The following is a 71,630-nucleotide window of genomic DNA, read 5'->3' on the forward strand; positions in this document are numbered from 1 at the left end:
ATCTCTGAACTAACTCGGCTGCATCGTTCTTCGCCGTCGGCCAATAGAATCCTGACCTGAAAACCTTCCCGACTAGTGTTCTGGACGCTGCATGTACTCCACACTGCCCTGCATGGACTTCCTCCAGAAGTTGCTTCCCGGTGGACAGGAGAACGCACTTCATGAGGACGCCTGACGCGCCCCTCCTGTACAATACCTCCCCAATGAGTGTGTAGTGAGCTGATTGTCTGGCAATGCGCTCTGCCGAGTTCTTGTCATCTGGTTCTTCTTCATTCTTTATATACTTAATAATCGGTTGTCTCCAGTCATCAGAGTCTGACTCGGGTTGATCTATGATGTTGCACTCTTCTATTTGATCCGTCGAGATGCTCGGCTGGAGAATTTCTTGCACGAAGACCTCGGGCGGGACCTGAGTCCGACCGGATCCGAGCTTGGACAGTACATCGGCCGCCGTGTTCCGATCTCTTTCTATATGGTGAAACTCCAGACCCTCGAATTTATCTTCTAGCTTTCGGACGACGGCGCAGTATTTTCCCATTGAATCACTTGAACATTCCCATTCCTTGTTTATCTGACTGATGACTACCAGAGAATCTCCATACACCATCAGTCTCTTGACGCCCAGTGATATGGCGATGTTTAATCCGTGTATCAAAGCTTCATACTCGGCTGCGTTGTTAGAGGCCGGGAATAGCAACTGGAGTGCATACTTGAGGTGCTCGCCTCCAGGTGCAGTGAAGAGAATCCCTGCCCCTGCTCCCTGCAGCTTCAGCGAGCCATCAAAATACATTCGCCATACTTCTGCCATTTCTGGATTGTCTGGAACTTGCTGTTCTGTCCACTCTGATACGAAATCGACCAGTGCTTGAGTTTTGATGGCAGTGCGAGGTCGGAACTCAATATCATGGGATCCCAACTCGCAAGCCCACTTGGCTATTCGACCAATGGCTTCCTTGTTGTGAAGAATGTCCCCTATTGGAAAACCAGTAACTACTATGACTTTGTGATCGTCAAAGTAGTGGCGCAGCTTGCGGGCAGTTAGAAGTACTGCATATAATAGCTTCTGAACCTGAGGATACTTTTTCTTCGATGGGCCTAGAACCTCACTGATGAAGTAAACAGGATGTTGTACCGGATAGGCATGCCCTTCTTCCACTCGCTCGACTACCAACGCAGTGCTTACCACGTGAGTCGTGCAAGAGATATATAGCAGCAAATCTTCAGCTGGTTGAGTCGGCGTAGCTCGCCGGGGCGGTTTTAGCACTGGTGGTGTTGTCAGGAATTTCTTCAGTGCGTCTAGAGCTTCTTGTGCTTCTGAAGTCCATTGAAACTTATCCACCTTCTTGAGTAGTTTGTAAAATGGCAGACCTTTTTCTCCCAGCCTGGATATAAATCTGCTCAGGGCTGCCATACATCCGGTGAGTCGCTGAACCTTCTTTTGCGATCGAGGAGCTTCCATCTTCATGATAGCTTCAATCTTATCTGGATTAGCCTCAATTCCCCGGTGGCTGACAATAAATCCGAGCAACTTTCCTGCTGGTACTCCGAAAACACATTTTTCAGGATTGAGCTTCCATCTATATCTTCTCAGGCTGTTGAAAACCAGCTGTAAGTCTTCGATGAAGTTTTCCGGATTCTCCGTTTTGATCACCACGTCATCTACGTAAGCCTCCACACGCTTGCCCCAGTGATCGGCTAAGCATGTTTGAATGGCCCTCTGATAAGTCGCTCCAGCGTTTTTGAGGCCGAACGACATGGAGGTATAACAGAAAGCACCAAACGGGGTGATGAACGCCGTTTTTTCCTCGTCTTCTTTTGCCAAACTAATCTGATGATATCCGGAATAGCAATCTAAGAAAGACAGCACAGAACATCCAGCGGTGGAATCCACCACCTGATCTATCCTCGGGAGCCCGAAGGGATCCTTCGGACAGTGTTTGTTGAGATCAGTATAGTCGACGCACATGCGCCAATCCACTTTATTCTTTTTGAGTACAAGAACAGGGTTGGCTAACCACTCGGGGTGTAATACTTCTCTAATAAATCCAGCCGCGACCAAGCGAGCTAACTCGGCACGAATGGCCTCTCTCTTGTCGGCCGTGAAACGATGCAGCTTTTGCCGGATCGGCCTCGCCTGAGGATAGACTTTCAATTTGTGCTCGGCCAACTCCCTCGGGACTCCCGGCATATCCGCAGGTTGTCATGCGAATACGTCTCGGTTATCTTGCAGGAACTGGACGAGCGCGCTTTCCTATTTGTCATTCAAACTGGAGCTGATGATGGCCGTCTTGCGCTCATCAGCAAACCCCAGGTTGATCCGCTTGGTTTCTTCAGTCGGCCGCATAGAGGTCGCGGCCTGAGCTTCGTTTGCCGGTACGGCGAGGTCTTCCTCAGGCTTAGAGTTCGCCGGTGTGGAAGGAACCGTTGACGGCTTGGTGGTGAGGGCTGCTTGGATGGCCACTCGGAAACATTCCGCGGCGCCTTGGAAATCGGCGCGCACAGTTATGATTCCTTGCGGTCCTGGCATCTTCAGTATCATGTATGTATAGTGCGGGATGGCCATGAATTTGGCTAGCCCCGGCCTTCCAATGATGGCGTTGTACCCGCAGTCGAAGTTCGCCACCTCGAACCTCAGGAACTCGGTTCTGTAGTTATCCGGAGTCCCGAAGGTGACCGGCATGTAGATGTGGCCCAGCGGGTATTCCCCTTCCGTCGGCACGATGCCGAAGAAAGGAGTGTCTGACTCGTGGAGCTCTTTGAGGTGAACTCCCAAGCCTTGGAGCGTACGGGGGAAGGTGACGTTGATGCTGCTCCCCCCGTCCACTAGCACTTTCCTTACCCGGCTCTCTCGGATCACCGGATCAACGAGGAGCGGGTATTTGCCTGGATGGTCGAAGTTGAGCCATTGATCCTCCCGAGTGAAAGTGATCGGGTGCTCCGACCACCGGTATGGGGCGGGAGGGCCGGTGGTCGCCACCAGTATCTGGCGGTCGTTGAGCTTTTGTTGTCTTTTGTTCTCCTGCGACCCATGTCCGCCGAAGATGACGTTGACCTCCCTGTCAACGCGTGGGAAAGCTCCTCCTCCCCCCTCCTCCGGCTGATGGGGCTGTCGTGGTTCACCTGGTCCTCCCCTCGGCGGAGGAGGTGGTAGGGGTTGGAAGGGTCGACCATGTCCGACGGAGTGCTTGAAGTCCCGGCAGTTACGGAGAGTATGGCGCATGTCCTTGTGGTACGGGCACTGGGCGTCGAGGATGTCGCCCAGCGTGCGCTCGCCTCCGCGAGGCCCTCCTCGGGCGCGAGAGGCGGGTGGTCCGGCGGCGTGTACTTCTTCACGAGGCCTCTTCTCCCAGCGTTTGTCGGGTGGCTGGTTCGCGTCGCGTCGTGGTGCTGCCGGTGCGGGCTTTGCTCTTCCGATGAGATCCTGGGCCCGCTCGTCGGCGGTGATGTAGAGGTTGGCTTCCCGGAACAGCTCCTCGGAGGTAGTCGGCGCCTTTTGTAGTATGGCTCGGACGAAAGCCGAGTCATTAGATCCTCTGTAGAAGTCCTCGATCACGGCCGCCTCCGTGACCTCGGGGATGCGGTTTCTCATGGTCTGGAACCTTTTAAGGTATGACCGGAGAGTCTCATCCCCCCGGCGCTTGATGGATTTGAGGTCCCATGGTTGCGCTGGCTTGTCGGAGAGAGACTGGAAGTTGGCGGTGAAACGTCGACTGAAGTCTCCCCAGTCGTCGATGCAGTGTCGGGGTAGATGTCGTAGCCACTGCAGCGCATCTTGCCCAAGGACGATGGGCAGATACGCGGTCATGACGTCTTCGGAGGCTCCGGCAGCCCGAGCAGCGGTGGTGTAGACGGCTAACCAACCCCCTGGATCCTGCTTAGGTTCATATTTGTCGACATTGGATACCTTGAAGTTGGGAGGCCATTGGATGGCCCTAAGGCGCGGAGTAATGGCGGATACTCCGCACGTGTCCTCCTGTCGTCGGGGATGACGTCTGTCCCGGGGAGGGGAGTGGCGGTGGTGGTTCCTCGACCGTCCCCGGGTCGTACCGCCAGTTGAAGCTGTCGCCGACTCAGTTCGGGTGGCCTGGCTTTGAGTCGGGAAGCCATGATCTCGGTCATACTCCTCCCGACGGCGAATTTCGTTCTCATGCCGCCGTTCGCGCGAAGCGTTGATAGAGCTTCGCGCGTCCCGGCGACTGTTGATGGCGTGTCGCAAATCGTTCGGCAGGTGAGCGAGCGGTAGAAGATGGTTGGCCGCCTGAGTGAACAGGCGTCGGTATCCCTCGGCGTCGGGAGTCCGAGGAAGTCCGTCAGCTATCCGAGCTAGAACGCCTCCGACTTCGCTCGGCGTGTTCATAGCTCGGGCGAAGTCGGGGTTCAGGTTGCGCCCGAAGAGCGGATTCTCGCGTCGTTGCCTTGCATCTTGCTCGGCTTGCTCCTGAGTCCGCCGGCGATCACGTCGTCGGGAGTTCCTTCGTTCCCTGAAGACGCGTTCTTCCAGAGTTTCTCCTATCTCTGAGACCTCATCTCGCGAGACAGGCTGCTCCAGATCCCGTTCTCCAGCTGCGTGATGTCGTCGAACGTTCCTGCGTCGGTTCCTTCGTCGGCGGGATTCTCGCTGAGGCGGTTCTTCTCCAGGCGCGGTCGGTTCATCGTCAGAGACGGGGGGCGACTCTGCTCTCCCGATGAAGAGGACGTCGGGGTAGAACGGTACTGCTGCCGCGGCGACTTTCTTTCCGTTCTCCTTTGAGGTCGGAGGAACTGGAAGAACGACTTGCCTCTCCCTGGTTTCCTTCTTTCTCACGACCCGTGTCCATTCTTTCGTCGGGGAAGTAGACAGCGGAGTCTTCCGGGTCAGCGAGCTTCCAGCTCCAGCCTTTCCGGAGACGATCTTTTTCTGAAGAGCCGGAGGTTGTGTCTCTCCAACATTTTCGGAGTTTGTTGGAGGAAACTTCTTTTCCGGCAGATCTGCGATGCGGTGTAGAATTCCTTCTTCGTCCGCCACAGATGAGATTGTCCCGAAGCAGAATACAAATCCGGGACGCACGGTGATCTTGCTGTGGAAGATGATGGCCATTGAGCTAGCTTGGATCGTCGACACACCCCCTGCCTGGCGCGCCAGCTGTCGTTGTTTTGGGTCCGACCGCACACCCGGGGTTGCCCCTCAAGGTGTTTTTAGGAGTAGGACGGTGTCAACGACTGTAGCAAAATGGTTCGTGCCGATCGCACGAGGGACAATGGACAAGATTTGCAGGTTCGGGCCGCTTAGAAGTGCGTAACACCCTACGTCCTGGTGAGTATGCGAGCGTGGTTACAAGAGAGCTCTCTGGATAGAGGGCGCAGAGAGTTTACGTGGGTGGCTAAGTAAAACAGGGTCGATCGATCTGAAGGGGTGCCCCCTAGGCCTTATATACTCGACCGTGGGGCAGTACATGTGATATGATAACATCAAGTAGCTAAAAGATAATGAACTTCTTGAGTTTATCCCTACGTAATCTTCGCCGACTTATCCTCGCATGGCCCCGTTGCATGGGGGTTTCAGCGCGGGAAAGTCGGGTCTCTGTTGTGATTCATTCGTTTGACGTTGTGGGCCGTCCGGGTTTGCACCAGTCCGGTCTCACGTCCTCTCTTCTTTGTTGGTTGTCTTTCCCTAGGCCCATGAAAGAATGACCTTACGAATTATTGGGCCCTTAGGCCTTTCGTGAGGCCTTTTACTTCTTTAGTGGACCCAGGGGATATCTATTCCCCACACTGTCCTTCTGTCAGACTGGTCAGTGGAGCGGTGGAGTGACGGCGGTCACTTCGGCTCTGCCGGGGGGCGCGTGTCAGGATAAGGGTGTCAGGCCACCTTTGCGTTAAATGCTCCTGCAACTTGGTCAGTCGGTGTGGCGATTTAGTCAGGGTTGCTTCTGAGCGAAGCCAAGGCCTCGGGCGAGCCGGTGGTGTGTCCGCCGTTAAAAGGGGGGCCTCGGGCGAGACGGAAGTCTCTCGAGGTCGGCTGCCCTCGGCCGAGGCTAGGCTCGGGTGAAGCGTGATCGAGTCACTCGTGTGGACTGATCCCTGACTTAATCGTACCCATCAGGCCTTTGCAGCTTTATGCTGATGGGGGTTACCAGCTGAGAATTAGGCGTCTTGAGGGTACCCCTAATTATGGTCCCCGACAGTAGCCCCCGAGCCTCGAAGGGAGTGTTAGCACTCGCTTGGAGGCTCTCGTCGCACTTTTTTGCAAGGGGACCAGCCTTTCTCGGTTGCATTTTGTTCTGGTGGGTGCACGCGAGCGCACCCGCCGGGTGTAGCCCCCGAGGCCTCGGAGGAGTGGTTATACTCCTTCGAGGTCTTAATGCCTTGCGTAATGTTTCGGCTGGTCTGGTCGTTCCCTCATGCGAACTGGCCGTAGCCCGGGTGCACGGTCGGGGCCCAAGCTCTCGGGCTGGTATGTTGACGCTGTCAACGGTTTGGCCGGAGCCGGTTTTACGAGAGCAGCCCCCGAGCCTCTGCACAGGGCGAGAGGACGATCAGGGACAGACTCGGCTTTTTTACATACGCCCCTATGTCGCCCTTCCGCAAGGAGGAGGGGGGGAGAGCGCCATGTTACCCTCGATGGGCACCGAACATGGTGTCTCCGGTGAGCTGCAAGCGGGTAATCCGAGTGGACGTCCGTGCCCCGTTCGTTGGGGGTCGGCTAGGGGCCCAGAGGCACGCCCAAAAGTACCTGCGGGTGATTTGCCGGACCCGGTCCCCTGGCGACGGGGTCCGAGGGCTCGATGCCTCCCTCCGATGGGATTATGTTACAAGATCGTTCCCGCTGGTCTCGGAAATGTCCTAGGGTACCTCGGGAGCGCAGCCCGAGCCTCGGTTATGTATCGAACGTACCCCTGGTCATCCCTCGCTCGGTGTCTGAGGCGACTGTGAACCCTTCGGGGGCCAGCCTTCGAACCCCTGATCAGTAATGGGCGCGGAGCCCGAGTAGCCTGAGATGGCCATGGAACCCTTCGGGGGGCTGGCCTTCGAACCCCTGACCAGTAGTGGGTGTCGGGCCCACGCGATCTGAGGCGACTGTTGAACCCTTCGGAGGGCCAGTCTTCGAACCCCTGATCAGTAGGGGGGGGGCTCGGAGCCCGGTTCCTTCGCGGAGAAGGATCCTTTTCGGGGTATCCCCCTTTCCCGGTCCCTGTTGCAAGAGATAGAGAAAGAGGAAAAAGGAAAAGGATACGAAATCGAACGACGTGGCGTACCTTTTTTGACGCGGTTATTACGGCGAAGGCGAAGCGTCGCGCGCTTCTCCCGCAGAGGCGCCGCGTGTCCCGCCGCGGAGTTAATGCGACGGGGCGAGTGGTTGGCGGGGCGGCCGTTGCGCGTGCGCGATCCGTTCGAGGAACGGGTCACGGGTGCACCGTCTTCACGCCGTGGGAGGAGGCTCTCTTGCTGTCCCAGGATGGGACGTGAGCCTGACGGACGACGTGACTGCTGCGCTCGCCCGCCTGCCACCGCCATTACTGCCGGCCCACTTTCGGCCGCTTTGACCAACGCGCCAGGCTGGCGCTGCTGGGTCGTGCGCTGGGTCGCCTCGAGTCGCGGCATAGGCTCCGCAACCGAAGAGGTGCGACGGTGGCACAAGTGGCGGTGCGGTTGCTTGCATGCAGCAACTGGCGCGCCGGTTGCTTGACGCGTGGGCCTGGGCTTCCAAGCTGGCGTGTCAGAAGTCAGAGAAGCGCGTCCACCTGGCGCGGTTGCATGCCGCCTGCATGGCTGCCCGCCCCTTCCGCCCGTTGGTCTGGGCAAAAGTGGGGGGTCGCTTGTAACCGCTGGGCGGTCGTGCGCACCACGCGCGGCGGTTTGGCTTCTTCTGCCCTGAGCCGGTTTGCATGACATGCGGGACCCAGCCCCCGAGTCGCAGGGGAGGGCCTTGGAGCGTGTTGGAGAAGACTTAGCCCGTGGCGTCTGGGGGCGCACGTAGGGAGAGTTGCCTTTAAAAGGAGGGAGACTCCTTTCAGAAGGCAACCATGTCTTCTTCCTCCCTTATGCGTCGCGTCTTTCCATCTTCCAAGCCCCCGGATGGGGGGTACCCGCCGTCTTTCCGCCTCCTCGTTGGAGGAACGCGACTCCATGGGAGTTGGTACCTCTCAGCCATCGTTTGGCTTCAAGGATTTTCATCATGCAGCCTGGCCACACCCCGCCACCGGCGGTCACCCAAGATGGTGACCTCCAGTTCGACGGTAGGGAAAGCGGGCCAGGCCGCGGCCTCTACTCCTCCCTCGGCCTCAAGGATTTTCGTCATCCAGGCCAAGATGGAAGATGAGGCGAGTCGGGGGGCTGCCCCCGCGTGGGTCGGCTGCCTTTTTCTTCCCCCCGCGCCTGGGGGAGAATGGCGTCCTTGAGTCCCACGGGGACTTCCTCCAGCCATGCCGGGATAGGTAGGGCGCCAGTGGCCCTGGGTCTCCGTCTCCCGGCCTGAATGGCTGGTTCTCGTCCTCAGCGGGGGAGAGCCCTCCTGTCGTGACACCTGCCCCAAAGCTGCTGCCTAAGCCGCTTCGCTGCCCGGGGCGGGGGTGGTTGTCGTCGTGGTTAGAACGGGCGGCAGCGAGCCGCTCATCATTCTTCTGTTGCTCTGCAGGCCTTCCCCCTCGGAGTGGGGTTGTTCGTACCTGCGGAGGGGAACCGGAGTTCCGTTTGTAATGGCACTTCGAATGCCAGTGTTTTTTGTTCATTGCGGCTGTCGGGGCCTGAACATGTATGTAATTTCGGCACGGAGCCATGTTTTTTCCTCATTTTTGAGCACTATGCCTCGCCTGTTGATTATCTGAACCGCTTCACCAAGCCTGAGTCGCCCCGTGTCAAGGTGACGAGTGAGGTATCCGTATCCCGGAGGCGTAGGAATCCCTCGGCTCGATCGACCTTGTTATCTGGGGCTCCTCTAGCTTATTTAAAGAGACCCCTCGGCCGCTCTTCGATGAGCCGAGGCCAGGGGTAGCGATATCAGTATGAACAGAGGCGGAGTTGGCTTGAGAATGGGAACCTGGTTGGCCGGAGCCTAGCCGGGTTGTCCGTCAGCGGAGCCGACGCCGGAGTCGATCAGCCGAGGCCTCGGGTCGGGCTGGCGCCCTTGGAAGATGCTTGGCCGAGGCCTCAGGGGTAACCGGCCGAGCCGCCTGCTCGGGCCGGATTCCCGGAGAAGTCCTTGATCGCGTCGCCGTCCGAGGCTGGGTCGGACTTTGCTGAAGACGTCGTTGATGCCGAGGGTGCTACGGCTCCCTTCAGCGTGAAGACCCGAGCCTGCAGGATCAGATCGTCTTGTAGCGTGTGCCTTCTGCGGCCGCCGAGGCCAGAAAAACACACCCTCGCCATGCTTGCAAAGCTGCGTCCTTTTTCCTCTTGTTTCGAGCATCTGGACTCTCTGCCGGTAACAGGGATGTTTGTGTGAGCGAGAGTTGCTTCTCGCGGAAGGGACGAGTGAGGTATCCGTATCCCAGAGGCGTGGGAGTCCCTCGGCTCGGTCGGCCTTGCCGCTTACGCGTACTTTCACCCGTCCATGAGGCCCTGTCCCCGACTTAGTCGAGAAAGCTTGAAGGACTGCTTCGGCAGGAGAGCTTCCGAACGTGTAGACTTGTTCGGTCCACGGAGTCGCTTTATCCGAACGCGAGTTACTTCTCGTAGAAGGTGATGAGTGAGGTATCCGTATCCCGGAGGCGTAGGAGTCCCTCGGCTCGGTCAGCCTTGGCTGCTTACGTGTACTCCGTCGTTTCCAGGATCCGCTTTCCGAAGTAGTCAAGAAGCACGAAAGAAATCCTGCTAAAAAGAGATCCTTTTTCGAGGAAAAATTCGACGCAGAGGGGGTCTCCCCCCTTTTAGCCCCCGAGGGAGGGTCGGGCTTTGCCGAGGCTAGGCCGACCCTTCCTTGACGACTAAACTTTGCGTAGGTGCGAGGTATATGAACAACTTGGAAACATCTTAAGGGTAGAAGCGACGTAGCTGTTTGATGTTCCAAGCGTTGTCGTAGATCTCGCCTTGATTGTTGGCTAGCTTGTATGTTCCGGGCTTCAGAACTTTGGCGATGACAAACGGCCCCTCCCAGGGGGGCGTGAGTTTGTGCCTTCCCCGGGCGTCTTGCCGTAGTCGAAGCACCAGATCACCCACCTGGAGGTCTCGGGACCGGACCCCTCGGTCGTGGTAGCGTCGCAGGGACTGCTGGTACCGCGCCGAGTGTAGTAAGGCCCTGTCCCGAGCTTCCTCCAGCTGGTCCAGCGAGTCTTCTCGGCTAGCTTGGTTGCTTTGGTCGGTGTAGGCCCTCGTCCTCGGGGAGCCGTATTCCAGGTCAGTGGGCAAGATGGCTTCGGCCCCGTAGACCAGGAAAAACGGCGTGAAACCCGTGGCACGACTCGGCGTCGTCCTTAGGCTCCAGACCACCGAGGGGAGTTCCTTCATCCATCGCTTGCCGAACTTGTTGAGGTCGTTGTAGATCCGAGGCTTGAGCCCTTGTAGAATCATGCCGTCGGCACGCTCTACTTGCCCATTCGACATGAGATGAGCCACGGCGGCCCAGTCCACCCGGATATGGTGATCCTCGCAAAAATCCAAGAATTTTTTGCCGGTGAACTGGGTACCGTTGTCGGTGATGATGGAGTTTGGGACCCCGAAGCGATGGATGATGTTGGTGAAGAACGCCACCGCCTGCTCGGACCTGATGCTGTTCAGGGGTCGAACCTCGATCCACTTGGAGAATTTGTCGATGGCGACCAGCAGGTGCGTGTAGCCCCCGGGCGCCTTCTGCAAGGGACTGACGAGGTCCAGACCCCATACAGCGAAGGGCCAGGTGATGGGTATCGTCTGCAGAGCCTGAGCGGGCAGGTGGGTCTGCTTCGCATAGAATTGGCACCCTTCGCAGGTGCGGACAATTCTAGTGGCGTCAACCACCGCCGTTGGCCAGTAGAAGCCTTGCCGGAAAGCATTCCCGACAAGGGCTCGGGGCGCTGCGTGATGGCCGCAAGCCCCCGAGTGTATTTCTTGCAGTAGTTCCCGACCTTCGGCGATGGAGATGCATCGCTGGAGGATGCCCGAGGGGCTGCGATGGTAGAGCTCCTCTTCATCGCCCAGCAAGACGAACGACTTGGCGCGTCGCGCTACCCGCCGAGCCTCGACTTGGTCGGGGGGTAGCTCTCCTCAACGGAGATACTGCAGGTACGGGGCCTGCCAATCTCGATCAGGCGTGGCCCCGCTCTGCTCTTCCTCGACGTCCAGTGTCTCGCCCTCGGGGGCCGAGGATACCTCGGGCTGAGCCGAGGGTACCTCGGGCTGAGCCGAGGGTACCTCGGGCTGAGCCGAGGGTGCCTCGGGCCGAGCCGAGGGCGCCTCGGCCTGAGCCAAGGGTGCCTCGGGCTCGGGCGCGTCGTCGATCTTGACAGAGGGTCGATGCAGATCCCGGGAGAAGACGTCCGGGGGGGACCGTCGTTCGCCCCGAGGCTATTTTAGCCAGCTCGTCTGCGGTTTCGTTGTAGCGCCGAGCGATGTGGTTGAGCTCGAGCCCGAAGAACTTGTCTTCCAGGCGCCGAACCTCGTCGCAGTAGGCCTCCATCTTCGGGTCGCGGCAGTGGGAGTTCTTCATGACTTGGTCGATGACGAGCTGCGAATCACCGCGGGCGTCGAGGCGTCTGACCCCTAGCTCGATGGCGATCCGCAACCCGTTGACAAGAGCTTCGTACTCGGCCACATTGTTGGACGCCGGGAAATGGAGGCGCAGCACGTAGCGCAGGTGCTTTCCAAGGGGCGAGATGAAGAGCAGGCCCGCGCCGGCTCCTGTCTTCATCAGCGACCCGTCGAAAAACATGGTCCAGAGCTCCGGTTGGATCGGAGCCGTCGGCAACTGGGTGTCGACCCATTCGGCCACGAAGTCCGCCAACACCTGGGACTTGATGGCCTTCCGAGGGGCGAACGAGATCGTTTCGCCCATGATTTCCACCGCCCACTTTGCGATCCTGCCCGAGGCCTCTCGGCACTGGATGATCTCCCCCAGGGGAAGGATGACACCACAGTTACCGGATGAGACTCGAAGTAGTGTCGTAACTTCCGCCTTGTCAGGATCACAGCATACAGCAACTTTTGAACTTGTGGGTAGCGGATCTTGGTCTCGGACAGCACTTCGCTGACGAAGTAGACCGGTCTCTGAACGGGCAATGCATGCCCTTCCTCTTGCCTCTCGACCACAATCGCGGCGCTAACCACCTGAGTGGTCGCGGCGACGTAGACCAAGAGGGCTTCTCCATCCGCCGGGGGCACCAAGACAGGCGCCTTTGTAAGGAGCGCCTTCAGGTTCCCGAGGGCTTCCTCGGCCTCAGGGGTCCAAGCGAAACACTCGGCCTTCCTTAAGAGGCGGTACAGAGGCAGACCTCTTTCGCCGAGGCGTGAGATGAAGCGGCTCAGGGCCGCGAGGCATCCCATGACCCTCTGTACACCTTTTAAGTCCTTGATGGGTCCCATGCTGGTGATGGCCGCGATCTTCTCCGGGTTGGCTTCAATGCCTCGCTCGGAGACGATGAACCCCAGGAGCATGCCCCGGGGCACCCCGAAGACACACTTCTCAGGATTGAGCTTGACTCCTTTTGCCTTGAGACATCGGAATGTCACTTCAAGGTCGGAGAGGAGGTCGGAAGCCTTCCTTGTCTTGACTACGATGTCATCGACGTAGGCCTCGACTGTGCGACCGATGTGTTCGCCGAACACATGGTTCATGCACCGCTGGTACGTCGCGCCCGCATTCCTCAAACTGAACGGCACGGTGACATAGCAGTACATGCCGAACGGCGTGATGAAAGAAGTCGCGAGCTGGTCGGACTCTTTCATCCGGATCTGGTGATACCCTGAGTAGGCATCGAGGAAGGACAGGGTTTCGCACCCAGCGGTGGAATCCACGATTTGATCGATGTGAGGCAGAGGGTAGGGAACCTTCGGACATGCTTTGTTGAGACCAGTGTAGTCTACACACATCCGCCATTTCCCCCCTTTCTTCCTCACAAGCACAGGGTTGGCAAGCCATTCGGGATGGAATACCTCTTTGATGAACCCTGCTGCCATTAGCTTGTGGATCTCTTCGCCAATCACTCTGCGCTTCTCCTCGTCGAATCAGCGCAGAGGCTGCCTGACGGGTCGGGCTCTGTCCCGAATATCCAGCGAGTGCTCGGCGACATCCCTCGGTATGCCGGGCATGTCCGAGGGACTCCACGCAAAGACGTCGGCGTTTGCGCGGAGAAAGTCGACGAGCACTGCTTCCTATTTGGGGTCGAGCCCGGAACCGATCCGGATCTGCTTGGTGGTGTCGCCACTGGGGTCAAGAGGGACGGCCTTAACCGTCTCCACTGGCTCGAAGTTGCCGGCATGGCGCTTCACGTCTGGCACCTCCTTGGAGAGGTTCTCCAGGTCGGCGATGAGGGCCTCGGACTCGGCGAGGGCCTCGGCGTACTCCACGCACTCCACGTCGCATTCGAACGCGTGTTTGTACGTGGGGCCGACGGTGATGACCCCGTTGGGGCCCGGCATCTTGAGCTTCAGGTAGGTGTAGTTGGGGACGGCCATGAACTTCGCGTAGCATGGCCTCCCTAGTACGGCGTGGTAGGTTCCTCGGAACCCGACCACCTCGAACGTCAGGGTCTCCCTTCGGAAGTTGGAGGGCGTCCCGAAGCAGACGGGGAGGTCGAGTCGTCCGAGGGGCTGGACGCGCTTCCCAGAGATGATCCCGTGGAAGGGCGCAGCGCCTGCTCGGACGGAGGACAGATCGACGCGCAGGAGCTTGAGGGTCTCGGCGTAGATGATGTTGAGGCAGCTGCCCCCATCCATCAGGACCTTGGTGAGCCTGACGTTGCCGACAACGGGGTCGACGACGAGCGGGTATTTCCCCGGGCTCGGCACATGGTCGGGGTGGTCGGCCTGGTCGAAGGTGATGGGCTTGTCGGACCAGTCAAGGTAGACTGGCGCCGCCACCTTCACCGAGCAAACCTCCCGGCGCTCTTGCTTGCGATGCCGAGCCGAGGCATTCGCCGCATGCCCTCCGTAGATCATGAAGCAGTCGCGGACCTCGGGGAATTCTCCTGCTTGGTGATCTTCGTTCTTGTCGTCGTCGCGGGCCCTGCCACCCTCGGCGGGTGGCCCGGCCCTGTGGAAGTGACGCCGAAGCATAACGCACTCCTCGAGGGTGTGCTTGACGGGCCCCTGATGGTAGGGGCACGGCTCCTTGAGCATCTTGTCGAAGAGGTTTGCACCTCCGGGGGGCTTCCGAGGGTTCTTGTACTCGGCGGCGGCGACAAGGTCCACGTCAGCGGCGTCGCGTTTCGATTGCGACTTCTTCTTGCCTTTCTTCTTGGCGCCACGCGGAGCAAACGCCTCGGGAGCCTCTTCCGATGGGCGGCCCTGGGGCTGCTTGTCCTTTCGGAAGATAGCCTCGACCGCCTCCTGGCTAGAGGCGAACTTGGTGGCGATGTCCATCAGCTCGCTCGCCCTGGTGGGGGTCTTGCGACCCAGCTTGCTCACCAGGTCGCGGCAAGTGGTGCCGGCGAGGAACGCGCCGATGACATCCGAGTCGGTGATGTTGGGCAGCTCGGTGCGCTGCTTCGAGAATCGCCGGATGTAGTCCCGGAGCGACTCCCCCGGCTGTTGCCGGCAGCTTCGAAGGTCCCAGGAATTCCCGGGGCGCACGTATGTGCCCTGGAAATTGCCGGCGAAGGCTTGGATCAAGTCGTCCCAGTTGGAGATCTGCCCCGGAGGCAGGTGCTCCAACCAGGCGCGAGCAGTGTCGGAGAGGAACAGGGGGAGGTTACGGATGATAAGGTTGTCGTCGTCCGTCCCACCCAGTTGGCAGGCAAGGCGGTAGTCCGCGAGCCACAGTTCCGGTCTCGTTTCCCCCGAGTACTTCGTGATAGTAGTCGGGGGTCGGAACCGGGTCGGGAATGGCGCCCGTCGGATGGCCCGACTGAAGGCCTGCGGACCGGGTGGTTCGGGCGAGGGACTCCGATCCTCCCCGCTGTCGTAGCGCCCCCCACGCCTGGGGTGGTAGCCTCGGCGCACCCTTTCGTCGAGGTGGGCCCGACGGTCGCGTCGATGGTGCTCGTTGCCGAGGTGGCCCGGGGCCGCAGGCGCGGTGTTACGCGTGCGCCCGGTGTAGACCGAGGCTTCCCGCATGAATCGGGAAGTAGCGGCATGAGGTTCCGAGGGATATCCCTGCCTTCGGGAGGCAGTGCTCTCGGCCCGTCGGGCCGCAGCGCCTTCCAGGAGGTTCTTGAGCTCTCCCTGGATTCGCCGACCCTCGGTGGTTGATGGCTCCGGCATCGCGCGGAGGAGCATCGCTGCGGCTGCCAGGTTCTGACCAACCCCGCTGGATGCGGGCGGCGGCCTGGCCCTGACATCGTTGGCGACGCGATGCTAGAGACCTTGGGGCAGGTGACGTATTTCTCCGGCCAGGGGTTGGCCCGCCCATACCTGCCCGACGTCCCGACGGATCGGCTCAAGCGCTCCTGTTCCCTCGTTGAGCCTGGCCTGCACCTCGCGGACTTGCTCGAGTTGTGGGTCGTAACCCCCCGCCGGAGCGGGGACCACAGCTAGCTCCCGTGGGATGTCGGCGCGAGGCACCGGCCTAGGAAGATCACCATCCTTCGGCATGCCGAGATGGTTGCCTTCGGAGGGATCCCCTAGCTCGATGTGGAAACATTCGCGGCTTGGGCCGCAGCTCTCGTCGTCAAGGCTGCGGCTTCCGTCGGAACAGTCGGAGAGGCAGTAGTCACATGCGGTCATGAAGTCCCGCATGGCACCGGGGTTGCCAAGTCCAGAGAAACCCCAACAGATGCTGGGATCGTCATCTTCCTCGGACCCAGAGGGCCCGTAGGTCGAGACGTATATGAAACCCCAGTGGGGTTGCACTCGCCTCAATGAGAGCGCCCGCCAAAGCGAGGTCGTTTGGCGGGTTGAGGCCGAGTCGAAATGACGTAAGATGGGAGTTAGTCGGTACCTTTTGGTCGACGAGGAGCGACGTAGTCACATCGGGGACTGGTTGCACCGTCATCCCAGGTACGAGGGCGACGTCCTGCAGGCTTTCCGCGAGCGCGCTGGCGTCGTCTTCTTGCTCGGGATCAGCGTGTCGCGGGGGGACGGCGCTTGCCTTCGTCTCGAATGCGAGGTCGACGTCCGGCGTGCCTTCCGTCGGGGCGTCGGGGGCGCCGATTCGCTCGACGACCAACGAAGCGCGGCCTCCCGCTTGGCCTTGATGGCCCCGCCTCCTCCTCCGTTGGCGGGGGAGAAAACGGAGCGAGCTCGAATGTTGTTCTTCCACCACGCGGGGAAGGTGTCGTCGATTCCGCCGCCGGCGGGCGGGTTGTCGGCCGCCATGGTCGTTGTCGCGCGGCGGTGGAAGAAGTATCATGTCGTAGTTGCCGTCGAAGGACATGAACTCAAGAGTCCCGAAACGAAGCACCGTCCCGGGCCGGAGAGGTTGCTGGAGACTGCCCATCTGGAGCTTGACGGGGAGCTGTTCGTCAGCACGCAGCAGGCCCCTACCTGGCGCGCCAACTGTCGGCGTTTCGAGACAGGGGGGTCCCTAAGCCGACGAGTGAGTGTGCTGCGTGCCCCAGCCCAGATGGGTCGAGCGCGTGGGCGAGCGCGAAGGGGGGAGAGGAGAGGTGGCCGGAGTCGGGCGTGAGAGAGGTGGAAGTCCCGCGGCCTTCGTGTTCGTCCTGCGCCCAGATCGGGTGCGCTTGCAGTAGGGGGGTTACAAGCGTCCACGCGGGTGAGGGAAGCGAGCGGCCCCAAGAGAGCGCATGTCCCGTCCTCGGTCCCGCGCAGCCAACCTTCTCTAAGAAGGCCCTGGTCCTCCCTTTTATAGTCGTAAGGAGAGGATCCAGGTGTACAATGGGGGGTGTAGCAGAGTGCTACGTGTCTAGCGGAGAGAGAGCTAGCGCCCTAGGTACATGCCAATGTGGCAGCCGGAGAGGTCTTGGCACCTTGCTGGCGTGATGTCGTGGCTGTCGGAGGAGCGATGGAGCCTGGCGGAGGGACAGCTGTTGGAGCGGTCGAGTCCTTGCTGACGTCGCCCTGCTTCCGTAAGAGAGCTGAGAGCCGCCGTCGTCACAGAGCTCGTGGAGCGTTATTATTGCCCATCCGGCAGAGCTGGCCGGATGGGACGCCGGTCGTGTTCTCCGTGACCCGAGTCGGCTCGGGGCAGGATGATGATGGCGCTTCCTGTTGACGTGGCGGGTCTGTGCCCTAGGTAGGGCGACGTGGGGGCTCCTCCGAAGCCGAGGTCGAGTCTGTCTTCCGTTGCCGAGGCCGAGCCCGAGCCCCCGGGTCGGGCGAGGCGGAGACCGTTTGGCCGAGGCCAGGGCGGAGTCCGAGCCCTGGGGTCGGGCGAGGCGGAGTTTCGTCGTCTTCCAGGTCTTAGCCCGAGTCCGAGCCCTGGGGTCGGGCGGAGCGGAGTTCGTCGTCTTCCGGGTCTTAGCCCGAGTTCGAGCCCTGGGGTCGGGCGGAGCGGAGTTCGCCGTCTTCCGGGTCTTAGCCCGAGTCCGAGCCCTGGGGTCGGGCGGAGCGGAGTTCGCCGTCTTCCGGGTCTTAGCCCGAGTCTGAGCCCTGGGGTCGGGCGGAGCAGAGTTCGCCGTCTTCCGGGTCTTAGCCCGAGTCCGAGCCCTAGGGTCGGGCGGAGCGGAGTTCGCCGTCTTCCGGGTCTTAGCCCGAGTCCGAGCCCTAGGGTCGGGCGGAGCGGAGTTCGCTATGGCGCCTTTGGCAAGGCCTGACTGCCTGTCAGACTCACTCTGTCGAGTGGCACTGCAGTCGGAGTGGCGCAGGCGGCGCTGTCCTTCTGTCAGACTGGTCAGTGGAGCGGTGGAGTGACGGCGGTCACTTCGGCTCTGCCGGGGGGCGCGTGTCAGGATAAGGGTGTCAGGCCACCTTTGCGTTAAATGCTCCTGCAACTTGGTCAGTCGGTGTGGCGATTTAGTCAGGGTTGCTTCTGAGCAAAGCCAAGGCCTCGGGCGAGCCGGTGGTGTGTCCGTCGTTAAAAGGGGGGCCTCGGGCGAGACGGAAGTCTCTCGAGGTCGACTGCCCTCGGCCGAGGCTAGGCTCGGGTGAAGCGTGATCGAGTCACTCATGTGGAATGATCCCTGACTTAATCGTACCCATCAGGCCTTTGCAGCTTTATGCTGATGGGGGTTACCAGCTGAGAATTAGGCGTATTGAGGGTACCCCTAATTATGGTCCCCGACAGTGGATCTATAGATCAAGACTTTGAAGAGATCCGATCAACATGTTATCATAAGTAAAAGGTAAATTATATTGTTGATCATATTGTTTGATCTAATAATATTTACTTTTATGTTGTCACCTAATGCATAGTTAGATTGAATTGATGGGACCTAATAGGTTACCGGGACTTGTTTTCCTAATGCTTTGTTTACAGCTGGGTTGCTTATTATTGGGTAGACTTGCTAGTGTTCTACCTGGTTACACCTAGGGTCATGCCGGACTACGAACTACGTGCTTTCTAGACATTTTTTGTCATGCGCATGAGCGCACTCGATGAGCGTACTTCTACCTCCTAATTAAAAATATGGGTCATTACGATAGCGCTTCGAGACATTATAGATCTGAGATGGATGGTAATGATTTAATATATGTGTCAATGTACGATATACATCAAACTTCTATGTGCATCATATATGTTCTCTACTTCAAGCTAATAAAAGCCTGCAAAACTACCATTCTATACTAACATCGAAGTTCTCTTAAAACAATTTTTTCAAGCTCTTTTGAGGGAGATTATTTAAAAACTGGTTTTAGAAAGCTACACAGCACACCCAAAGAGAGAATTATCCAGTTTTGTTTAAGAAATGGTTTCCTTCGGTGCAATGTTAACGATGAAATAGTTTGAAACCTTAGTCTAAAATTAGAACACCATTAATTTGTTTCGTTTGTTTACCTTCTAAACTATTCCTGTCACACCCGGTTTTGGAAGGCAAACCGAATGCGAACCATGTACGTGCCAGGATCAGTTATTCACGTACACAACAGTTACATAACATGGACATCATCACACAGTGCTCAAAATAGTATTAATAAGGGAAATAGTCGATTACATCATACGTCTGAGACGTCCATATAGTTCTTACAATAAATCAAAGTGCGGAAAAGAAACGTAGATAACCGCGGCCTTCACAGGCAGCCGACTGGGGGTTGCCGCTAACCCACACCTAGAACTCGTCGTAGTCTTGAAACTCCTGGAAGTCTCCTTCTACAGCTTCATCTTCGCCTGAGCAGAGGTTGCAATGCTGACAACCTGGGGATGGGGGGGATTTGGTGTGTAGAGCAAGGGTGAGTACACATCAACATACTCAGCAAGTATCCTGTTTGGCTGTAGTGGACTAGCTTTATGTGGGGATAAGTCAAGCAGTTGCTTTTAGTTGGTCAGATTATTACTTACTAGTAGAAAGCCAAGTTTTAGCATTAACCCAAGTTATTAACCCAAACGTACTCCTTTCCAAACGGAAAGAGTACCACTTACCAGCACCATAGTCATAACCAAAACCATCAATCTCATAACCACCTGTACCAAAGTATCTCTGATCAAGTACCACTAATCACTGGAGCTCCCTTGGCCGCTCATAACCGCGAGCACGGCTGATATATCAGTTTTCAAACACTCTGCAGAGGTTGTGCACTTTACCCACAAGCCGTGATTCCCATTCTGCCCGGAGATCATGACTCTCCATTGATCACTACCAAGGTGACCCAGCAGGGCATCACTACGTAGCCTTTACAGAGATTCCCCGGGGCTGTAGCCACCCGTTAGGTTTCCTAAATGCACCGCACTCCTCCCCAAGGGGCGAACCCAAACTTGGCAGAGCGAGCCGCATACACCGAGCCCCATTGACGGCACGACGGCTAAGTGAACTACACCCCGGATCCTCTAATTATTCAGCTAAGGGCATCCCATTCCACCCTCATGGTTGCACTGTTTTTCCCGGGCGGTCATCCATAGAACAGGTCCTTACGGAGAGGCACTCGAGAAACCGCTCGAGCCCCCTTGATGACCACAAGTATAACATCATAATAAGAGAAGGGAAAACAGCGTATCATAGATAATCTCATCATGTTCATTGATTAGAGTTAAGCAATAGCATAAAGCTAAACAATAATAATCCAACCCAGATAGGTAAACAAGGACATGGATAACAAAAGCTAGTCGATCCTTAGGCATAAATGTGTAGAGCGGGAGGTGAATTAAATAATGAATAGGACAGAGATAGGTCAAGGGACACTTGCCTCCACCAACCGACTGCTGCTCAGGGGCTTCTCCTGCGAGTTCCTCGGGCTCTTCAACCGGATCGTTCTCTATGCGAGCGCAAACATACACACATCCACATATTTAATACCAAAGAACAGTACACCATACAATAGAATGCAATAAGTAAACAGACGTTCCACGCGGGCTCGCGAGTACGGTTAAGAGAGAAAGAGGAAAGGACAGTCGAGAAACGATCACGTTGCATGATTATAAATTAGCCACTAGCTTAATGGAAGGAAATTTAATGTAGACACTATGTTTAGCGTAAAGTAAAGTCATGTTTCATGTCTAATTATTATAAGTAGGTGGAGATAAATAAAAGGATGGTCGCGCGGCGAGACGCGCGACAAAGCTCTCTAAAACAAATTAAAAAGTTAACGACTCGTCGCGCGACCGAGCACGCAACGAGACACTTCGCCTTAGTTACGAGGAGACGTTAAGCGTCGCGCGACGAAGCGCACGACGACATACGTCGACTAAACTGAGTCCAAAGTGGAACGTCGCGTGAATACACACACGACGTTACACCTTAAACAACCTGAAACAAAAATGGATCGTCGCGCGACGAAGCACACGACGCAGCACAAGATAGAATATGAATTTAGACAAATCCGTCGCGCGGCGAAGCGCGCGACGCAACACGCTAATTAACGAATAATCACCGCGAGCGCGGGCGAGCGAAGATACGGTCGGGCGAGGCCGGGACGGGGGAACGGACGGCCGAGCTGGGGCCAGGGCGGTTGAACCGGCCAGGGGGGCGGTTGAACCGGCCGGGGGCGGCCGAGCCGGGGGCGGGGGGGCGCGCGGGCGAGCGGGGCTCGCCGCGCCGCGGGAGGGCGCCGAGCCACCACGGCCGGCCGGGCCTAGGGGCGGGGCGGGCGAGCGCCACGCGCAGGGGCCGGGGCAGGGGCGGGCGCCGCCGCGAGGGGAGGCCGGGCGGGGGGCCGAGCGCCGCCGCGGGGGCCGGGCCGGGGCCGAGCGGGGAGGGTCGAGCGGGGGCCGAGCGCCGCCGCGGGAGGGGCCGAGCGGGCGGGCCGAGGGCGGGCGCCGAGCGCCGCCGCGGGGAGGGCCGAGCGGGGGCCGAGCGCCGCCGCGGGAGGGGCCGAGCGGGCGGGCCGAGCGCCGCCGCGAGGGGGCGGGCGGGCGAGCGCCGCCGGGGAGGGCAGCCGGGCGGGGCCGAGCGCCGCGCGGGGAGGGGCGGGCAGGGGCCGCGCCGCCGCGCCGAGGAGGCCGGGCGGGGGCCGCGCCGCCGCGCCGAGGGGGCCGGGCGGGGGCCGCGCCGCCGCGCCGAGGGGCCGAGCGGGGGCCGCGCCGCCGCGCCGAGGGGCCGAGCGGGGGCCGCGCCGCCGCGCCGAGGGGCCGAGCGGGGGCCGCGCCGCCGCGCCGAGGAGGCCGGGCGGGGGCCGCGCCGCCGGGGCAGGGGCGGGGACGGGGTCGCGCGCGGGCAGGGGGAGAGGGAGGGCGCGCGCGGGGGGAAGAAGAGGAGGGAGAGAGAGAGAGGAGAAGGGGAGGGGAGGGGAGCTCACCTCGGGGTCCAAAATCCGGTGATCGCCGTCTCCAAATCCTAGGGCACCACGGGGAGAGAGAGGTGGAAGAAGGAGAGGAGAGGTTGTTGCGCGGGAGATCCAAATGAGAGAGAGAGAGGAGGGGGGCATGGGGGGGTTTTGGGCGCCAGGGGCGCGCAGGCCGGGGCGGGCCGGGCCGGCTGGGCTGGGCCGGGCCACTTCGTGGATCGAAAACCCACGACGAGCGCGGACCACTAAATGGAATTAAATCACGAACCGAAATCCGGAACGGAACGAGACGAACACTCAACATCAGACAAAGAAATGTGCTTCGGCATGATGCAACACCCATGACACTTAGGTTTTGGTTTATACATGACACGGACTCCTGCCGCTATACTGGTTTGAAATTGGGGAGAAGGAGCAAACGGGGAAAGATAAAAGAGAGTAACGCCCGAATTTGGTGAGAGAAAAGAAGAAAAAATTCTACCCCCAAATTCAGGGCGTTACAAACCTATCCCCCTTAAAAGAATCTCGCCCTCGAGATTCAGGGTTGGCTAGCAAAGAGCTCAGGGTATTTAGCCATCAGATCATCTTCACGCTCCCAGGTTGCTTCTTCCTCAGAGTGGTGATTCCATTTGACTTTGCACATTCTGATGGTCTTCCTTCGGGTGACTCTGTCTGCAACCTCAAGGATTTGCACTGGCTTCTCAACGTAGGTCAAGTCCTCCTGGACTTCAAGACCTTCCACTGACAACTGCTCTTCCGGCACACGCAAGCACTTCTTCAACTGAGACACATGAAAGACATCATGCACAGCTGACAAATCCTCTGGCAAACTGAGCTGATAGGCCACTTCTCCACGTCTTGCAAGAATCTGATACGGACCAATGTAGCGGGGTGCTAGCTTGCCTTTCACTCCGAATCTTCTGACTCCTCTGATCGGTGACACTTTCAGATAGACAAAGTCTCCGACTTCGAAACTCAGCTCTCTTCTTCTTGTGTCTGCATAGCTTCGCTGCCTCGATTGCGCTATCTTCAGATTCTCTCGGACCATCTTGATGTTCTCTTCGGCTTCAAGCAAAATGTCTGGCCCAAACACTTGCTTTTCTCCAGGTTGATCCCATTGCAACGGAGTTCTACAACTCCTTCCATAAAGCGCCTGAAATGGTGACATCTTCAAACTGGCCTGGTAACTGTTGTTATAGGAAAACTCTGCATAGGGCAATCTCTTGTCCCATCCGGACTGATCTTGCAACGCACAGGCTCTCAACATATCTTCAAGAATTTGGTTGGTCCTTTCGGTCTGGCCATCTGTCTGCGGATGATAAGCTGAACTGAAATTCAGATGCGTGCCCAAAGCTTCATGCAACTGCTGCCAGAAATGAGAGGTGAACTGCGTTCCTCTGTCTGACACTATCTTCTTTGGCACACCATGAAGACAAACGATCCGAGACATATACAATTCTGCCAATACTGCACTGCTATAGTTGGTCTTGACAGGTATGAAGTGGGCTGACTTGGTCAAGCGGTCCACTACTACCCAAATGGAATCGTAGCCGGCTCGAGTGCGAGGCAATCCGACTATGAAATCCATACCAATTTCATCCCATTTCCACTGAGGGATCTGCAACGGTTGCAACAATCCAGCTGGTCTCTGGTGCTCTGCCTTAATTCTTCGGCAACTATCGCACATAGCCACATGCTCTGCGATTTCCCTCTTCATTCCGTACCACCAGAATTTCTTCTTCAGATCCTGATACATCTTCTCACTGCCAGGGTGAATCGAATAGGCTGTCTCATGAGCTTCCTTGAGAATCAACTCCCGAATGGACTGGACATTGGGAACACACAAGCGGTCTTTGAACCATATCACGCCTTCTGCATCTTCTCGAAAATCTTTGCCTTTGCCATCTAGAATCAGTCGCCGGATCTCACTGATTTTCTCATCATTCTTCTGCGCTTCTTTGTTTTCGCGCTCCAAGGTAGGTTCCAACTCAACTGTGACTCCTCGCGAATTGTTCAGAAATCCGAGACTCAACTTGTCGAACTCTTTGGCCAACTCATAAGGCATCGGACGAGCGACCATCAGATTGACTTGACTCTTTCTGCTCAAAGCATCTGCCACTACGTTTGCTTTGCCTGGATGGTAATGGATCTCCAACTCATAGTCTTTGATCAACTCTAACCATCTTCGTTGCCTCATGTTCAACTCTGACTGGGTGAATATGTACTTTAGACTCTTGTGGTCTGTGTAAACATCACATTTCTGTCCATACAGGTAGTGCCTCCATGACTTCAGTGCGTGAACCACTGTTGCCAACTCTAGATCATGGATTGGGTAATTCTTCTCATGAACCTTCAACTGTCGGGACGAGTAGGCCACAACTCTTCCCTCTTGCATCAACACGCATCCCAAACCTGTGTAACAAGCATCACAATACACCGAGAAGGGCTTGTGCACATCAGGCAAGACTAGGACAGGCGCTGTAGTCAACTTTTCTTTCAGCGCTTCAAAGGCCTCTTGGCATTTCTGGGTCAACTTGAACTCAACTTTGTTGCCTAGCAACGCTGTCATTGGTTTCGCAATCTTCGAAAACCCTTCAATGAATCGCCGATAGTATCCGGCCATTCCAATGAAGCTCTTGATTCCTCTAGCATCTGTTGGCGCTTTCCAGTTCAAAATGTCTGCCACTTTCTTCGGATCCATAGCCAATCCTTCTTTGTTGATTATGTGACCCAAGAACAGGACTTCATTGATCCAGAACTCACACTTGCTCAACTTTGCATACAACTGGTGCTCTCGCAATCTCTGCAATACCATCCTCAAATGATCTGCATGCTCTTCTTCGCTTTGAGAATAAACCAGAATGTCATCAATGAATACCACCACAAACTTATCAAGGTAATCCATGAATACACTGTTCATCAAGTTCATGAAGAACGCTGGCGCATTGGTCAAACCAAAAGACATCACTGTGAACTCATACAAACCATACTTGGAAATGAATGCCGTCTTCGGAATGTCCGAAGGTCGGATCCTGAACTGATGATAACCTGACCTCAAATCAATCTTGGAGAACACACAGGCTCCTCTCAACTGGTCGAACAGATCTTCTATTCTGGGCAAGGGATACTTGTTCTTGATCGTGACCTCATTCAAAGCTCGATAGTCGATGCACATCCTCTTGGTGCCATCTTTCTTCTCCACAAATAGGACAGGGGCGGCCCAAGGCGAGGTGCTTGGCCGGATGTAACCTTTCTCTGACAGCTCATCAATCTGCTCCTTAAGCTCAACCAACTCTGGTCCAGATATTCTGTAAGCTCTCTTGAAGATAGGGGCGGTTCCGGGAAGAAGCTCTATGGCAAACTCAACTTTCCGCTCTGGTGGCATACCCGGTAAGTCCTTCGGAAACACATCTGAGAACTCGGACACAACCTTGATCCTCTCAATCGGGTCTGCTTCACTGCTATCAACGGCTATCTGATAACAACTTCCTTTCTTTGGCTCAGGCGGGACTAACTCGGTCACCACTTCCTCTCCTAGTGGGGACACCAACTTGATTGTCCTTTTATCACAACTGATAACTGCCTGATACTTATCTAGCCAATTCATCCCTAGGATGACATCTATTCCCTGAGTACCCATTACTATAAGGTTGGCGGGAAACGCTATCCCCCTTATTTCCACACTTATATTCAAACAAATGCTATCGGCTCGAATTCTACCACCGGCTGAGTCGATTTGAATGGGGGTTGACATGGTAGTAATTGGAAGATTGTGTGCTTCTACCCATGATGCAGTTATGAAAGAATGCGTTGCTCCAGTATCAAATAACACTTCTGCAATATGGGAGTCGACTGGGAACATACCTACTATCATGCCGGGGGTCTCCTGAACTGCTTCAGCCTCCAAGTGGTTCAGCCTTCCATGATTATAGCGCGGCTGAGAGCGATTGCCTGCTCTAGGCTGAGGCACATTCTGCTTCGCTGGGGCATTGGGGCCTGACTGCTGCTGGGCTGCCTTCTTCGGACATTGCATCACCCAGTGGCCTTGCTCTCCACAGTGGAAACATGCCCTGTTTCCATCCTGAGCTGGTGCTGCCCGATTGTTCTGCTGGTTTGCGGGGGCAGGAAGACGAGGTGCCTGCTGATTCTGCCTTTGAAACTGACCTCCTGACTGATTGCTCTGACGGTTCTGGTACTGATGCTGAGGATACTGCCTTTGGAACTGCTGATGCTGCTGAGGTGGACGCTGGTTCTGCCTGAACTGCTGAGGTTGATTGCCTGAGAAACGAGGACGATTGCTGCTTCCAGGCTGGGGTCCACTGATCTTGCGCTTACGATCTTCCATCTCCTTACGCTTTCTTTCTGTCATGATTGCTCTGTCAATCAGGTGCTGGAATGTCGGGAAGGTGTGATTCATCAGTTGATATTGCAGAGGGTCAACCAAGCCTCTCAGGAAACGGTACTGCCGCTTGGCGTCGGTGTTGACATCTTCAGGAGCTTAGCGAGACAACTGCAGAAACCTGTCCCGGTACTCACTGACAGACGATGGCCCTTGCTTGAGAGCCAGGAACTCCTCCTTCTTCACTGTCATCAGACCTGCAGGGACATGGTACTGACGAAAGCTACCTCTGAACTCTTCCCAGGTGATGGCGTCAGGGTGGGCATGGGTGGCGAGGTAAGACTCCCACCATGATTGGGCTGCCCCTCTCAACAGACGGGGACCATACAGAACCTTCTCACTGTCATCGCACTGAGCGGTATGCAACTCCCGCTCCACAGTGCGCAGCCAGTCTTCAGCATCCATGGGGTCAGAGGAGTGAGCGAACGTTGGTGGATGACCTCTCATGAATTCAGCACGCTTGTCTCTGGGCATCTGAGGCATCTGAGGCTGAGGTGGGGCCTGCTGCTGTTGCTGCTGCTGCTGCTGAATGGCGGCCAGAGTCTGACCGATGGCTTGAACTGCCTGAGTCTGCATCAGAAACATCTGCTCGATGGACATCGGGGGCGGGGGCGGCAGGTGCTGCTGTTGGGGCACCTCCTCCTGTTGAGCGGCTCGCTCCTGCTGAGCACGCCTTCCTCCTCTGCGCCTGTTCTCTGACATCTGCAGAATGCAACCACACATCAGAACTGATCTGGCAAATCTTGCAGCATAAGAAAAGAGAATAGAATTCTTCAACAGCACTGAACAGATGAGCATCTTCACTGATCTCCAACACAGACCACACAGCTTCTCAGATAAAGAGGAGAGTGGAATAAAAGGTTTTCCCAACTATATAACTAACTCCATTAACATAATAGATAAACCAAAATGCAGGGGATACCCACACTCTGGTGACAGTCATTACAAAGATCCAAACCAAACATAGTTCATCATGACAAACATAAATGCACAGGATATAGCAAACTACCCTGTCTAACTAAGACTAACTAAGACCGAGACTAACGCTAAGACTGTAGCTTCTACGTATATATTTTGTATTAATTACAAGATCCAACTCTAACGATCTATGGTTCTAGAGTTATCTTGGTCTTGCAGTCGGGGTTGCCATAAGACTGGTGTCCACGCTGAGGTGAGCGGTACGGGTGCTGAGTCCCAACGGGAGCGGGGGAACCACCATCCAGGTGACGACGTTCCGCGCGCTCAGCCCGCAGCAGGGCGATCTCAGCACGAGCCCTACTCAGCTCATCTAATGCATGGTCCAGCTCCGTGTTTAGCACGGCGGCTAGGTTGACTGTGCTGCTCAACCTAGGATTGCCCTCACCAACAGGTGAGACAATCACGCCTCCTGTGCTGCCAGATGGACGGCGGGGGTAATACTTCAGGTCAAGACCGTTAGCTGCCCCACCGAAAACCGAGCAGTAGTGCGAAAGCGCATGCCATGCAGCATCTTGCATGGCTGCCTCAGTTGAGTCCCGTTCAGAGATAGAATAGTGCTCTGAGCAGGCCTCCGCACCCTGGAGACTGTTCTCCGGGCAGCGCACCAAGCAGGTTGCCTCCCAGCGGTCCGGGTAGACCCCGCGACTATGCTGGTAGACCACACAACGATACTCGACGGACCAAGTATGCCGGTTAAATGCCCGACGTAGCAGGGTGTCGAGCGCGTCATGGAAGTGACACCCGCGAGCAGCGTCGCGAGTGATGGGTCGAGCAACCCATCCTTCCGGCTCAGGGTTAGCAGAGAAGTCGGTGTCGTGGCTCGAGCTGTCGTCGCCATCTCCGTCGTCTGGGTCTCCTCCAGCAGCTACTCCAGAAGCTGGGGCGCCCAGTGGTGGTGCAGGGGGCGCCTCCAGAGGAAGCACAGGGGAGCAGCTCCTCACGGACTCTATCTCCTGGTGGAGCGAGAAAGAAGAGCCCTGCTGCTCCTGTCGTCGACGTTCCTGCTCCTCACGCAGGCGGTGGTGTAGTCTCTCCAAGTGGCTGGACTGTCCGGCCACGGGATGGCAAAGCGGACGCTCAGCAAGGCGGGAGGGTAAGAAGGGGATGACTGACTTTCGTGCAGTGTGTCTAAGTCGAGCCATCTACAAAAGACATCGCAAGCAAAAGGGTGAGAACAGAATCAATATGACCATCAAGTAATGAATCATAAATAAATGAAGGATTAGAATAAAACATGATTTTTTAGCAAGGTATAATATATAGTAGAACATAGGTTTGGTCGGTATGACCAACTTTTGAAGGGATATCAAAGTCAAGGCAGGGACAGAGGTCTATAGTCCTTAGAACGACCATTCTACTCTAGGTTAGCGGTCCTACAGTCAGCACGGCTTTGATACCACTTATGTCACACCCGGTTTTGGAAGGCAAACCGAATGCGAACCATGTACGTGCCAGGATCAGTTATTCACGTACACAACAGTTACATAACATGGACATCATCACACAGTGCTCAAAATAGTATTAATAAGGGAAATAGTCGATTACATCATACGTCTGAGACGTCCATATAGTTCTTACAATAAATCAAAGTGCGGAAAAGAAACGTAGATAACCGCGGCCTTCACAGGCAGCCGACTGGGGGTTGCCGCTAACCCACACCTAGAACTCGTCGTAGTCTTGAAACTCCTGGAAGTCTCCTTCTACAGCTTCATCTTCGCCTGAGCAGAGGTTGCAATGCTGACAACCTGGGGATGGGGGGGGGATTTGGTGTGTAGAGCAAGGGTGAGTACACATCAACATACTCAGCAAGTATCCTGTTTGGCTGTAGTGGACTAGCTTTATGTGGGGATAAGTCAAGCAGTTGCTTTTAGTTGGTCAGATTATTACTTACTAGTAGAAAGCCAAGTTTTAGCATTAACCCAAGTTATTAACCCAAACGTACTCCTTTCCAAACGGAAAGAGTACCACTTACCAGCACCATAGTCATAACCAAAACCATCAATCTCATAACCACCTGTACCAAAGTATCTCTGATCAAGTACCACTAATCACTGGAGCTCCCTTGGCCGCTCATAACCGCGAGCACGGCTGATATATCAGTTTTCAAACACTCTGCAGAGGTTGTGCACTTTACCCACAAGCCGTGATTCCCATTCTGCCCGGAGATCATGACTCTCCATTGATCACTACCAAGGTGACCCAGCAGGGCATCACTACGTAGCCTTTACAGAGATTCCCCGGGGCTGTAGCCACCCGTTAGGTTTCCTAAATGCACCGCACTCCTCCCCAAGGGGCGAACCCAAACTTGGCAGAGCGAGCCGCATACACCGAGCCCCATTGACGGCACGACGGCTAAGTGAACTACACCCCGGATCCTCTAATTATTCAGCTAAGGGCATCCCATTCCACCCTCATGGTTGCACTGTTTTTCCCGGGCGGTCATCCATAGAACAGGTCCTTACGGAGAGGCACTCGAGAAACCGCTCGAGCCCCCTTGATGACCACAAGTATAACATCATAATAAGAGAAGGGAAAACAGCGTATCATAGATAATCTCATCATGTTCATTGATTAGAGTTAAGCAATAGCATAAAGCTAAACAATAATAATCCAACCCAGATAGGTAAACAAGGACATGGATAACAAAAGCTAGTCGATCCTTAGGCATAAATGTGTAGAGCGGGAGGTGAATTAAATAATGAATAGGACAGAGATAGGTCAAGGGACACTTGCCTCCACCAACCGACTGCTGCTCAGGGGCTTCTCCTGCGAGTTCCTCGGGCTCTTCAACCGGATCGTTCTCTATGCGAGCGCAAACATACACACATCCACATATTTAATACCAAAGAACAGTACACCATACAATAGAATGCAATAAGTAAACAGACGTTCCACGCGGGCTCGCGAGTACGGTTAAGAGAGAAAGAGGAAAGGACAGTCGAGAAACGATCACGTTGCATGATTATAAATTAGCCACTAGCTTAATGGAAGGAAATTTAATGTAGACACTATGTTTAGCGTAAAGTAAAGTCATGTTTCATGTCTAATTATTATAAGCAGGTGGAGATAAATAAAAGGATGGTCGCGCGGCGAGACGCGCGACAAAGCTCTCTAAAACAAATTAAAAAGTTAACGACTCGTCGCGCGACCGAGCACGCAACGAGACACTTCGCCTTAGTTACGAGGAGACGTTAAGCGTCGCGCGACGAAGCGCACGACGGCATACGTCGACTAAACTGAGTCCAAAGTGGAACGTCGCGTGAATACACACGCGGCGTTACACCTTAAACAACCTGAAACAAAAATGGATCGTCGCGCGACGAAGCGCACGACGCAGCACAAGATAGAATCTGAATTTAGACAAATCTGTCGCGCGGCGAAGCGCGCGACGCAACACGCTAATTAACGAATAATCACCGCGAGCGCGGGCGAGCGAAGATACGGTCGGGCGAGGCCGGGACGGGGGAACGGACGGTCGAGCTGGGGCCAGGGCGGTTGAACCGGCCGGGGGCGGCCGAGCCGGGGGCGGGGGGGGGGGGGCGCGGGCGAGCGGGGCTCGCCGCGCCGCGGGAGGGCGCCGAGCCACCATGGCCGGCCGGGCCGAGGGGCGGGGCGGGCGAGCGCCACGCGCAGGGGCCGGGGCAGGGGCGGGCGCCGCCGCGAGGGGAGGCCGGGCGGGGGGGGGGGGGGGGCGAGCGCCGCCGCGGGGGCCGGGGCGGGGCCGAGCGGGCGGGCCGAGGGCGGGCGCCGAGCGCCGCCGTGGGGAGGGCCGAGCGGGGGGCGAGCGCCGCCGCGAGGGGGCGGGCGGGCGAGCGCCGCCGGGGAGGGCAGCCGGGCGGGGCCGAGCGCCGCGCGGGGAGGGGCGGGCAGGGGCCGCGCCGCCGCGCCGAGGAGGCCGGGCGGGGGCCGCGCCGCCGGGGTAGGGGCGGGGACGGGGTCGCGCGCGGGCAAGGGGAGAGGGAGGGCGCGCGGGGGGGGGGGGGGGGGGGAGAAGAGGAGGGAGAGAGAGAGAGGAGAAGGGGAGGGGAGGGGAGCTCACCTCGGGGTCCAAAATCCGGTCATCGCCGTCTCCAAATCCTAGGGCACCACGGGGAGAGAGAGGTGGAAGAAGGAGAGGAGAGGTTGTTGCGCGGGAGATCCAAATGAGAGAGAGAGAGAGGAGGGGGGGCGCATGGGGGGGTTTTGGGCGCCAGGGGCGCGCAGGCCGGGGCGGGCCGGCTGGGCTAGGCCGGGCCACTTCGCGGATCGAAAACCCACGACGAGCGCGGACCACTAAATGGAATTAAATCGCGAACCGAAATCCGGAACGGAACGAGACGAACACTCAACATCAGACAAAGAAATGTGCTTCGGCATGATGCAACACCCATGACACTTAGGTTTTGGTTTATACATGACACGGACTCCTGCCGCTATACTGGTTTGAAATTGGGGAGAAGGAGCAAACGGGGAAAGAGAAAAGAGAGTAACACCCAAATTTGGTGAGAGAAAAGAAGAAAAAATTCTACCCCAAATTCAGGGCGTTACAATTCCCATATACTTTTTGTCACAAAATAGTATTCGTTTTAATGTGTTAATAAATTCATATAATATTATATATATATATATATATTTTTAGATTTATTGTCATCTATTTAAATATGGATATAAAAATAGAGAGGTAAAGCGAATAATATAGGAGGGAGTATTTCATATCTCGTACATGATTTGAATGCATGATCTCACACATAAGTTTAAATTTATGATCTATATTCACGAGACAGTAAAGATACATAATCGATTCCAAACCTCTCCGTGCAACAGACATGCTATGGCAGTCAGCATTCTTGCCTTCGGGTTACCTAATTTTTTCGGACAAAATTCGGATAGTGAAAATCAGGATCCGAAATTACCTGTCCAAAATTTTTTTACTCGAAATTTCGGACACCCGAAAATTCGGGTTCAGGTAATCCCAAATTACCCGATCGTGTAACTATACAACAAAAAAGATATATATCTCTGATAGATAAGGTCATGTTCTGATTAATTAATTTATTATAATACGAGAAGAATATACATGATTAAGTGCTATTCTTGCTATGTCAACCGGTTGTGATTGGGCTCGGACAAGCGGATGCATGGCTGCTGCTCACGCCTAATCCGTGGTCATTTCTGGGCGGTGAGTGTAGCAAGCACAAGTACACGTGCCTGCAAACGGAGACGGGGATTATTCCCTGCCGTTCAAAGTCACGCAACATGTAATAAAATAATATAATTTTTTAAAATAAATTAGAGTAACGTTACTGTTAGTCACTTGTTCCCCATTACTATACATATTTAAAACAAGCCAATACAATATTAAAAAAATAATCAATCTTCATACTCAAACAGTTATCCCTCCTTCGAAGACGAAGGTTAGTTTTTGATCGAATAGATCACATAACAACATATAATTGATTGCAGAGGAAATGAAAAGAGGTTAAACACATTGACTTAGACATTTTAATATTTCATTTCTCCTTAATTGTATATTAAATTTACAACTCGATCCAACAAAATGAATTAGAGCGAAGGTGCAGCAGGAGAAGATTACACGGATCTGTTATCCAGCCTTTCAAAAGGTACTTTATACATGACACTGTTCATTTATTTATAGTAGATCATACATTCGTATGAAATTACAAGTATACCCGTAAGATCTGTACATGTGATTTACAAAACACTGCGAGGGCAATATTGACTTCTACCTATAATATTTTGGACACGAAATTGTGAACATCTTATCCCGTCACTACTCACCTTGGTTTCTATATGCTGTTGCGACGGAGCTTAATATCTTTATCTTTGTCCTCGTCCTATTTCGAAGGTATTCAATACGAAGTTCATGGCTTCCTACAACACTTAAAAACATACCAATATTTTTTTAGGACATTCGAACGAGGAAGACCCTCAACAATTATATATAATAAAATAGTATATTTTTTAAACAATCTGCAACTAGTGCTTTTACCCACAAGTCTCACACATATTATAAAATTAGCATAAATTTATATTAACTTATTCCACATAGTATATTTATATTATATATTTGAGATATTTTGGGTAGTTCAGGTATCAGGTAGCATTACCTAAACATGCTACCTAAACTATCTAAATTAAATTCGGATTTTTACTATTGCTATCTAAAATTGTGATCGGATATTTCGGATTCGAACAATTGGGAGTTTAAATAATTCGGTTTCAAGGTTTTGGTATTGGTTATTTTGCCCAGATAGGCTATCCAGTCGGTAGCAGTCAGCAGAGCAGAGAACGCAGGCAGAGGCAGAGCGGCAGCCCGCAGAGCAGGCACCATACCAGTCAACCACCGCTTCGTTCTCCTCCCACACCGCTCGCCTTCGCCTTCCCATCTTCTATCATCCCCGAGCTCCAGTTCTCCACACCTCACGTCTATAAATAATAAATAAGGCGCCCGCGGTGCCCATCAATTCGTGTCACCGCGTCCCGAGAGCGCAAATCATTCCGCGCGACGCAAAAACCCTAGCCCAGCCACCGACCCCTCTCATGGCAACCACCACCACCCAGGCGAGCCTCCTCCTCCAGAAGCAGCTAAGAGGTGCGGCCCGCCGGAGTTCCCTTGCATCTGTTTCCGCTCGATTTTTTCCCTCCTTGCGGATTGTTTGGCTGATTGACCTGGTTGGTTTGCGGTATGGTGGTTGGCGCAGATCTCGCGAAGCACCCGGTGGATGGGTTCTCTGCTGGGCTGGTCGACGACAGCAATGTCTTCGAGTGGCAGGTCACCATCATCGGACCGCCTGACACCCTATAGTGAGTCAGATCCTCTCCATTTCAAGCGTGCTTCCATGCCTTGTCAAGATGAATTGCTTGTTTGTTGTGTCGGTGCCACGAGCAATGGACTACGATGGTGTTTGTGTGGAGAACTGGAGATCTCGTCTGTGTGTTACTGTGGACCGGAATCAGGGATTGAAAATCTTACTATATGTGCAGTATTGATTTCTGGTGGAGGCTGGTGCGGGGCGGAATTTTCTTGGCTTGTTGTAGTGGCTACCGTAGTACATAACTTGGGCACTTGGCGACATGTCCGGTGCCCAGCTCCATCACATATCAATCTGAAATTAAACATGTGTCTGAGTTCTGAATGGAAAAATTCAGCTAACAGCTAACACTACGCACTACTAACAGACCTCAAGCATAATACTGTTGATTTGATGTCCTTGTATTTATCTTGAAGCATTGCATTCATGCAGTCATGTAAATAGTACTTTATTTATCTTCTGACCAACACACTAATAACCAAACTTTGCAGTGATGGAGGGTACTTCAATGCAATAATGAGCTTCCCACAAAATTACCCAAACAGCCCGCCATCAGTCAGATTTACCTCTGAAATGTGGCATCCAAATGGTCAGCTTTTTATTAGTGAAAATTGTATTTATTTACTTCATCTGCAGTTCTGTTTTCTGACATCATGCATAATATTTGAGGAAACGCCAGTCTATCCTGATGGGCGGGTTTGTATCTCTATTCTTCATCCACCTGGTGAAGATCCAAACGGTTATGAGCTCGCAAGTGAGCGATGGACACCTGTGCACACAGTATGGCTTCGTATACTATGTTTACATACCTTTTTCCCCATTTTTATCTTCTGTTCTCCACTGTGAAGCCATTATTATATTACCAAATTTACTGGGATACATCATCCAAACAACATTCAGAAGTTCACTGGTAGATCTGTAATGATGAATGTGGTTAATTGCTAGTGAATTGTATTGAAATATTGTCGAATGCTTCCCCACAACTAAGCAATTAGGAATCCTGAGCAACTTAAGGGTAGAACAGTGAATTCTTATTCCTTGGATTCATCATCAGGTCTTGAAGAGTTTGTTATAGTTGCCTAGCTTCCACTAGGTACATAGAGAATGATCTGTCTTGAATGAACACTGCTGTATGATATCACTAGTTGTTAAGCTGATGATTGTTATGCATTTGCAGGTAGAAAGCATAGTTCTGAGCATTATATCAATGCTCTCTAGTCCAAATGATGAGTCTCCAGCAAACATTGAGGCAGCTGTAAGTTCACCTACCAATTTATTTTATACTGATTTTGTTTACTGGACCTCTACTTATGGGCTGCTACAATATCAAATACTTCATGTCTGTGTCATGTTGTATCTGCTACCAATTCGTAATTGTAAAATGATAACAACATCATCTGTGTTACAACTAGATAGCATGCTAGTATTAAAGAAGAAATCAGTGCCGAGATGTCTTAAACAAAGTACCTTAGTGCCATTATTGGTAGGGATGAAAACGGTTTCGGAGTTTTTCCGAATTCCGGAAACCGTTTACGATTTTTTTCCGATCGGGTTCGCCGGTAACGGTTTTTCTCGGAAACGGAATCGGTATTTGGAGTTTTATATCGGTATCGAAATCGATACATCGTTTTACTAACGTTTTCTTCGGTTACCGATTTTGATCGGAATTTACCGAAATTTCATATCGGAATTTACTAGAAATGAAATGGACCCATAAACAATATACAACCCAATAGGTCATTGGTGCCCTAGCGGCCTAGCCCACTCGGCCTGTCGGTTACTCCAAGTTGGACTCTCACAGCCGCTGTGCGTCGTCGTCTGTCAGCCTCCTAGGCTCCCAGCCGCCGCACGCCAGCTCTTGCGACGTCGCGAGAGCGAGCTCGCGTGACGCGCCACGACGCCAGCAGCTGCCCGCTGGCCGCCGAGCCCTGCCTCCACCTCGCCGTCGTCCATCTCCGGGGCTCTCCCTCCACCTCACCGAGTCGTCGTCCTTCACAGCAGGTCTGAGTCGCTGTCGTCCCTCGCCCTCCCCTCCTGAACTCACTGTCTGACTCGTCCAACACTGGATCTTACTCGTCCACTCGCCATAACGGCTGCCTGCTTCCAGAGTGCTCGTGCTCATGCGTGTTTTATTTGCTCGCCAACTATTGTTCGCTTTGATACTGTCTGGCGTCTGCACATGTGTTACCATCCTATGCCTTGATACTGTCTGACGTCTGCACAGGAGGCACTAGCATCCTATATTTCAGCTCGTGAAGCCTCCGCATATATCTGTTAATAAAGGCTTAAAACTAATGCTAATCTGCCAATGGCTGAGCAAAGCTGATACTACTCCTGCATACTGCTGTATCAAAGGCGTCTTCTGGGTGGGGGGCAAGGTGTGCATACTGCTGCATACTCCTGCGTACTGCTGTATCACAGGCCATTAGTGTAGTAATCCTAATGATAGTTCGTGCTAGGTACTATATATCCTTATTTAAAAAACAGCTCTTAAATTCCTTGAAAAATCGGTTGCTCTTGTGCAAGGTACTATATGTTTTTAAATTTCGACCGTTACTGGAGTATTTTCCGTGCCAAACTTTCGTTTTCGATGTTTCCGAAATACCGATATCATTTCCGTTTCCGAAGTTACCGTTTTCGATTTCGTTTCCGGATAAAAAAACGTTTACTGAACGTTTTCATCCCTAATTATTGATGTGTGCTTGTTGTGCCCAAACAAATTTTGTTTTAATGTCCAGCATTAAAATTGAGTTCCGAGAGTTCTTAAACAACCTGTGTTACTCTCCTAAAATGTCATGAATTTACTATTTGTGTAATTCCATCCAGATATCCTTCTATTGTTAAAATCAGGAACAAGTGCCAGCCCTGAGTTGCGTGAGGACTTTCTGTCACTACAATATTGCAAAGTGTGCCTCTTCGTTTCTGAAAGCCAGTTATTTCTCATGCAGAAGGAATGGAGGGAACAGAGGGAGGATTTCAAGAAAAAGGTTAGGCGCATCGTGCGGAAATCACAGGAAATGTTCTGAAGGAAATGGGAGTCCTGGCGAAGTTAACCATGCCATCTCAGGCTGCAGGATTTTGCTGCCAACCTCAAAGTGCTCATCTGACACCAGCGTCTTGTGTATTTTCCATTTATCGTCTGTTCATTGGTGACAATTGCCTCCAGAAATGCATTGGGACGTGGTCGGCTTGAAGGTTCTGTTTGTGTCGTGTGGCTTGCGCTCTACTAATGTTTGGCAAACCTGAAGTGGTACCGGTTATCGTAAATTTGGTGGTGAACCTGGCATAAGCAGGCACCATTCATGTCATCTAGCCGTTTTGAAAACATATCAGGCCTTGTTCGTTTCTTATCAAAATCAATTGGTTGGAGGAAATTAAGGCTTTATTTAGATACTCTCATATTCAACTCAATCTTCTATGTGTATTGAGGTACATTAGGGTATAATTTAAACTAATTTATATTTCAATCTACCTTACTATATATGGATTCAGGTGAATACGAGAATATCCAAACAAACCTTAAGGGAGGTTTTGACTAGATGATTTATAGAATGTTTGGATTGAGGAATCAAACCATCCAAATTGAAGTGGTGCATCATGGGTTTATTTCTCAAATTTGGTGGAATGGTCTCATTCCTCATATTAGTACTAACTAACTATAAGGAATGAGGTGATGATGATCAACTCATATATTCCACAAACTAAACAAAAATAGTGAGGAGTGAGAAGATGATAGACTAGCTCATTCTTCAAACCAAACACCTCCTCATTAATCTGTCAACCCCTCCGACCTCCTTGGTTTTGGGATCAATCGAACAGTCTTTCAATGAAATCGCGCAATTGTTAGTGTGATGGGGCAGTTCCCGGTTCCATATTGTAACTTCTGCAAATTATCTACAGTGCCTTGAATGCATGGAATGTCGTAGTTTTTACCTTCCTTGTGGCTAAGCATGATTTGCAACAATGGGAAACGCAAATTTCACAGTTAACTGAATCATGTGACACGACTTTTTGTAAACCGAGTAACGGGCCAAATTATTGAACACAGATTTAGGCCCTATTTGGTTTGAGACTAAAGATTAGTTCTTCTATTTTAGTCTTATTTAGTTCCTTAAGTAACAAACGGTAGGACTAAAACAAGGACTAAACTGATTTAGTCCTTAGTCCCTTAAGATGTGGTTAAAATGGACTAAATCATATTAATTTCATATTTGCCCCTCATTTAGTTCAATTATACTAATAGCATGAGAATATTAAAGACCATTTTAGTCTTTTTATGAGTCATTTAGTATATTCTTATTAATTTTAGTCCCTAGAACCAAACATGTCAGGGACTAAACTTTAGTCTTCTAACTAAACTTTAGTCCCTAAACTAAAGAAACCAATCATGGCCTTATACTGAAGTACCAGCAAAGTATGAACGGCAAGACTCATCTAAACTTGCATATACATCGATCGAGCTGTGTCTACTGCAACGATTTGATGATGATGCTTCTGTTTCTATCCAATCACAAGTCACAAAACAGAACCACACTGCTGTTAACGAGTATCAACATTTGATGAAACGAACACCAAGTACACCAGTTACAAGCAGGCAGCATGTTACAATTGTCAAAAAGAATACAAGCTATGAACTAATAGTCTCTAATATCATGCAAGCCTGTATTTAGATACAACAGCAGGCCCATAAAACGTCAGCGCTGCAACGGTTCTGCACTCCGTGACAATTCTCACTGAAGGCAGCAAGCCTAACGGGAGTGGGACCACTTTTTCACAAGCAAAAGCAAGAGTGCAAGACTGGACAGATGATGCCAAAATGTCACTTTCAGCCCAGACCAAAAACAGAAACAATAATAAAAATAAAAACAAACAGATACGTATTGATCATAGTGGGATTTGAACCCACGACCTTTAGATTCGGAATCTAACGCGATATCCACTTCGCTATATGACCATGCGTATCTTTTGCACATTTACAAAATTTAAATGGCAAAGGTATCAGAATCCAGATGGTAGCAAGTAAACATTGCTAAGGACTAGTGTCATATAAAAGCTGAAACCTAATGTTTCGACATGCATTTACTGCAAATATAGTGCCGCGTATATCTCACAAGAAATGGAGAACAGATGGCATATATGAATTCACAGTTGGCCGAAAGGTTGAAGCTCTGGTGTGTGCTTTAGGGTGTGTTTGGTTTCTAGAGACTAATGTTTAGTCCCTTCATTTTATTCATTTTTAGTGTATAAATTGCTAAATATAGAAACTAAAATAAAGTTTTAGTTTCTATATTTAGTAATTTTGGAACTAAAATGGAATAAAATCTAGGGACTAAACATTAGTCCCTAGAAACCAAACACCCCCTTAGTATAGTAGATAAACATACTACCTCACCTCTATTTTTAGTACCGCTGGAGCCGCCGACAACCTCTCTCCCACTCGCCTTAAGGTACACGAGTAGGCGAGCAGGTTACTATCTCAAGTAGCTTACCTATCCCCATCCTAATATTCAAACTCCACTCTGCAAACAGCGCAATGTACAGTATAAAACAGTGTTTTAGGTGACATATGAGTGAACTGTTGGACACGGTCAGCGACGCCTTAACAACTATGGCGTCTGCACCCGCTTCAGTGAGAAAAGAGAAAATGAAGTGACATTGTGAGCCCTAGGATTTTGGGGAGATGCAGTTTCCCCTTTATTTGGAGTTTTTTTTTAGATTGTGGCACTGCCAACATCACATTTCGAATACATGGCATCACAACGCATCGATTGTGGATATAGGATTATAATCCCCAGCCATTCGAACATTTGGCATTGAGATGGAGAAAAGGTGATTAGCATGCCAATTAGCGATTTCGCGCATCGAGAGGAGACCACACTGCGCTGTCCTCTCTATGGCACGACACACTATCTCAATCTCCTCTTTGTCCGACAACAAAATCATTATTTGATATACTAATCATTTCTTCATCTCAATGACAATACTCTTGCTGCACCATACAGTGAATGCTAAAAGCAGTCATACCAATATGAGGTACAGCTTTGTTCCTCCCATGAGGGTGAGCCAATATGAGTTGCATCTTTGTTCCTCCCATGAGACTAAGCAAGCCAGCCACAAACAGGCAGCTCAGCATCCCGAATGTGACGTCCAGTTAGCATTCACAAACATCAGACGTCGAAGTCCCAAATCATTTAAAAAAAGGCCACAAATCCCAATAGCGAAGAGACAACTCACAACTATGCAAAGAACCACGGCCACTACAGGATCTAACGATGCCTCCTAATCTGACATTTGCGTGTCTACAGTCCGCGTCTAAGCCAGATCTGTGAAAGGACATCCTGTGATGGGTCGATGGATTCAACAAGCCAGGGAAGATCGAATGACGCCAAAGAGAACAGATCATTGCAGATGACATCCATTGATTGGTGTAGACGTCGGCGTAAGCCGCAGGGATGATAGGACGAGATCGAGATGGGGAGAAAAGAGAGACGAAGTCTGAATGGATCGTACCGGGTGACCTGAAAATCGGCGATGGGGAGATCAGCTACGGCGTGCTGCTTGAGTACATGGGCTCACCCTTCGTCGACTGCCGCCGGTGCGCTTGAACATCTATCGATCGCGGTTGGCTATCGCCGTTTGGGGCGAAGCGAGTCAAGCGAAGTTGGTGCCTGCTGCCTGGTGGAGTGGTCCTCGTGGGTTATTCCCCCCGGTAGTGTCGGGTGCGGTAAAGCCGGGATTGGTTTGTTTAACCTCTAAAATATATAATTCAGTTAAAATAAATTAAAAGTCAAACAAGCAACAAATTATTAAATAGGTTATATAATCTAGATATCTATATTAGGATATTCTATAAACAGCTTATTATGTGCTTAGGGTATCTTTATTTGAAATTATAATCTCTCCAAATTATATAATCTAACTAGTTTTGAATCAACATTCAACATTAATTATATTATATAATATGGTCAAATTGTTAATTTAAAATTAGTTACATTATATAATCTATATAGATTATAATCTCAAACAAACATACTCTTATATAATTCAAAATGTAGATTATATAATCATAGAGGAAATGGCTTAAGCGAACATTAGGGTATTAAACTAGTTTGATTTATTAATAACTTGTTTGCGAGCAAGAAGATTGGAGGGATTAATGGGGCCCAAATTATTTTATTCAAGGGATTTTGAATAGCCTTGAAGGGATTTTAAATAGCAAATGATTTTAGCCCCATATATCCTCTTCTCCTAGACAAGCCTAGAAGGGTGAAGTTTAGTTTATGTCACATCAAATATTTAAATGCAAGTTACAAATACTAAATATAGCACAATTATAAAAACTTATTACTCAGTGAAGACTAAATGGTTATGTCACGTCAGATGTTTAAATGATAGTTACCAGTACTAGGATGTCACATCGTAGCATCACATGGGTGAATCATAAACTAATTAGACTTAATAGGTACATCTTACTATTTAGTCCTCATATGTGTGATTTATTTTGTTAAACTATATTTAATGCTTCTAACTTACACCAAACATCTGATGTGGTAGAAACTAAATTTTACTTTTGAAATATCACAATGTCCTCTTGTGTTGAACCTTGCATGCTTTTCACTAAGTTCCTATTCACCACCAAACACCCTCTGAAAGGGAAATGTGACTTTAGGGCATTTCTAAGTGTTTTGGTGATTAACTGCCTAACACACCATTGTGATCTAACATTCTTCATATGGGCATGAGCATATGTGTTTAGAAAGCAATTTGAAGCAATCAAGTCCAAAAGTTTGTGGAAAATAAGAAAAACACTTTTGGGGCTTGAGTTTGAGCATACTGCAAACCATTATGGAACAAAGTGATGAATGTATGATTCTAGCACTTAATCAATTGATTTAGTTGCTAACTATGTCCACCTAAGTGATAGGGAACTTCTTAAACTGAACAAAAAACGAGTTAGGCTATAAAGTGGACAAAGTTGAACCAGACTGGACACCACTGGACAGTCTGGTGTACACTGGACATGTCTGGTGCTAGCCTAGTCGGATGGCCCAAACTAGCGGCTCTCGAGAAAGCGTTGAGGCTCGCTGGCTAAAAATCACCGGACAGTCTGGTGTGCACCGGACATGTCTGTTGTGCCAAGCGAGCAACTGCTCTTCGCCCACGCCAACATTCGGTTGTGAACATCGTTGGCCACATCAGTAGGCAACGGTCGACAAGGATCATCGGATATGTCCAGTGCCCACTGAAAGTTGCCTAGAGGGGGTGGATAGGCGTAATTTAAAAATTACAAACTTAAACACGCTACAAGTCGGGGTTAGTGTTAGAATAAAATCGGAGTCCGAAAGAGAGGGAAAACAAATCAACCAAGAAATAAAGCGGATGAACACGGTGATTTGTTTTACCGAGGTTTGGTTCCAAAGAACCTAATCCCTGTTGAGGTGGTCATAAAGACCGGGTCTCTTTCAACCCTTTCCCTCTCTCAAACGGTCACTTAGACCGAGTGAGGCTTCTTCCTTAATCTCACGGGTCACTTAGACCCCGTAAGGACCACCACACAATTGGCGTCTCTTGCCTCGCTTACAAAGCTTGAGAGTAAGAAGTGAGAAAAAAAAGCCAAGCCAAGCAAACAAGAGCAACAAGAAAACACAAGTGATCCTCTCACAAGTCCTAATGCACTAGAATTGAATTGGGGACTTTGATCGGATCGGTGGCTTTGATTTGTGTCTTGGAGTGTTGCACTTTGCTCTTGTATTGAATGGAGAGTGTTGAATGCTTGGATGGTTGGAGTGGTGGTTGTTGGGGGTATTTATAGCCTTCAACCACCAAAACAATCGTTGGGGACGACTGATGTCGATGGACGCACTGGACAGTCCGGTGCGCCAGCCACGTCACCAACCATTAGGGTTCTGATGCAGTCGACCGTTGGAGCGCTGACTTCCTGTCGCACCGGATAGTCCAGTGTCGCACCAGGCAGGCACTATTCACTGTTTGGTACGCCTCTGACCTCTGCTCTGACTTCTGCCGCGAACTATAGCTCTTTCAGGGCACTGTGCAGTCGACCGTTGCACCGAAGAGCCGTTGCTCCGCTGGTGCACCGAACAGTCCGATGGTACACCGAACAGTCCGGTGAATTATAGCGGAGCGACGCCTGAGAAACCCAAAGGTAAAGAGTTCAGAGTTGTACAGTCCTAGTGCACCGGACACTGTCCGGTGGCACACCGGACAGTCCGGTGCGCCAGACCAGGGTACTCTTCGGTTTTTTTTGCTCCTTTCTTTTGAACCCTTTCTTTTATATTTATTGGTTTTGAGTTGAACCTTTATGCACCTGTAGAATATATAATCTAGAGCAAACTAGTTAGTCCAATTATTTGTGTTGGGCATTCAACCACCAAAATTATTTATAGGAAAAGGTTAAACCCTATTTCCCTTTCACCCACCAGAAAAGGAAGGCGGCTAATCAGACGATTCGGTGGCTGGTGCACCCGTAGACAGAAGGCAACTAGGGCCTTCCAAATGGGACTTCAACGGCTCCTAGGCCCCTTGGGGCTATAAAAGAGATCCCTAGGCGCATGGAGCAGTATACCAAGCATACTTTCAGCACACTATATCTCCGAGACTCTGCGACCAAGCATCCGAAGTGTCTGAGAGAGTTTTGAGCGTATTTTTCTTAGTCGTTACTCTGTCGCTTTGTTATTGTGTTCTCTTCTTTGCATTTGTGTGTGTTGCTGTTGTGTTGTGCTCTTGTGTGCGTACTCTACTCCCTACCTCACTCCAGTTTTTAATTGTGATTACTTGTGCAAGGCGTGAGAGACTCCAACTTATGGAGATTCCTCATAACCGGAATTGATATAAGGAAGAATAATATGGTACTCAAGTTTGATATTTGGATCACTTGAGAGGGGTTGAGTGCAACCCTTGAGGGCTGATTTGGTGAAAGGGAAATAGGCTTACACCTTTTCCTAATTGATTTTGGTGGTTGAATTGCCCAACACAAATAATTGGACTAACTAGTTTGCTCTAGATTATAAGTTTTACAGGTACCAAAGGTTCACAATTGACCAATAAAATGACCAAGAAAGGGTTCAAACAAAGAGAGGAAAAGACAACCGAAGCGTGCCTTGGTCTGGCGCACCGGACTGTCCGGTGTGCCACCGGACAGTGTTCGGTGTACCAGGGAACTCAGCTCCAAACTCGTCACCTTCGGGAAAATCAGAGGGCGCTCCGCTATAATTCACCGGACTGTCCGGTGAGGCACTGGACAGTGTCCGGTGGCGCACCGAACTGTCCGGTGTGCCAGCGGAGCAACGGCTACTTCAGCGCCAACGGTCGACTGCAACCGCATTCAATGCGCTACAGTGCGCGCCAGAGTCAGAGCAGCGTCAGAAGGCGCACCGGACAGTCTACGGTACTTGTCTGGTGCACCACCGGATGGCCAGAAGACCCCACCTGTCAGAGCTCCAACGGTCGAACCATAACGGCCGGGTGACGTGGCTGGCGCACCGGACTGTTCGGTGCGCCATGCGACAGCAGCCTCCACCAAACGGCTAGTTTGGTGGTTGGGGCTATAAATACCCCAACCACCCCACCATTCATTGCATCCAAGTTTTCCACCTTCCAACCCCTTACAAGAGCTATAGCATTCAATTCTAGACACAACCAAAGAGATCAAATCCTCTCCCAAGTCCGGAATCACTCCAAATCAAATAGTGACTAGAGAGAGTGACATTTGTGTTTATTTGAGCTCTTGCGCTTGGATTGCTTCTTTTCTTTCTCATTCTTCTTGTGACCAACTCAATTGTAACCGAGGCAAGAGACACCAATTGTGTGGTGGTCCTTGCGGGGACTTAGTGTCCCGTGTGATTGAGAAGAGAAGCTCACTCGGTCTAAGTGACCGTTTGAGAGAGGAAAAGGGTTGAAAGAGACCCGATCTTTGTGACCACCTCAACGGGGAGTAGGTTTGCAAGAACCGAACCTCGGTAAAACAAATCCTTGTGTCTCACTCTTTATTTGCTTGTGATTTGTTTTCCACCCTCTCTCTCAGACTCGATTTTAATTCTAACGCTAACCTCGGCTTGTAGTTGTGCTTAAACTTTGTAAATTTCAGATTCGCCCTATTCACCCCCCTCTAGGCGACTTTTAATTGGTATCAGAGCCCGGTGCTTCATTAGAGCCTAACCGCTCGAAGTGATGTCGGGAGATCACGCCAAGAAGGAGATGGTGACCGGCGACAAGCCCGCCACAAGCCATGGGAAGGCTCCATCGGGAGAGTCCCGCAACAAGGGGAAGGATAAGGAATCCTCTTCATAAAAGTCGCATCGGAGTGGCGACAAGAAAAAGAAGATGAGGACAGTGGTCTACTACGAGACCGATTCTTCATCGCCATCCACCTCCGGCTCCGACGCGCCGTCCATAACTTCTAAGCGCCATGAGCGCAAGAAGTTTAGTAAGATTTCCCTACGCTACCCTCGTATTTCAAAGCGTACTCCTTTACTCTCCGTTCCTTTAGGCAAACCACTGGTTTTTGACGGTGAAGATTATATTATGTGGAGTGACAAAATGAGGCATCATCTAACCTCACTCCACACTAGCATTTGGAACGTTGTTGAGTTTGGTGTACAGGTACCATCTATAGGGGATGAAGACTATGATTCGGACGAAGTGGCCCAAATCCAACACTTCAACTCCCAAGCCACTACTATACTCCTCGCCTCTCTAAGTCGAGAGGAGTATAATAAGGTGCAAGGGTTGAAGAGCACAAAGGAAATTTGGGACGTGCTCAAGACCGCGCACGAAGGAGACGAGGTGACCAAAATCACCAAGCGGGAGACGATCGAGGGGGAGCTCGGTCGCTTCATGCTTCACCAAGGGGAGGATCCGCAAGCCATGTACAATCGCTTGAAGACCTTGTGAACCAAGTGCGCAACCTCGGGAGCACCAAATGGGATGACCATGAGATGGTCAAGGTTATTCTTAGATCCCTCATTTTTCTTAACCCTATGCAAGTTCAATTAATTCGAGGTGATCCTAGATACATGCTAATGTCTCCCGAGGAGGTTACAGGGAAATTTGTGAGCTTTGAGCTAATGATCAAAGGCTAAAAAGAATCATCGAGCAAGGCACCTCCTCCACGCCCGAGGCACAACCCGTCGCATTCAAGGCAACGAAGGAGAAGAAGGAAGAGTCTACACCAAGTAGGCTCCCCATCGACGCCTCAAAGCTCGACAATGAGGAGATGGCTTTAATCATCAAAAGCTTTCGACAAATCCTCAAGCAAAGGAGGGGGAAGGACTACAAGCCCCGCTCCAAGAAGGTTTGCTACAAGTGTGGTAAGCCCGGTCACTTTATTGCAAAATGTCCTATTTTTAGTGATAGTGACAGGGGCAACGACAAGAAGGAGAGAAGAAGGGAAAAGAAGAAGTACTACAAGAAGAAGGGCGGCGATGCCCATGTTTGCCGGGAGTGGAACTCCGACGAGAGCTCCACCGACTCCTCCTCCGACGAGGACGCCGCCAATATCGTCGTCAACAAGGGACTCCTCTTCCCCAACGTCGGTCACAAGTACCTCATGGCAAAGGACGACAAAAAGAAGAAGGTTAAATCCAATTCCTCCACTAAATATGCAACCTCTAGTGACGAGCATAATTCTAGTGATGATGAGGACAATTTTCTTACTCTTTTTGCCGATCTTAACATGCAACAAAAGAAGAAATTGAATGAATTAATTAGTGCTATTCATAAGAAGGATGAACTCTTGGACACCCAAGAGGACTTCCTAATTAAGGAAAACAAGAAACATGTTAAGGTTAAAAATGCTTATGCTCTAGAAGTAGAAAAATGTGAAAAAATATCTAGTGAGCTAAGCACTTGCCATGATTTGATTGCCAACCTTAGGAATGAGAATGCTAGATTAATTGCTAAGGTTGATTCAAATGTTTGTGATGATTCATATGCCAATCTTAGAAATGATCATGCTATTTCTATTTCTAAGATTGGAAAACTAAATGTCTCTCTTGCTAGCGTTAGAATTGAAAATGAAAAATTGATTGCTAAGGCTAAAGACTTAGATGTTTGCAATGCTTTCATTTCCAATCTTAGAGATGAAAATACCATATTACATGCTAAGATTGTTGAATTAAATTCTTGCAGACCATCTACATCTACCATTGAGCATGTTTCTATTTGCACTAGATATAGAGATGTTGACATTGATGCTATTTGAAAGGGAAATAGGCTTACACCTTTTCCTAATTGATTTTGGTGGTTGAATTGCCCAACACAAATAATTGGACTAACTAGTTTGCTCTAGTCTATAAGTTCTACAGGTGACAAAGGTTCACAACATGCCAATAAAAAGACCAAAGATGGGTTCAAACAAAGAGAGCTAAAGACAACCCAAAGGCACCCTGGTCTGGCGCACCGGACTGTCCGGTGCACCAGGGAAATCGAAGCTGAACTCCTCACCTTCGGGAAAATGGAGGCTGCTCCACTATAATTCACCGGACCATCCGGTGTATGCATCGGACAGTGTCCGATGGCACACCGGACTGTCCAGTGTGCCAGCGGAGCAACGACTACTTCGCGCGCAACGGTCGACTGCAACACATTTAATGCGCGCCTGCGCGCGCAGAGGTCAGAGCACGCGCAGTTGGCGCACCGGACAGTCTACAGGAGATGTCCGGTGCACCACCGGACAACCCAGAGGCCCCACAAGTCAGAGCTCCAACGGTCGAACCCCAACGGCTGGCTGACGTGGCTGGCGCACCGGACTATCCGGTGCGCCATGCGACAGCAGACTTCCAACGGCCACATTTTGGTGGTTAGGGCTATAAATACCCCAACCACCCCACATTCAAAGGCATCCAAGTTTTCAATATTCTACACATTACAAGAGCTATAGCATTCAATACAAGACACACCAAAGAGATCAAATCCTCTCCCAAGTCTCTAGTTCAATTCCAATCAATAGTGACTAGTGAGAGAGTGACTTGTGTTCATTTGAGCTCTTGCGCTTGGATTACTTCTTTTCTTTCTCATTCTTTCTTGAGATTCACTCACTTGTAACCGTGGCAAGAGACATCAATTGTGTGGTGGTCCTTGCAGGGACTTAGTGTCCCGTGTGATTGAGAAGAGAAGCTCACTCGGTCTAAGTGACCGTTTGAGAGAGGGAAAGGGTTGAAAGAGACCCGGTCTTTGTGACCACCTCAACGGGGAGTAGGTTTGCAGGAACCGAACCTCGGTAAAACAAATCCTTGTGTCTCACTCTTCATTTGCTTGTGATTTGTTTTTCACCCTCTGTCTCTCAGACTCGTTCTTTTTCTAACGCTAACCCGGCTTGCAGTTGTGATTAACTTTGTAAATTTCAGTTTCGCCCTATTCACCCCCCTCTAGGCGACTTTCAATTGGTATCAAAGCTCGGTGCTTCATTAGAGCCTAACCGCTCGAAGTGATGTCGGGAGATCACCCCAAGAAGGGGATGGTGACCGGCGACAAGCCCGCTACAAGCCTCGGGAAGGCTCCATCGGGAGAGTCCCGCAACAAAGGGAAGGATAAGGAATCCTCCTCCCACAAGTCGCATCGGAGTGGCGACAAGAAAAAGAAGATGCGGAAGGTGGTCTACTACGAGACTGATTCTTCATCGCCATCCACCTCCGGCTCCGACGCGCCGTCCATAACTTCTAAGCGCCATGAGCGCAAGAAGTATAGTAAGATTCCCCTACGCTACCCTCGTATTTCAAAGCGTACTCCTTTACTCTCCGTTCCATTAGGCAAACCACCGGTTTTTGACAGTGAAGATTATAATATGTGGAGTGACAAAATGAGGCATCATCTAACCTCATCCACACAAACATTTGGAATGTTGTTGAGTTTGGTGTACAGGTACCATCCGTAGGGGATGAAGACTATGACTCGGACGAAGTGGCCCAAATCCACCACTTCAACTCCCAAACCACTACTATACTCCTCGCCTCTCTAAGTCGAGAGGAGTATAATAAGGTGCAAGGGTTGAAGAGCGCAAAGGAAATTTGGGACGTGCTCAAGACCGCGCACGAAGGAGACGAGGTGACAAAGATCACCAAGCGGGAGACGGTCGAGGGGGAGCTCGGTCGCTTCATGCTTCACCAAGGGGAGGATCTGCAAGCTATGTACAACCGCTTGAAGACCTTGGTGAACCAAGTGTGCAACCTCGGGAGCACAAAATGGGATGACCATGAGATGGTCAAGGTTATTCTTAGATCCCTCGTTTTTATTAACCCTACGCAAGTTCAATTAATTCAAGGTGATCCTAGATACAAGCTAATGTCTTTCGAGGAAGTTATAGGAAAGTTTGTAAGCTTTGAGCTAATGATCAAAGGCTCAAAGAAAATCATCGAGCAAGGCACCTCCTCCACGCCCGAAGCATAACCTGTCGCATTCAAGGCAACAGAGGAAAAGAAGGAAGAGTCTACATCAAGTAGGCTCCCATCGACGCCTCAAAGCTCAACAATGAGGAGATGGCTTTAATCATCAAAAGCTTTCGACAAATCCTCAAGCAAAGGAGGGGGAAGGACTACAAATCCCGCTCCAAGAAGGTTTGCTACAAGTGTGGTAAGCCCGGTCACTTTATAGCAAAATGTCCTATTTCTAGTGACAGTGACAGGGGCGACGACAAGAAGGGGAGAAGAAAGGAAAAGAAGAGGTACCACAAGAAGAAGGGCGGCGATGCCCATCTATGCCGCGAGTGGGACTCCGACGAGAGCTCCACCGACTCCTCCTTCGACGAGGATGCCGCCAACATCGCTGTCAACAAGGGACTTCTCTTCCCCAACGTCGGCCACAAGTGCCTCATGGCAAAGGACGGCAAAAGGTAGAAGGTTAAATCTAAATCCTCCACTAAATATGCATCCTCTAGTGATGAAGACAATTCTAGTAATGAGGAGGATAATTTGTTTACTCTTTTTGCCAACCTTAACATGGAACAAAAGGAGAAGCTAAATGAATTGATTAGCGCTATTCATGATAAGGATGAACTCTTGGATAGCCAAGAGGACTTCCTAATTAAGGAAAATAATAAACATGTTAAGGTTAAGAATGCTTATGCTCTAGAAAGGGGAAAATGTGAAAAATTATCTAGTGAGCTAAGCACTTGCCATGATGTTATTGCCAACCTTAGAAATGAAAATGCTAAATTAGTTGCTAAGATTGATTCAAATGTTTGTGATGATTCATATGCCAATCTTAGAAATGATCATGCTATTTCTATTGCTAAGATTGAGAAATTAAATGCCTCTCTTGCTAGCCTTAGATGTGAAAATGAAAAATTGATTGCTAAGGCTAAAGAGTTAGATGTTTGCAATGCTTCCATTTCCGATCTTAGAAGTGAAAATGATATTTTACGTGCTAAGATTGTTGAACTAAAAACTTGCAAACCCTCTACATCTACCATTGAGCATGTTTTTAGTTGCACTAGATGTAGAGATGTTGACATTGATGCTATTCATGATCATATGGCTTTAATTAAACAACAAAATGATCATATAGCAAAATTAGATGCTAAAATTGTCGAGCATGAACTTGAAAATGAAAAGTTTAAATTTGCTCGTAGTATGCTTTATAGTGGGAGACGCCCTGGCATCAAGGATGGTATTGGCTTCCAAAAGGGAGACAATGTCAAATTTAATGCCCCTCCTAAAAAATTATCTAACTTTGTTAAGGGCAAGGCTCCCATGCCTCAGGATAACGAGGGTTACATTTTGTACCCTGCCGGTTATCCCGAGCATAAGATTAGGAGAATTCATTCTAGTAAGTCTCACTCTGGCCCTAATCATGCTTTTATGTATAAGGGTGAGACATCTAGTTCTAGGCAATCAACTCGTGCTAAATTGCCTAAAAAGAAAACTCCTAGTGCATCAAATGAACCTAGTATTTCATTCAAAACTTTTGATGCATCCTATGTTTTGACTAACAAATCCGGCAAGGTAGTTGTCAAGTATGTTGGGGACAAACACAAGGGATCAAAGACTTGTGTTTGGGTACCCAAAGTTCTTGTATCTAATGTTGAAGGACCCAAAATTGTTTGGGTACCTAAAAACAAGAACTAAATTTGTTTTGTAGGTTTATGCATCCGGGGGCTCAAGTTGGATCATCGATAGCGGGTGCACAAACCACATGACAGGGGAGAAGAAGATGTTCTCCTCCTACGAGAAAAACCAAGATCCCCAACGAGCTATCACATTCGGGGATGGAAATCAAGGTTTGGTCAAAGGATTGGGTAAAATTGCTATATCACCTGACCATTCCATTTCAAATGTTTTTCTTGTTGATTCATTAGACTACAATTTGCTTTCCGTTTCTCAACTATGCAAAATGGGCTATAACTGTGTATTTATTGATATAGGTGTCACTGTCTTTAGAAGAAGTGATGATTCAGTAGCATTTAAGGGAGTGTTAGAGGGTCAGTTATACTTAGTTGATTTCAATAGAGCTGAACTTGACACTTGCTTAATTGCTAAGACTAACATGGGCTGGCTCTGGCATCACCGACTAGCACATGTTAGGATGAAGAATCTTCACAAGCTTTTAAAGGGAGAACACATTTTAGGACTAACCAATGTTCATTTTGAGAAAGACAGGATTTGTAGCGCATGCCAAGCCGGGAAGCAAGTTGGCGCCCATCATCCACATAAGAACATCTTGACGGCTGACAGGCCACTAGAGTTCCTCCATATGGACCTATTCGGCCCGATCGCTTACATAAGCATCGGCGGGAGTAAGTACTGTCTTGTTATTGTGGATGACTATTCTCGCTTCACTTGGGTATTCTTTTTACAGGAAAAATCTCAAACCCAAGCGACCTTAAAGGGATTCTTGAGATGGGCTCAAAATGAGTTCAGCTTAAGGATCAAGAAAATTAGAAGCGATAATGGGACGGAGTTCAAGAATTCTCAAATCGAAGGCTTTCTTGAGGAGGAGGGCATCAAGCATGAGTTCTCTTCTCCCTACATGCCACAACAAAATGGTGTAGTGGAGAGGAAGAATAGAACTCTATTGGACATGGCAAGGACCATGCTTGATGAGTACAAGACTCCGGATCGGTTTTGGGCCGAGGCGGTCAACACCGCTTGCTACGCCATCAACCGGTTGTATCTACACCGAATCCTCAAGAAGACATCATATAAATTCCTCACCTGTAAAAAGCCCAATGTTTCATATTTTAGAGTCTTTGGTAGCAAATGCTTTATTCTTGTTAAAAGAGGTAGAAAATCCAAATTTGCTCCTAAGGCTGTAGAAGGCTTTTTACTAGGATATGATTCAAACACAAGGGCATATAGAGTCTTTAACAAGTCCACTGGACTAGTTGAAGTTTCTTGTGACATTGTGTTTGATGAGACTAACGGCTCTCAAGTAGAGCAAGTTGATCTTGATGAATTAGATGATGAAGAGGCTCCGTGCGTCGCGCTAAGGAACATGCCCATTGGGGATGTGTGTCCTAAGGAATCCGAAGAGCCCATTCAAGCACAAGATCAACCATCCTCCTCCATGCAAGCATCTCCACCAATCCAAGATGATGATGAGGCTCAAGATGATGAAGAGGAAGATCAAGAAGATGAGCCACCTCAAGACGACGACAATGATCAAGGGGGAGATGCAAATGAACAAGACAAGGAGGATGAGCAAGTTCCAAGGCCGCCACACCCAAGAGTCCACCAAGCAATCCAACGAGATCACCTCGTCAACACCATCCTCGGCGACATTCATAAGGGGGTAACCACTAGATCTCGTGTTGCACATTTTTGTGAGCATTACTCTTTTGTTTCCTCTATTGAGCCACACAGGGTAGAGGAAGCACTTCAAGATTCGGATTGGGTAATGGCGATGCAAGAGGAACTCAATAACTTCACGAGGAATGAGGTATGGCATTTAGTTCCATGTCCTAACTAAAATGTTGTAGGAACCAAGTGGGTCTTCCGCAACAAACAAAACGAGCATGGTGTGGTGACAAGGAACAAAGCCGACTTGTGGCCAAGGGATATGTAACACCCACTTTGTAATTTGCTAGAAATAATACCAATAGAGAAACAATTTCTCTTTATGTGAGTTTGATCTTTATGCATCATCTTATGTGAACATCATGCCCAAAAACAATTAATAAAAAGATATGCTACTAAATCATTGCATCATGCTGAATATTTTATTTGTGTGTGCATTTTGTGACAACATATAATAATGTGAAAAGTATTAAATATCCAAATGGGAAATTAAATCCTAAAAGAAATTCTAAAATTTGGAAAGAAAGAAAGAAAAATACTATGCAATACAAAAATAAAACTTATAAATAGATAAATTTATTCCACAATGATTTATCCAAATTATATACTCAGAAAATTTGAGTACAAATTCATCCCAAATTTGAAATTAAAACTTAGATCCAAAAAAATAAGAGAAAAGTGAAATGAAAAAGGAAAATAAAAAGGAAAACATAACTATCTCGAAATGGGCCGACAACCACCCATTCGGCCCAGCTTTCCTTTTGATCCGCGCAGCCCAAACCTGTCTGCGCCCGACGCCGACTTGTGGGCCCCGCTGTCATACTCACGCCACATCACGCGTTCCCGCGGATCGCTGTCGTGTGGGACCCTGCCGTCAGCCGCGAATCGCGCGCGTGCGCTCCTCTATGCCACTGACCGATGGGCCCCCGTAGCCAGAACCGTCTCTAACCGAAGGCGTGAAGCTCGGCTGATGCGCGGACCTCGCGCGGGCGGTTCTAACCTCCATCCCGCTTTCCTCTCGCTCGGCGCGGACTCGCTGGTCCATAAGGTGCGAGCGCTGGCCCCTTCCTTCCCCGTAATCCGCTCTCCACGTCATACACCACACCGCCGCCGCGCCGTGAGAAAACTAAGCCCGCCGCCACATCCGAACCAAGTGATCACCGGCGTTGGGACCCCAGGAATTAGTCTAGGAGCGTCCGTGGGCCTTTGGACGGGTGGCGTGCCGTCCGTAGGAGAGATTGATCGACGAGCAAGGCGCAATTGCTCATCGAACTTCAAATCTCCGCCGCGGTCCGCTCTTCGTCGTGGCCAGCATCGCCGGGGCATCGATTACCGGTAACAAGCCAATCCTTGTCCTCGTTATGCATTGCGCATAGTGTAGCAACGACGAATCGGGGATTGGGGCATCTATGCACCGGAACATCGCTCGCCGGAGGCTCTCCGCCGCGGGACTCTGGTGCGCCGCCGTCGCGATCCACTGGGGAGGGAAGAAGGCTCGAGGGCCGTTCGATCCGTCTCGGGTGGCTGCGATGGCGCCCAGCGTACCGTTTAGGGTGGTGTGTTCCGCGAACGTTGGATCGTCAACACAGGGGCACGATCGGATCAAGCTCATTTAAAATCGTCACCGTTGGTAGTTGATCCGATGGACTAGATTGCGTACCGGTTCGGTATATGTTAAATTTAATCCGGGCCGTTCATTTGAGATCGGTCGGTCTCGGTTTCATCCGGAATCATTAAGTCCTAATCTAATCTGAGCCTTCGGTCCACGATCGGACGGCTTAGATCTGTCCATACCCCTTCGCGGCTAACATTTTACGTATGAGCCCCTCTGGTTTTTAGGATTAAACCCGCCGTCCAGGGACCCTGTTCCCTGTGTCTGCGGATTCTTACCCCGAGCCCCCTGTGTTTCACATTAATTGAGGCCCAGTCCAGAACATAATAAAATCAGAGAAAATGATTATTAAATAGATTTTTAATAGAAAAATAATTGCTAGAACTTTATAAATTCATAGAAAATTCATACTAACTCCAAATTGAGCCATTCCACTTTCTAAAATTTTGTAATTTTATTATCTATCACCTAGAGCCTCTGTTATGTCATGAAAACAGTAAGGAATTTATTTACCACTTAATCCTATTTAAAGCACATAAAACCTTTGAAAATGCATAACTTAAAATCCATAACTCAGAAAATTATGATTCCAGTTCCTAGGTTTTTATTTTAATATGTAGATTATTACTGTGTATTTTGTTTACATGCTTGGTGTAATGTTAATTTTCCCTATATCCTGTGCTTGTTTGTGTTGTGGCGAGTAGAAGAGCCCGTTGCTGAGGATCCTGGTGAGCAGCAGGTTGAAGTAGCTGAGCGGGAGCTCATTGAAGGCAAGTTGTGCCCTTGACCACTTTTTACCTAATAATGCTCTTTAATACCACTTATCCATGCATAGGTTAATTTTGATGTGACCCAATAGGTCACCCTAGATTTGTTTATCTCATTACCTTGTTTACCCCTGAATCACTGGGTAGCTTGCTATTGCTTTACATGGTTTTGGGATAATCATTGATTATATCTATGTTCCAATTATTCTTGTTATTCTGTTTATGTTCATGTCAAGTTCATTAATGTTAATTGGAACATAGAGCTTAACTTGAGTAACACGTGCCACCACAAGGGTTTAATGGGACGCCCTTGGCTGATTAATTAGGAAAGCTAGTGGAAGACTACCTTACCCGAAAGGGGCAAGGGGAGTGGTCAGTGTAGGGAGGTCCCTGGTTGATTTTGCTGCGATGGCGGTCAGCCAGGAACCCTGCACTGGAACTTCCTATAAACTGTAGCGGGTTTTCGGAAGCTAGTGGAACTTTGTAAAGGCCTCGTAGTGGATCCCTAGCCATTCACCTCGGTAGTGTCTAAGGGCCTTGCAAACCCTGGCGACATGGGATACACGACTTGTGGGTAAAGGGTACAACCTCTGCAGAGTGTAAAACTGGTATACTAGCCGTGCTCGCGGTCATGAGCAGCTCAGGACTCTCTGATGTTTAAATTATGGAGGCCTATGACATTTCTAAGAGATAGGAGGCCTAAGACCAAATCAAGACTATTTTCTATATTTAAAATGTTGTTTGATTGTTCTGATGATAAATGTCTGATTTGCTTCTTTGATTGATTGAAATATTATATATGGGCATCTTAGCATGTGCCACCATAAGGTAATGTATTAGCTTTAGTGGTTAACACACTAATCTGCTTAGCTAATAAATCCCCCAAAGTAACATGAGTCTTAATTACTGCCTTGGCTACTGCTCTCTCTTACCATATGTATCTAACTCAGATGGTCAATACCAGGAAAGGAAAGATTATCACGCAACAACAAACAGAAATGAATCCTCCAAATCCTCCACCTGTTGAAATCGATCAAGTGATTGCAGCCCAAAGGCTGGTAATACAACAATTGACAGACATGGTGACCGAAATGCAAAACCAGATAAGACAAGAACGCGAGGAAATACGTCAGACCCGTCTGGAGATACATCAAGAAATAAGGCAATCACGGTTGGAGAGACAACGACAACAACCACCATCTCCACCACCACCAGCTCCACCAAGCTACATAAACATATATATAAATTACTACTATTTGTAAGATCTACATGTTCCTTTAGTTAGTATTCGGTATGATACTATTTTAGGAGGAATAAAAAGGTCTATTTGACCCCATGAGTTGCTAATAAAATTGTGTGTCATGCTGAGATTTTGGTTTGTGCACATGTGTTGGACAATATGAGAAAACCCATGAGAGTAATTACACCTAAAGGGCCTGTTGAGGCGAATCAAATGACACGTAGATTGACATTGACCATTATGGGTAGAGAATTTGGAGCTACTGCTATAATATTAGAGTCAAGCAGTATAGATTTGATCCTTGGTATGTCATGGCTAAGAAAGGCAAAGGCCGTTATAGCATGTGGTAGAGGTACCGTAGAACTCACTACTACTAAGGGAGAAAGGTTTCAAGTTAATATTGCAGTAACCTCCTCACCCATGCGTGCAATGTTCTTTATACCGGAGGAGTTTGTTGGTGACAACATCCGGGTGGTTAGAGATTTTCCGGATGTCGTTCCAGAGGAGTTACCAGGGATGCCACCTGATAGAGAAGATGAGTTTGTTATTGATCTCTTACCTGGAACCGCCCCTATTTCTAAATGGCCATATAGAATGTCCGTGGAGGAGTTGAAGGAACTTAAGAAGCAGTTAACTGAGTTACAAGAGGCCGGGTACATTCGTCCGAGTTCCTCACCTTGGGGAGCACCGGTCTTGTTTGTACAGAAGAAGGACGGATCGCAGCGGATGTGTGTGGATTATAGATCTCTTAATGATGTTACAGTGAAGAACAAGTATCCGTTGCCCCGTATTGAGGATTTATTTGATCAGATGAGAGGTGCTAGAGTATTCTCGAAGATTGATCTCCGGTCCGGATACCATCAGATGAGGATTAGACCATCGGATATTCCCAAGACGACTTTCTCGACTCGATATGGATTATATGAGTTTACTGTTATGTCGTTTGGATTAACCAATGCACCAGCTTATTTTATGAACTTGATGAATAAGGTGTTTATGGAGTATTTGGACAGATTCGTCGTGGTATTCATCGACGATATTCTTATTTATTCTCAGAGTGATAGTGATCACGAGGAACATCTAAGGATGGTGCTACAGAAGCTACGAGATAACCAGCTATATGCCAAGTTCAGCAAGTGCGAGTTTTGGATTGACGAGGTGCCATTTCTTGGTCATATTATTTCTAACGGAGGAATTTCAGTGGATCCTGCTAAGGTTAAGGAGATAATGGAGGGGAGAGTACCCACTACAGTTACTGAGATTCAGAGTTTCTTGGGATTAGCAGGATATTATCGGAGATTTATTGAAGGATTTTCCAAGATTGCTAAGCCTGTGACCTCGCTTTTGGAGAAAGGAAGAGAATTTAAGTGGGACGAGAAGTGCCAAGAAAGCTTTGATCAGTTGAAGGAGAGATTGATGTCTCCATCAGTATTGATTATGCCAGATCTGCGGAAGGGATTTGACATTTATTGTGATGCATGTGGCCAAGGCTTAGGATGTGTGCTTATGCAAGAAGGACATGTGATTGCCTATGCGTCTCGTCAGTTGCGGAAGCATGAACTGAACTACCCCACTCATGACTTGGAACTAGCAGCAGTTGTGCATGCACTTAAGATTTGGAGACACTACATTATGGGGACTAAGTGCCAAGTATATATGGATCATAAGAGTTTGAAGTATATATTCACTCAGAAGGATCTCAACCTTAGGCAACGCCGTTGGTTGGAGCTTATTAAGGATTATGATTTGGAGATTCACTATCACCCGGGCAAGGCGAATTTGGTTGCAGATGCCTTGAGTCGCAAGGAGCATGTTCATTCAGCTATTGTTGCCCAGTTACCCGATGAGATTGTTGAGGATTTCAGGAGACTTAACCTAGGGATAGTTGCTCATACTGAAGGAGTTACAATTGATGTGGAACCTACTTTGGAGCAGGAGATCCGCAAAGGACAAATTGGTGATGCTAAAATAAAAGAGATTAAAGATCTGATTACTGAAGGTCGAGTACCGGAATTTACGGAAGATGAGCAGGGCACTGTATGGTTCAAGGATAGAATGTGTGTTCCTGATATTAAAAGCCTTCGAGAGACTATATTGAAAGAGGCCCATGACTCGGATTATTCTATTCATCCTGGTAGTACCAAGATGTATCAGGATTTGAAGCGGAAGTATTGGTGGTATGGATTGAAAAGAGATGTAGCTGCACATGTGGCTATGTGCGATGTATGTCAAAGAGTTAAGGCTGAACACCAGAGGCCAGCTGGACTACTGCATCCACTGAAGATACCCGAGTGGAAATGGGAAGAGATTGGTATGGATTTTATTACTGGATTGCCTCGCACCCAGAAAGGATATGATGCTATATGGGTGATTGTGGATAGATTGACTAAAGTGGCTCACTTTATTCCTGTCAAGACTACTTATAAAGGTTCTCAGCTAGCAGAGTTATATATGGCTCGGATTGTGTGTTTACATGGAGTACCAAAGAAGATCGTGTCTGATCGAGGTTCACAGTTTACCTCAAGATTTTGGAGAAGCTTTCATGAGAATATGAGTACAAAGTTGAATTTCAGTACAGCTTATCACCCTCAGACTGATGGACAGACTGAAAGGACTAATCAAGTGTTGGAGGATATGTTGAGAGCATGTGCCCTTCAGCATGGAGGAAGTTGGGATAAAAGTCTACCTTATGCTGAGTTCTCTTATAACAATAGCCATCAGGCCAGTCTGAAGATGTCACCTTTTGAAGCTTTATATGGGAGGAAGTGCAGGACTCCTTTATATTGGGATCAGACTAGAGAGAGACAGTTCTTTGGGCCTGAATTGATTCAAGAAGCAGAAGAACAAGTCTGTATAATTCGAGAGAATTTGAGAGTGGCTCAAACCAGGCAAAAGAGCTATGCTGATAATAGAAGGAAACCACTGGAATTTGAAGAAGGAGACTATGTGTATCTCAAGGTGTCACCACTTCGTGGAATGAGGAGATTCAAAGTTAAGGGCAAATTGTCCCCTCGCTATATTGGACCATTCTTGATCTTTAGGAGAATTGGAGAGATGGCATACCAACTTGAGTTACCTGCTAGTCTATCAGATGTGCATAATGTGTTCCACGTGTCTCAACTTAAGAAGTGTCTCCGTGTTCCTGAGGAGCAGTTACCCATGGATGAGCTCAGTGTTCAAGGTGATTTGACCTACACGGAGTACCCGATCAAGATTCTTGACACTTTGACTCGAGTTACAAGGAATAAGGTTATAAAGATGCGCAAAGTCCAATGGAGTCACCATGGTGAAGATGAAGCAACTTGGGAAAGAGAAGAAGAGCTTCGTATAGATTTTCCCCACCTTTTCCCTTAGATCTTCTTAATCTCGAGGACGAGATTATTTTTAAGGGGCGTAGGATTTGTAACACCCACTTTGTAATTTGCTAGAAATAATACCAATAGAGAAACAATTTCTCTTTATGTGAGTTTGATCTTTATGCATCATCTTATGTGAACATCATGCCCAAAAACAATTAATAAAAAGATATGCTACTAAATCATTGCATCATGCTGAATATTTTATTTGTGTGTGCATTTTGTGACAACATATAATAATGTGAAAAGTATTAAATATCCAAATGGGAAATTAAATCCTAAAAGAAATTCTAAAATTTGGAAAGAAAGAAAGAAAAATACTATGCAATACAAAAATAAAACTTATAAATAGATAAATTTATTCCACAATGATTTATCCAAATTATATACTCAGAAAATTTGAGTACAAATTCATCCCAAATTTGAAATTAAAACTTAGATCCAAAAAAATAAGAGAAAAGTGAAATGAAAAAGGAAAATAAAAAGGAAAACATAACTATCTCGAAATGGGCCGACAACCACCCATTCGGCCCAGCTTTCCTTTTGATCCGCGCAGCCCAAACCTGCCTGCGCCCGGCGCCGACTTGTGGGCCCCGCTGTCATACTCACGCCACATCACGCGTTCCCGCGGATCGCTGTCGTGTGGGACCCTGCCGTCAGCCGCGAATCACGCGCGTGCGCTCCTCTGTGCCACTAACCGATGGGCCCCCGTAGCCAGAACCGTCTCTAACCGAAGGCGTGAAGCTCGGCTGATGCGCGGACCTCGCGCGGGCGGTTCTAACCTCCATCCCGCTTTCCTCTCGCTCGGCGCGGACTCGCTGGTCCATAAGGTGCGAGCGCTGGCCCCTTCCTTCCCCGTAATCCGCTCTACACGTCATACACCACACCGCCGCCGCGCCGTGAGAAAACTAAGCCCGCCGCCACATCCGAACCAAGTGATCACCGGCGTTGGGACCCCAGGAATTAGTCTAGGAGCGTCCGTGGGCCTTTGGACGAGTGGCGTGCCGTCCGTAGGAGAGATTGATCGACGAGCAAGGCGCAATTGCTCATCGGACTTCAAATCTCCGCCGCGGTCCGCTCTTCGTCGTGGCCAGCATCGTCGGGCATCGATTACCGGTAACAAGCCCATCCTTGTCCTCGTTATGCATTGCGCATAGTGTAGCAGCGACGAATCGGGGATTGGGGCATCTATGCACCGGAACATCGCTCGCCGGAGGCTCTCCGCCGCGGGACTCTGGTGCGCCGCCGCCGCGATCCACTGGGGAGGGAAGAAGGCTCGAGGGCCGTTCGATCCGTCTCGGGTGGCTGCGATGGCGCCCAGCGTACCGTTTAGGGTGGTGTGTTCCGCGACCGTTGGATCGTCAACACAGGGGCACGATCGGATCAAGCTCATTTAAAATCGTCACCGTTGGTAGTTGATCCGATGGACTAGATTGCGTACCGGTTCGGTATATGTTAAATTTAATCCGAGCCGTTCATTTGAGATCGGTCGGTCTCGGTTTCATCCCGAATCATTAAGTCCTAATCTAATCTGAGCCTTCGGTCCACGATCGGACAGCTTAGATCTGTCCATACCCCTTCGCGGCTAACATTTTACGTATGAGCCCCTCTGGTTTTTAGGATTAAACCCGCCGTCCAGGGACCCTGTTCCCTGTGTCTGCGGATTCTTACCCCGAGCCCCCTGTGTTTCACATTAATTGAGGCCCAGTCCAGAACATAATAAAATCAGAGAAAATGATTATTAAATAGATTTTTAATAGAAAAATAATTGCTAGAACTTTATAAATTCATAGAAAATTCATACTAACTCCAAATTGAGCCATTCCACTTTCTAAAATTTTGTAATTTTATTATCTATCACCTAGAGCCTCTGTTATGTCATGAAAACAGTAAGGAATTTATTTACCACTTAATCCTATTTAAAGCACATAAAACCTTTGAAAATGCATAACTTAAAATCTATAACTCAGAAAATTATGATTCCAGTTCCTAGGTTTTTATTTTAATATGTAGATTATTACTGTGTATTTTGTTTACATGCTTGGTGTAATGTTAATTTTCCCTATATCCTGTGCTTGTTTGTGTTGTGGCGAGTAGAAGAGCCCGTTGCCGAGGATCCTGGTGAGCAGCAGGTTGAAGTAGCTGAGCGGGAGCTCATTGAAGGCAAGTTGTGCCCTTGACCACTTTTTACCTAATAATGCTCTTTAATACCACTTATCCATGCATAGGTTAATTTTGATGGGACCCAATAGGTCACCCTAGATTTGTTTATCTCATTACCTTGTTTACCCCTGAATCACTGGGTAGCTTGCTATTGCTTTACATGGTTTTGGGATAATCATTGATTATATCTATGTTCCAATTATTCTTGTTATTCTGTTTATGTTCATGTCAAGTTCATTAATGTTAATTGGAACATAGAGCTTAACTTGAGTAACACGTGCCACCACAAGGGTTTAATGGGACGCCCTTGGCTGATTAATTAGGAAAGCTAGTGGAAGACTACCCTACCCGAAAGGGGCAAGGGCAGTAGGGGAGTGGTCAGTGTAGGGAGGTCCCTGGTTGATTTTGCTGCGATGGCGGTCAGCCAGGAACCCTGCACTGGAACTTCCTATAAACTGTAGCGGGTTTTCGGAAGCTAGTGGAACTTTGTAAAGGCCTCGTAGTGGATCCCTAGCCATTCACCTCGGTAGTGTCTAAGGGCCTTGCAAACCCTGGCGACATGGGATACACGACTTGTGGGTAAAGGGTACAACCTCTGCAGAGTGTAAAACTGGTATACTAGCCGTGCTCGCGGTCATGAGCAGCTCAGGACTCTCTGATGTTTAAATTATGGAACTTAAATTCAATTTTGTCAATTGCATTGCATGGGTTTGTTATTAATTTGTTCTATTACTCTATCTATGGTTTGGTATTTACTTACACTTAGTAACTGCTAATAAAATTTTGACCAACTACTTAAAAGCAATGCTCAGCTTTAACCCCTGTCAATGATTAAGCCTTACACATTACATGAACTCACACCTTTGTGAGTTTATGTCCACTGGTTCCCCACAACTTGTTGAGCTATGATCATGTGTGAGCTCACCCTTGCTGTCTCACACCCCCCCACAGGAGAAGATCAGGTGGTTCAGGAGGAGCCGCCTAGCACTGAGGAGTTCGATCTGATCTAGGTGGCGTTTCTCAGTCGACATTGGCGCCGACGATCCTTAGTTCGTTTCATGTTTATTACTTTATTTTGTAATAAGTCTTCCGCTATGTAATAAATACTCTGATGTTTTATGACATTTATCTCTATACACTCTGTTATTATATATGTTGTCTTCTTGGCGCATGTATGAGATGCACCCGGCTTTGTCCTTTAAAACCGGGTGTTACAGGATATTCCCAAGTCGAAGGTTTGGATTTTGGTGAAACCTATGCACCTGTAGCTAGGCTTGAGTCCATTCGTATATTATTAGCCTATGCTACTTACCATGGCTTCAAGCTCTACCAAATGGACGTGAAGAGTGCCTTCCTCAATGGACCAATCAAGGAAGAGGTCTATGTTGAGCAACCTCCCGGCTTTGAAGACAGTGAGTATCCTAACCATGTCTATAGACTCTCTAAGGCGCTTTATGGGCTCAAGCAAGCCCCAAGAGCATGGTATGAATGCCTAAGAGATTTTCTTATTGCTAATGGATTCGAAGTTGGAAAGGCCGATCCTACTTTATTCACTAAAACTCTTGCAAATGATTTGTTTGTATGCCAAAACTATTTGGGTACCTAAAATCAAGAACTAAATTTGTTTTGTAGGTTTATGCATCCGGGGGCTCAAGTTGGATCATCGATAGCGGGTGCACAAACCACATGACAGGGGAGAAAAAGATGTTCTCCTCCTACGAGAAAAACCAAGATCCCCAACGAGCTATCACATTCGGGGATGGAAATCAAGGTTTGGTCAAAGGATTGGGTAAAATTGCTATATCACCTGACCATTCTATTTCCAATGTTTTTCTTGTAGATTCTTTAGATTACAACTTGCTTTCTGTTTCCCAATTATGTAAAATGGGCTACAACTGTCTTTTTTACGGATACAGGTGTTACTGTCTTTAGAAGAAGTGATGATTCGGTAGCTTTTAAGGGAGTATTAGAGGGTCAGCTATACTTAGTTGATTTCAATAGAGCTGAACTCGGTACTTGCTTAATTGCTAAGACAAACATGGGTTGGCTCTGGCATCACCGACTAGCCCATGTTGGGATGAAGAATATTCACAAGCATCTAAAGGGAGAGCACATTTTGGGACTAACAAATGTGCATTTTGAGAAAGACAGGATCTGTAGCGCATGCCAAGCAGGGAAGCAAGTTGGTGTTCATCATCCACATAAAAACATCTTGACGACTGTGTCACACCCTGTTTTAGAAGGCAAACCGAATGCGAACCATGTACGTGCCAGGATCAGTTATTCACGTACACAGCAGTTACATAATATGGACATCATCACACAGTGCTCAAAATAGTATTAATAAGGGAAATAGTCGATTACATCATACGTCTGAGACGTCCATATAGTTCTTACAATAAATCAAAGTGCGGAAAAGAAACGTAGATAACGCGGCCTTCACAGGCAGCCGACTGGGGGTTGCCGCTAACCCACACCTAGAACTCGTCGTAATCTTGGAACTCCTGGAAGTCTCCTTCCACAGCTTCATCTTCGCCTGAGCAGTGGTTGCAATGCTGACAACCTGGGGGGGGGGTTTGGTGTGTAGAGCAAGGGTGAGTACACATCAACATACTCAGCAAGTATCCTGTTTGGCTGTAGTGGACTAGCTTTATGTGGGGATAAGTCAAGCAGTTGCTTTTAGTTGGTCAGATTATTATTTACTAGTAGAAAGCCAAGTTTTAGCATTAACCCAAGTTATTAGCCCGATGTACCCTTTCCAAACGGAAAGAATACCACTTACCAGCACCATAGTCATAACCAAAACCATCAATCTCATAACCACCTGTACCACAATGTCTCTGATCAAGTACCACTAATCACTGGAGCTCCCTTGGCCGCTCATAACCGCGAGCACGGCTGATATATCAATTTTCAAACACTCTGCAGAGGTTGTGCACTTTACCCACAAGCCGTGATTCCCTCTTGCCTCGGGCCGATCAAACCCTTAAACACTACCAAGGTGAATAGGCAGGGTCTCACTACGTAGCCTTTACAAAGATTCCCCGGGGCTGTAGCCACCCGTTAGGTTTCCTAAATGCACCGCACTCCTCCCCAAGGGGCGAACCCAAACTTGGCAGAGCGAGCCGCATACACCGAGCCCCATTGACGGCACGACGGCTAAGTGAACTACATCCCGGATCCTCTAATTATTCAGCTAAGGGCACCCCATTCCACCCTCATGGTTGCACTGTTTTCCCGGGCGGTCATCCATAGAACAGGTCCTTACGGAGAGGCACTCGAGAAACCGCTCGAGCCCCCTTAAAGACCACAAGTATAATCATAAAAAGGAACGGGAAAACAGCGTATCATAGATAACCACATCATGTTCATTGATTAGAGTTTGAGCAATAGCATAAAGCTAAACAGTAATAATCCAACCCAGATAGGTAAACAAGGACATGGATAACAAAAGCTAGTCAATCCTTAGGTATAAAGGTGTAATGCGGGAGGTGAATTAAATAATGAATAGGACAGAGATAGGTCAAAGGACACTTGCCTCCACCAAACGACTGCTGCTCAGGGGCTTCTCCTGCGAATTCCTCGGGCTCTTCGACCGGATCGTTCTCTATGCGATTGCAAACATACATACATCCATCCACATTTAATACAAAAGAACAGTACACCATACAAGGGAACAAATAAAGTGAGTATGCATCAAGTATGACATTCGATATCGCATTTGTTATGGTTAGAAAGAAACGGGAAAGGGTCTCGCAGGGGGTTAAATCTTATGCACTAACGATCAATTACAATTGGTTCTTAACAAAAGAATTCTGTTATATGCACTAGTGGGAACCTAATCATTTTAAGTTGATCAACATCGCACGAGATAAACAATTAACTACATGAATCAATTAGTATAACGGAATTTTAAATTAAACTTCCTATTTCAATGGCATTAATAATGATTAACCTACCTAAAACAAAATAGCTATGATCACAGAAAGTAAATAAAATAAAATAAAAAAAACAGAGGGGGGGGCGGTTGAACCGGCCCTAGGGGCGGTTGAACCGGCCGGGGCAGGGCGCGCAGGGGCGGCCGAGCCGGGGCGGCTGAGCCGGCCGAGCGGCCAGGGGGGGGCGCGGCCAGGGCGCGGCCAGGCGGGCGGCCAGGCGGGCGGCCGGGCGGGCGGGACGAGCCGGGCGGGCGGCCGGACGGCCAGGGCGCGGCCAAGGCCAGGGCGCGGCCAAGGCGGCGGCCAGGGCGGGCGGCCGGGCGGGGGCGGGACGAGCCGGGCGGGCGGCCGGGCGGGACGAGCCGGCCATGGCGGCGGCCATGGCGCCGAGCGGCGAGGGGAAGGGGAGGGGGGATGGGGGAGGGAGGAGAGAGGGAGGAGGGGGCTCACCGGCGAGGGGCGGCCGACGGCGGGGGGGGGGACGGCCGGCAGGGAGCGGCGGCCGAGCAGGGAGCGGCGGCCGAGCAGGGGGCGGCGGCTGAGCAGGGGGCGGCGGCGGCTTAGGGCAGGGGCGGGTAGGGGCGGCGCTAGGGGAGAGAGAGGGAAAAAGAGAGAGAGGGAGAGGGATTGGGGGGTTTTGGGGAAAAATAAAGGGAGGGGGCGGCATGGGCCAATTGGGCCCAAGGGGGGGGGCGCCAGGGGCGGCTGGGCCGGCCGGGGTCGGCCCACGGCACGGGAGAGAGAGAGATAGAAGAGAGAGAGAAAGAGAGAAAAAGAAATAAAAGATCTTCTTCTTATTTTCGAAATCCGATCTTTCTATATGAATGCATTTGCACTTTCAAAGCAATCAAAAGAAATGCAAGGTTCGGCATGGTGCATCAAACAACATAAAGTACTTAGGGTTTTTTCTTACACGGGAAATCCAAACCGAATCCCGCTAGAACTTTGGAAAAGGTCAAGGTTTAGCGAGGGGAAAAAGAAAAAGAAAAGGTAACGCCCGAATTTTGGCGAGTAAAGAAAAGAAAAAAAATTCAACTGCAAAATTCGGGGCGTTACAAACCTATCCCCCTTAAAAGAATCTCGCCCTCGAGATTCAGGGCTGGCTAGCAAAGAGCTCTGGGTACTTGGCCACTAGATCATCTTCACGCTCCCAGGTTGCTTCTTCCTCAGAGTGGTGATTCCATCGGACTTTGCACATTCTGATGGTCTTCCTTCGGGTGACTCTGTCTGCAATCTCAAGGATCTGAGCTGGCTTCTCAACATAGGTCAAGTCCTCCTGGACTTCCAGACCTTCCACTGGCAACTGCTCTTCTGGCACACGCAAGCACTTCTTCAACTGGGACACATGAAAGACATTATGCACAGCAGACAAATTCTCTGGCAAACTGAGCTGATAGGCCACTTCTCCTCGTCTTGCAAGAATCTGATACGGACCAATGTAGCGGGGTGCTAGCTTGCCTTTCACTCCAAATCTTCTGACTCCTCTGATCGGTGACACTTTCAGATAGACAAAGTCTCCGACTTCGAAACTCAGCTCTCTTCTCCTTGTGTCTGCATAGCTTCGCTGCCTCGATTGCGCTATCTTCAGATTCTCTCGAACCATCTTGATGTTCTCTTCGGCTTCAAGCAAAATGTCTGGCCCAAACACTTGCTTTTCTCCAGGCTGATCCCATTACAACGGAGTTCTGCAACTCCTTCCATAGAGCGCCTGAAATGGTGACATCTTCAAACTGGCCTGATAACTGTTGTTATAGGAAAACTCTGCATAAGGCAAACGCTTGTCCCATCCGGACTGATCTTGCAACGCACAGGCTCTCAACATATCTTCGAGAATTTGATTGGTCCTTTCGGTCTGGCCATCTGTCTGCGGGTGATAAGCTGAACTGAAATTCAGATGCGTGCCCAAGGCTTCATGCAACTGCTGCCAGAAATGAGAGGTGAACTGCGTTCCTCTGTCTGACACTATCTTCTTTGGCACACCATGAAGACAAACGATCCGAGACATATACAATTCTGCCAATACTGCACTGTTGTAGCTGGTCTTGACAGGTATGAAGTGGGCTGACTTGGTCAAGCGGTCCACTACTACCCAAATGGAATCGTAGCCGGCTCGAGTGCGAGGCAATCCGACTATGAAATCCATACCGATTTCATCCCATTTCCACTGAGGGATCTGCAACGGTTGCAACAATCCAGCAGGTCTCTGGTGCTCTGCCTTAATTCTTCGGCAACTATCGCACATAGCCACATGCTCTGCGATTTCCCTCTTCATTCCATACCACCAGAATTTCCTCTTCAGATCCTGATACATCTTCTCACTACCAGGGTGAATCGAATAAGCTGTCTCATGAGCTTCCTTGAGAATCAACTCCCGAATGGACTGGACATTGGGAACACATAAGCGGTCTTTGAACCATATCACGCCTTCTGCATCTTCTCGAAAATCTTTGCCTTTGCCTTCTAGAATCAATCGCCGAATCTCACTGATCTTTTCATCATTCTTCTGCGCTTCTTTGATTTCGCGCTCCAAGGTAGGTTCCAACTCAACCGTGACTCCTCGCGAATTGTTCAGAAATCCGAGACTCAACCTGTCAAACTCCTTGGCCAACTCATAGGGCATCGGACGAGCGACCATCAGATTGACTTGACTCTTCCTGCTTAAAGCATCTGCCACTACGTTTGCTTTGCCTGGATGGTAATGAATTTCCAACTCATAGTCTTTGATCAACTCTAACCATCTTCGTTGCCTCATGTTCAACTCTGACTGAGTGAATATGTACTTCAGACTCTTGTGATCTGTGTAAACATCGCATTTCTGTCCATACAGATAGTGCCTCCATGTCTTCAGTGCGTGAACCACTGCTGCCAACTCTAGATCATGGATTGGGTAGTTCTTCTCATGAACCTTCAGCTGTCGGGACGAGTAAGCCACAACTCTTCCCTCTTGCATCAACACACATCCCAAACCTGTGTAGCAAGCATCGCAATACACCGAGAAGGGCTTGTGCACATCAGGCAAGACTAGGACAGGCGCTGTAGTCAACTTCTCTTTCAGCGCTTCAAAGGCCTCTTGGCATTTCTGGGTCCACTTGAACTCAACTTTGTTGCCTAGCAACGCTGTCATTGGTTTCGCAATCTTTGAAAACCCTTCAATGAATCGCCGATAATATCCGGCCATTCCAATGAAACTCTTGATTCCTCGAGCATCTGTTGGCGCTTTCCAGTTCAAAATGTCTGCCACTTTCTTCGGATCCACAGCCAATCCTTCCTTGTTGATTATGTGACCCAAGAACAGGACTTCACTGATCCAGAACTCACATTTGCTCAACTTTGCATACAACTGGTGCTCTCGCAATCTCTGCAACACCATCCTCAAATGATCTGCGTGCTCTTCTTCGCTTTGAGAATAAACCAGAATATCATCAATGAATACCACCACAAACTTATCAAGGTAATCCATGAATACACTGTTCATCAAGTTCATAAAGAATGCTGGCGCATTGGTCAAACCAAAAGACATCACTGTGAACTCATACAAACCATACTTGGTAATGAATGCCGTCTTCGGAATGTCCGAAGGTCGGATCCTGAGCTGATGATAACCTGACCTCAGATCGATCTTGGAGAACACACTGGCTCCTCTCAACTGGTCGAACAGATCTTCTATTCTGGGCAAAGGATACTTGTTCTTGATCGTGACCTCATTCAAAGCTCGATAATCGATGCACATCCTCTTAGTACCATCTTTCTTCTCCACAAATAGGACAGGGGCGGCCCAAGGCGAGGTGCTTGGCCAGATGTAACCTTTCTCTGACAGCTCATCAATTTGCTTCTTAAGTTCATCCAACTCTGGTCCAGATATTCTGTAAGCTCTCTTAGAGATAGGGGCGGTTCCAGGAAGAAGCTCTATGGCAAACTCAACTTTCCGCTCTAGTGGCATACCCGGTAAGTCCTTTGGAAACACATCCGGGAACTCAGACACAACCTTGATACTCTCAATTGGGTCTGCTTCACTGCTATCGACAGCTAGCTGATAACAACTTCCTTTCTTTGGCTCAGGCGGGACTAACTCGGTCACCACTTCCTCTCCTAGTGGGGACACCAACTTGATTGTCCTTTTATCACAACTGATAACTGCCTGATACTTATCTAGCCAATTCATCCCTAGGATGACATCTATTCCCTGAGTACCCATTACTATAAGGTTGGCGGGAAACGCTATCCCCCTTATTTCCACACTTATATTCAAACAAATGCTATCGGCTCGAATTCTACCACCGGCTGAGTCAATTTGAATGGGGGTTGACATGGTAGTAATTGGAAGATTATGTGCTTCTACCCATGATGCAGTAATATAAGAATGCGTTGCTCCAGTATCAAATAACACTTCTGCAATATGGGAGTCGACTGGGAACATACCTACTATCATGCCGGGGGTCTCCTGAACTGCTTCAGCTTCCAAGTGGTTCAGTCTTCCATGATTATAACGCGGCTGAGGGCGATTGCCTGATCCAGGCTGAGGCACATTCTGCTTCGCTGGGGCATTGGGGCCTGACTGCTGCTGGGCTGCCTTCTTCGGACATTGCATCACCCAGTGGCCTTGCTCTCCACAGTGGAAACATGCCCTGTTTCCAACCTGAGCTGGTGCTGCCTGACTGTTCTGCTGATTTGCTGGGGCAGGAAGACGGGGTGCTTGCTGATTCTGCCTTTGAAACTGACCTCCTGACTGATTGCTCTGACGGTTCTGGTACTGATGCTGAGGATACTGCCTTTGAAACTGCTGATGCTGCTGAGGTGGACGCTGGTTCTGCCTGAACTGCTGGGGTTGATTGCCTGAGAAACGAGGGCGGCTGCTGCTTCCAGGCTGCGGTCCACTGATCTTGCGCTTACGATCTTCCATCTCCTTGCGCTTTCTCTCCGTCATGATCGCTCTATCAATCAGGTGCTGGAATGTCGGGAAGGTGTGATTCATCAGCTGATACTGTAGAGGGTCAACCAAGCCTCTCAGGAAACGGTACTGCCGCTTGGCGTCAGTGTTGACATCTTCAGGAGCATAGCGAGACAATTGCAGAAACTTGTCCCGGTACTCACTGACAGACAATGGCCCTTGCTTGAGGGCCAGGAACTCCTCCTTCTTCACTGTCATCAGACCTGCAGGCACGTGGTACTGACGAAAGCTACCCCTGAATTCTTCCCAGGTGATGGTGTCGGGGTTGGCATGGGTGGCGAGGTAAGACTCCCACCATGACTGGGCTGCTCCTCTCAACAGACGGGGACCATACAAGACTTTCTCCCTGTCATCGCACTGAGCGGTATGCAACTCCCGCTCCACAGTGCGCAGCCAATCTTCAGCATCCATAGGGTCAGAAGAATGAGCGAACGTTGGTGGATGACCTCTCATGAATTCAGCACGCTTGTCTCTGGGCATCTGAGGCATCTGAGGCTGGGGTGGTGCTTGCTGCTGCTGCTGCTGCTGCTGAATGGCGGCCAAAGTCTGACCGATGGCCTGAACTGCCTGAGTCTGCATCATAAACATCTGCTCAATCGACATCGGGGGCGGGGGGTGGCAGCTGCTGCTGCTGGGGCGCCTCATCTTGCTGACCGGCTCGCTCCTGCTGAGCACGCCTTCCTCCTCTGCGCCTGTTCTCTGACATCTGCAGAATGCGACCACACATCAGAACTGATCTGGCAAATCTTGCAGCATAAGAGAAGAGAAGAGAATTCCTCAACAGCACTGAACAGGTGAGCATCTTCACTGATCTCCAACACAGACCACACAGCTTCTCAGATAGAAAGGAAA

At 50.0% G+C, this 71,630-nt stretch overlaps 1 protein-coding gene, 1 long non-coding RNA gene and 1 other non-coding gene across 6 annotated transcripts; 1 reads left to right on the forward strand and 2 right to left on the reverse strand.

Moving 5' to 3' along the window:
- Nucleotides 1–32,760: 32,760 nt before the first annotated feature.
- On the reverse strand, nt 32,761–40,728 carry LOC103636514 (uncharacterized). Its single transcript, XR_558051.2, has 3 exons — nt 40,519–40,728; nt 34,170–34,302; nt 32,761–33,075 (listed from the first exon to the last, which is right to left on the reverse strand). It is a non-coding gene; the product is annotated as an uncharacterized lncRNA (long non-coding RNA).
- On the forward strand, nt 33,456–37,397 carry LOC541984 (Ubiquitin carrier protein). 4 transcript variants are annotated; one of them, XM_020542324.3, is made up of 7 exons: nt 33,456–33,788; nt 33,898–34,000; nt 34,500–34,597; nt 34,688–34,788; nt 35,186–35,263; nt 36,835–36,877; nt 36,957–37,397. In XM_020542324.3, exons 1-6 carry the CDS (start codon nt 33,737–33,739, stop codon nt 36,850–36,852), a joined length of 450 nt encoding a protein of 149 aa, XP_020397913.1. In that variant the 5' UTR covers nt 33,456–33,736; the 3' UTR covers nt 36,853–36,877; nt 36,957–37,397. The 4 variants fall into 4 exon arrangements, 3 of the variants coding, with proteins under 3 accessions (XP_020397913.1, XP_008655417.1, NP_001358547.1); XM_008657195.4 differs by having other exon boundaries at nt 36,859–36,877; XR_004851813.1 differs by lacking the exon at nt 36,835–36,877 and having other exon boundaries at nt 35,186–36,009.
- TRNAR-CCG (transfer RNA arginine (anticodon CCG)) lies at nt 38,890–38,962 on the reverse strand. Its single transcript has one exon. It is a non-coding gene; the product is annotated as a tRNA-Arg (tRNA).
- Nucleotides 40,729–71,630: the final 30,902 nt, after the last annotated feature.

The sequence above is a fragment of the Zea mays genome, chromosome 8, assembly GCF_902167145.1.
Source record: "Zea mays cultivar B73 chromosome 8, Zm-B73-REFERENCE-NAM-5.0, whole genome shotgun sequence".
Lineage (NCBI taxonomy): Eukaryota > Viridiplantae > Streptophyta > Magnoliopsida > Poales > Poaceae > Zea > Zea mays.

What these genes read in the sequence shown, in the direction of transcription:
- LOC541984 (NM_001371618.1), top strand. Translation starts at nt 33,737, where the DNA reads ATGGCAACCACCACCACCCAGGCGAGCCTCCTCCTCCAGAAGCAGCTA. An exon ending in GGACCGCCTGACACCCTATA is followed by an intron (nt 34,001 to 34,499) that starts GTGAGTCAGATC and finishes CAAACTTTGCAG; the next exon opens with TGATGGAGGGTACTTCAATG. An exon ending in TGAAATGTGGCATCCAAATG is followed by an intron (nt 34,598 to 34,687) that starts GTCAGCTTTTTA and finishes AGGAAACGCCAG; the next exon opens with TCTATCCTGATGGGCGGGTT.